The 72,089-nt window shown below is 44.5% G+C and overlaps 1 protein-coding gene across 1 annotated transcript; it reads left to right on the top strand.

Moving 5' to 3' along the window:
- The first annotated feature begins 29,527 nt into the window (after positions 1 to 29,527).
- SMIM36 (small integral membrane protein 36) lies at positions 29,528 to 61,062 on the top strand. The gene is made up of 2 exons (XM_075845618.1): positions 29,528 to 29,883; positions 59,703 to 61,062. The coding sequence occupies exon 1, from the start codon at positions 29,547 to 29,549 to the stop codon at positions 29,808 to 29,810; it is 264 nt and encodes an 87-aa protein (XP_075701733.1). The 5' UTR covers positions 29,528 to 29,546; the 3' UTR covers positions 29,811 to 29,883; positions 59,703 to 61,062.
- Positions 61,063 to 72,089: the final 11,027 nt, after the last annotated feature.

Raw genomic sequence — 72,089 nt, 5'->3', positions numbered from 1 at the left:
ACAGCTCCGTATTTTCAGACGTTTTTTGTTAAGCGTGTGTTCACACTGAGTTTTTCGCAGGAGGAAAATTCCTCCTGCAAAAACTGCTCCAGACGTTTTTTGCACAGTGGTTTGACAAAAACTCGTCAAAACACTCGTCGAGGCGTTTTTTTCCTGTTTCTGACTGATTGAAATGGGGTTTTGGAGGCGGAAACCGCCTCAAGATAGGTCATGTCGCGACTGTTTACCGCTTGCGGTAAAAAAACTCGTCCGCAATAGGAGGCATTTTCGGGCGGTTTTTGACGAGTTTTGCGGAGCGATTTCCGCGACAAAAAACTAGTCATAAAACTCTGTGTGTTAAGGATATGCTCACACGCAAACGCAAAATACGTCTGAAAATACGGAGCTGGCGAAAACAGCTCCTGAATTTCAGACGTTTTTGCAAGTACTCGCGTTTTTCGTGGCTTCCATTACGGACGTAATTGGAGCTGTTTTTCAATGGAGTCAATGAAAAACGGCTCCAAAAACGTCCAAAAAAGTGACATGCACTTCTTTTTCACGGGCGTCTTTTTACACGCCGTCTTTTGACAGCGACGCGTAAAATTACACCTCGTTTGAACAGAACATCGTAAAACCCATTGCAAGCAATGGGCAGATGTTTGCAGACGTAATGGAGCCGTCTTGTAAAACGCCTCCATTACGTCTGAAAATAGGCTGTGTGAACATACCCTCACAGGCTAGCATGCTTGTCTTCCCAGACTGAGAGCCCTGTGTGAACTGCACACACCTCAATTAAAGAGCCGTCTCAGGTGAAGGCTAACTAGGCTCATCAGACAGCCCAAGACACGGACTGTCTGTATGGAGAGAAAGCCCAAGACACGGACTGTCGGTATGGAGTGGAAGCCCAAGACACGGACTGTCGGTATGGAGTGGAAGCCCAAGACACGGACTGTCTGTATGGAGAGAAAGCCCAAGACACGGACTGTCTGTATGGAGAGAAAGCCCAAGACACGGACTGTCGGTATGGAGTGGAAGCCCAAGACACGGACTGTCTGTATGGAGTGAAAGCCCAAGACACGGACTTACTGTATGGAGTGAAAGCCCAAGACGCGGACTGACTGTATGGAGTGAAAGCCCAAGACACGGACTGACTGTATGAAGTGGAAGCCCAAGACACGGACTGACTGTATGGAGTGAAAGCCCAAGACATGGACTGTCTGTATGGAGTGAAAGGCGCCCTTCTCCTGCACACTCCAGCAAACCAGGTCCTATTCCGGGCTTTACACCCAAACAGCAGAGAAACCCCTCTCTGCTGTACATGTTCCCTGGTTGCTTAAAACCTGACAGTTTCTGCTATAAACCTTCACTGTTAAATCACTGTCAGTAATTCTCAATTTCGGTTAGTTTTCCCCAACATGTGTAGTTATTATTTTCACTGAGTCTCTGACCTGTTTAACCCGTTAGTGACCGGCCCATCGTGTTTTTACGTCGGTCACTAACGGGCCTTATTCCGATGCCATAGACTTTTTACGTCACGGCATCGGAATAAGTAAACAGAGCAGGGAACTGTCAGATCTCCCTGCTCTCAGCTGCTAGAGGCAGCTGAGGGCTGGGAGCGTCCCAGCTCTGCCAGGTGAGATCTATATTAGTATCGATCTCACCCGTTTAACCCCTCAGATGCGGTGCACAATAGCGTGCACCGCATCTGAGTGGTTTTGGAGAGAGGGAGGGAGCTCCCCCACCGACACCCGGCGATAAGATCGCCGAGTGTCTGTGTCTCTAATGGCAGCCGGGGGCCTAATAAAGGCCCCCAGGTCTGCCTGGAGTGAATGCCTGCTAGATCATGCCGGAGGCATGACCTAGCAGATGCCGGTCCGTGTTAAACGGACAGGCAGTAATACACTGCAATACAAAAGTATTGCAGTGTATTATAAATGCGATCGCAGAATCGCATATTATAGTCCCCTAGTGGGACTAGTAAAAAAGTGAAAAAAAAGTTTAATAAAGTTAATTTTAAAAAAAATGTGAAAAAAAATGAAAAACCCAGCTTTTCCCCTTACAAAATGCTTTTGTTAGGGATCTGCCAGGTACTACGTCTAGGTATACTCCTGGGATTAATCAATCCACACCTGAGGCCAGACCTGTTCGACTGACACCATCTCCCACCAACCAGGGTGGCAGGCTCAGGAGTGGGAGAGCCTATCGCGGCCTGGTCAGTCGGAGTTAGCTCCGCCCCCTGTCCTTTATTACCTGCCGTGTTCTCTTCCTCAGTGCTTGTAATTCTTCTGGATTCCTGGCCTCACTGCTGCTTGCTCCAGCCTGCTTCTGCCATGCTTCTGCCTTGCTGTAGTTCCGCTTAACCTGCTTTGCTTTGCCCCTGGCTTGCTTCCTTCTCCGTGCTCACGTTGGTATACTCCACTTCATCCTGGTCCTGACTATTCATTCACCGCTCCGTTTCCTCGCGGCGTTCCGTGGCTACTGCCCCTTCCCTTGCGTGTTCCCTGTTTGTTCTCCCGTGCACTTAGACAGCGTAGGGACCGCCGCCCAGTTGTACCCCGTCACCTAGGGCGGGTCGTTGCAAGTAGGCAGGGACAGGGTGGTGGGTAGATTAGGGCTCACTTTCCCTTCACCTCCTTCCTGCCATTACATAATTACAAGCCCCTACCTAGTCTACCATTTCTCCTACGCTGACGCTATCATGGACCCCCTTGAGACCCTGACCCAGCAGATGCAGGGCCTCTCCCTACAGGTCCAGGCCCTGGCCCAGAGGGTCAACCAGGGTGACGCTGCCTTAGTAGTACCCCTCACCTCACCTCTAGAACCCGACCTCAAGTTACCTGACCGGTTCTCAGGGGACCGTAAGACGTTTCTCTCCTTCCGGGAGAGTTGCAGACTGTATTTCCGCCTAAAACCCCACTCCTCAGGTTCCGAGAACCAGCGGGTGGGTATCATCATATCCCGACTCCAGGAAGGGCCCCAAGAGTGGGCCTTCTCCTTGGCTCCTGACGCCCCTGAACTTTCCTCTGTTGATCGTTTTTTCTCTGCCCTCGGACTCATTTACGACGAGACTGACAGGACTGCTTTAGCCGAGAGTCAGCTGGTGACCTTACGTCAGGGTAGGAGACCGGTTGAGGAATACTGTTCTGATTTTAGAAAGTGGTGCGTAGCTTCTCGATGGAACGATCCGGCCCTAAGGTGCCAGTTTAGGTTAGGATTATCTGACGCCCTGAAGGATCTGCTGGTTAGCTACCCCTCTTCTGACTCCCTTGACCAGGTTATGGCCCTAGCAGTACGACTTGACCGACGTCTCAGGGAACGTCAGCTTGAACGCTTCAATGTGCTCCCCTCTGACTTTTCTGCGATCCCCCCCGAGGTCCCGTCTCCTCGCCCCTCCACGGAGGACTCGGAGGTACCTATGCAACTCGGGGCCTCCATGTCCCCTCGACAACGTAGGGAGTTTCGCAGAATGAATGGTCTCTGCTTCTACTGTGGGGACGACAAGCATCTACTGAACACCTGTCCCAGGCGCAAGAATAAGAAGCCGGAAAACTTCCGCGCCTAAGTGATCATCGGGGAGGTCACTTGGGCGCACAGGTATTTCCCGTTAATGTGAAACGCAATAAAATTTTGCTTCCCTTTCAGGTCTCGTTTGCTGGCCGGTCTGCCACGGGCAGTGCTTTCGTGGATTCTGGCTCATCTGCTAATATCATGTCTGTGGAATTTGCTATGTCTCTAAAGATGCCTTTTATTGATTTACCTTATCCTATCCCTGTAGTAGGTATCGACTCAACTCCCCTTGCTAATGGTTATTTTACTCAGCATACTCCTGTTTTTGAACTCCTGGTTGGCTCCATGCATTTGGAGCAGTGCTCTGTACTGGTGATGCAGGGATTATCGTCTGATCTGGTATTAGGTCTTCCCTGGTTGCAGTTGCATAATCCCACGTTTGATTGGAATACTGGGGATCTTACCAAATGGGGTAATGAATGTCTTATGTCATGTCTTTCTGTTAACTCTATTTCTCCCCGGGAGGAGGTAAACACGCTTCCGGAGTTTGTTCAGGACTTCGCCGATGTGTTTTCTAAGGAGGCCTCCGAGGTGTTGCCCCCCCATAGAGATTACGATTGCGCCATCGATTTGGTGCCTGGTGCCAAGCTTCCTAAGGGTAGGATATTTAATCTTTCATGTCCTGAACGTGAAGCTATGAGGGTGTATATCCAAGAATGCCTGGCCAAGGGTTTCATTCGCCCCTCGACTTCTCCTGTAGGTGCTGGCTTCTTCTTCGTGGGGAAGAAGGATGGTGGTCTTAGGCCATGCATTGATTATCGTAACCTTAATAAGGTCACCGTAAGGAACAAGTACCCACTTCCTTTGATTCCGGATCTTTTTAATCAGGTTCAGGGAGCCCAATGGTTTTCTAAGTTCGATCTACGGGGGGCATATAACCTTATCCGCATCAAAGAGGGGGATGAGTGGAAAACTGCGTTCAACACACCCGAGGGTCATTTCGAATACCTGGTCATGCCCTTTGGGTTGTGTAATGCCCCTGCTGTCTTCCAGAATTTTATTAATGAAATCCTGAGAGATTATGTGATGGCAGGAAGGAGGTGAAGGGAAAGTGAGCCCTAATCTACCCACCGCCCTGTCCCTGCCTACTTGCAACGACCCGCCCTAGGCGACGAGGTACAACTGGGCGGCGGTCCCTACGCTGTCTAAGTGCACAGGAAAACAAACAGGGAACACGCAAGGGAAGGGGCAGTAGCCACGGAACGCCACGAGGAAACGGAGCGGCGAACGAACAGTCAGGACCAGGACGAAGTGAGTAACCCGAGCGGGCACGGAGACAGAAGCAAGCCAGGGGCAAAGCAAAGCAAAGCAAGTCAAGTCAAGGAGAACTGCAGCAAGGCAGAAGCACGGCAGAAGCAGGCTGGAGCAAGCAGCAGTGGGGCCAGGAATCCAAAAGAATAACAAGCAATGAGGAAGAGAAAACTGCAGGTATAAATGGACAGGGGGCGGAGCTAACTCTGACTGACCAGGCCGCGATAGGCTCTCCCACTCCTGAGCCTGCCACCCTGATTGGTGGGAGCCGGTGTCAGTCTAAGAGGTCTGGCCTCAGGTGTCGACTGATTAACCCTGGGAGTCTCCACAGACGTAGTGCCTGGCAGATCCTTTACAGTACTCCCCCTTTTATGAGGGGCCACCGGACCCTTACTAAGAGGACCCGGTTTAGTGGGGAAGAGAAGGTGGAACCTCCTGACCAATACCCCAGCGTGAACATCTCGAGCAGGTACCCAAGTCCTCTCCTCCGGCCCGTATCCTCTCCAATGGACCAGGTACTGGAGGGAGCCCTGGATCATCCTACTGTCCACAATCTTGGCCACCTCGAATTCCACCCCCTCAGGGGTGAGAACGGGAACAGGAGGTTTCCTAGAGGGGGACCAGGACGGGGAGCAGCGTTTAAGGAGGGAAGCATGAAAGACGTCGTGTATGCGGAAGGATGGGGGCAGCTCCAGACGGAAGGATACAGGGTTGAGGACTTCAATGACCTTATAAGGCCCAATAAATCGGGGAGCAAACTTCCTGGACGGGACCTTAAGGCGCAAGTTCCTGGACGACAACCAGACCAAATCCCCGACGACAAACCGGGGGTTAGCAGAACGTCTACTATCCGCCTGAATCTTTTGTGCGCTCTGGGACGCCTCTAGGTTCTTCTGAACCTGGGCCCAGACAGTGCACAGTTCCCGATGAACCTCCTCTGCCTCAGGATTATTGGAACAACCAGGGGAGACGGAGGAGAACCTTGGGTTAAACCCGAAATTACAGAAAAACGGGGAGACCCCTGACGAGTTACTGACCCGGTTATTCAGGGAAAATTCAGCAAGGGGAAGGAATGAGACCCAATCGAATTGACAGTCAGAGATGAAACACCTTAAATATTGTTCCAGGGATTGGTTGGTCCTTTCCGTTTGGCCGTTAGTTTCGGGATGGAAGGCGGAGGAGAAGGACAGATCAATCTCCAACTTTTTACAAAAGGCTCTCCAAAATAAGGAAACAAATTGTACCCCTCTGTCCGAAACGATATTGACTGGGGCCCCATGGAGACGCAGGATGTGTTTCACAAACAAAGAAGCTAACGTCTTGGCGTTAGGTAGCTTCTTAAGGGGCACAAAGTGGCACATCTTGCTGAAGCGGTCGACTACCACCCACACCACCGACTTGCCCTGAGATGGAGGCAAATCGGTGATAAAATCCATGGAGATATGGGTCCAAGGTCTCTGGGGAATGGGCAAGGGACGTAGTAGGCCCGCAGGTCGGGACCTAGGGGTTTTGGACCTAGCGCAAACCTCACAAGCGGCGACGTAAGCCCTAACATCTTTAGGCAACCCAGGCCACCAATAGTTTCTGGTAATGAGGTGTTTGGTGCCCAAGATGCCAGGATGACCAGATAGAGCGGAGTCATGGTTTTCCCTGAGTACCCTCAGCCGGTATTGCAGGGGAACAAACAGTTTGTCCCCAGGGACGTTCCCGGGAGCTGCACCCTGATCAGCCGCGATATCAGAAGCTAAATCAGAATCCGTGGCAGAGACGATTATACCAGGGGGTAAAATACAAGCGGGATCCTTCTCGGAAGGAGGATTGGCCATGAAACTACGTGACAGAGCATCAGCCTTAATATTCTTGGACCCAGCCCTATAGGTAACCAAGAAATTAAATCTGGTAAAGAATAGTGCCCACCGAGCTTGTCTAGGATTAAGCCTCCGGGCCGATTCTAGGAAAACCAGATTCTTGTGATCCGTAAGGACCGTTACCTGGTGTCTGGCCCCCTCCAGGAAGTGCCGCCACTCCTCAAAAGCCCATTTAATGGCTAGAAGTTCGCGGTTGCCAATATCATAGTTACTCTCCGTGGGCGAAAACTTCCTAGAGAAGTAAGCACAGGGGCGGAGATGGGTGAGGGAGCTGGTACCCTGGGACAAGACGGCCCCCACTCCCACCTCGGAAGCGTCAACCTCCACAATAAATGGCTCCTCTTGGTTGGGCTGAATCAGCACGGGGGCCGAGATAAAGCACTTCTTGAGAGTCTCAAAGGCCTGGACGGCCTCAGGGGGCCAATGGAGGACATCAGCACCCTTGCGGGTAAGGTCCGTAAGAGGCTTAGCGACGACCGAGAAGTTGGCAATAAATCTCCTGTAATAGTTGGCGAACCCTAAAAAACACTGTAACGCCTTAAGGGAGGCAGGTTGGACCCATTCCGCCACAGCTTGAACCTTGGCAGGGTCCATGCGGAATTCATGAGGAGTGAGGATTTGCCCTAAAAATGGTATCTCCTGTACCCCAAAGACACATTTTTCAGTCTTAGCAAACAGATTATTCTCCCGAAGGACCTGGAGCACCCTCCTGACATGCTCCACGTGAGAGGACCAGTCCTTGGAAAACACCAGTATGTCATCAAGGTACACAACAAGAAAATTACCCAGGTACTCTCTCAGGATTTCATTAATAAAATTCTGGAAGACAGCAGGGGCGTTACACAACCCAAAGGGCATGACCAGGTATTCGAAATGACCCTCGGGTGTGTTGAACGCAGTTTTCCACTCATCCCCCTCTTTGATGCGGATAAGGTTATATGCCCCCCGTAGATCGAACTTAGAAAACCATTGGGCTCCCTGAACCTGATTAAAAAGATCCGGAATCAAAGGAAGTGGGTACTGGTTCCTTACAGTGACCTTATTCAGGTTACGATAATCAATGCACGGCCTAAGACCACCATCCTTCTTCCCCACGAAGAAGAAGCCAGCACCTACAGGAGAAGTCGAGGGGCGAATGAAACCCTTGGCCAGGCATTCCTGGATATACACCCTCATGGCTTCACGTTCAGGACATGAAAGATTAAATATCCTACCTTTAGGAAGCTTGGCACCAGGCACCAAATCGATAGCGCAATCGTAATCTCTATGGGGGGGCAACACCTCGGAGGCCTCCTTAGAAAACACATCGGCGAAGTCCTGAACGAACTCAGGAAGCGTGTTTACCTCCTCCCGGGGAGAAATAGAGTTAACAGAAAGACATGACATAAGACATTCATTACCCCATTTGGTGAGATCCCCAGTATTCCAATCAAACGTGGGATTATGCAACTGCAACCAGGGAAGGCCTAAAACCAGATCAGACGATAATCCCTGCATTACCAGTACAGAGCACTGCTCCAAATGCATGGAGCCAACCAGGAGTTCAAAAACAGGAGTATGCTGAGTAAAATAACCATTAGCAAGGGGAGTAGAGTCGATTCCTACTACAGGGATAGGATAAGGTAAATCAATACAAGGCATCTTTAGAGACATAGCAAATTCCACAGACATGATATTAGCAGATGAGCCAGAATCCACGAAAGCACTGCCCGTGGCAGACCGGCCAGCAAACGAGACCTGAAAGGGAAGCAAAATTTTATTGCGTTTCACATTAACGGGAAATACCTGTGCGCCCAAGTGACCTCCCCGATGATCACTTAGGCGCGGAAGTTTTCCGGCTTCTTATTCTTGCGCCTGGGACAGGTGTTCAGTAGATGCTTGTCGTCCCCACAGTAGAAGCAGAGACCGTTCATTCTGCGAAACTCCCTACGTTGTCGAGGGGACATGGAGGCCCCGAGTTGCATAGGTACCTCCGAGTCCTCCGTGGAGGGGCGAGGAGGCGGGACCTCGGGGGGGATCGCAGAAAAGTCAGAGGGGAGCACACTGAAGCGTTCTAGCTGACGTTCCCTGAGACGTCGGTCAAGTCGTACTGCTAGGGCCATAACCTGGTCAAGAGAGTCAGACGAGGGGTAGCTAACCAGCAGATCCTTCAGGGCGTCAGATAATCCTAACCTAAACTGGCACCTTAGGGCCGGATCGTTCCACTGAGAGGCTACGCACCACTTCCTAAAATCAGAACAGTATTCCTCAACCGGTCTCCTACCCTGACGTAAGGTCACCAACTGACTCTCGGCTAAAGCAGTCCTGTCAGTCTCGTCGTAAATGAGTCCGAGGGCAGAGAAAAAACGATCAACAGAGGAAAGTTCAGGGGCGTCAGGAGCCAAGGAGAAGGCCCACTCTTGGGGCCCTTCCTGGAGTCGGGATATGATGATACCCACCCGCTGGTTCTCGGAACCTGAGGAGTGGGGCTTAAGGCGGAAATATAGTCTGCAACTCTCCCGGAAGGAGAGAAACGTCTTACGGTCCCCTGAAAACCGGTCAGGTAACTTGAGGTCGGGTTCTAGAGGTGAGGTGGTGCGCCCAACCCTTTGGGCCAGGGCCTGGACCTGTAGGGAGAGGCCCTGCATCTGCTGGGTCAGGGTCTCAAGGGGGTCCATGATAGCGACAGCGTAGGAGAAATGGTAGACTAGGTAAGGGCTTGTTATTCTGTGATGGCAGGAAGGAGGTGAAGGGAAAGTGAGCCCTAATCTACCCACCGCCCTGTCCCTGCCTACTTGCAACGACCCGCCCTAGGCGACGAGGTACAACTGGGCGGCGGTCCCTACGCTGTCTAAGTGCACAGGAAAACAAACAGGGAACACGCAAGGGAAGGGGCAGTAGCCACGGAACGCCACGAGGAAACGGAGCGGCGAACGAACAGTCAGGACCAGGACGAAGTGAGTAACCCGAGCGGGCACGGAGACAGAAGCAAGCCAGGGGCAAAGCAAAGCAAAGCAAGTCAAGTCAAGGAGAACTGCAGCAAGGCAGAAGCACGGCAGAAGCAGGCTGGAGCAAGCAGCAGTGGGGCCAGGAATCCAAAAGAATAACAAGCAATGAGGAAGAGAAAACTGCAGGTATAAATGGACAGGGGGCGGAGCTAACTCTGACTGACCAGGCCGCGATAGGCTCTCCCACTCCTGAGCCTGCCACCCTGATTGGTGGGAGCCGGTGTCAGTCTAAGAGGTCTGGCCTCAGGTGTCGACTGATTAACCCTGGGAGTCTCCACAGACGTAGTGCCTGGCAGATCCTTTACAGATTACCTGGGTAATTTTCTTGTTGTGTACCTTGATGACATACTGGTGTTTCCCAAGGACTGGTCCTCCCACGTGGAGCATGTCAGGAAGGTGCTCCAGGTCCTTCGGGAGAATAATCTGTTTGCTAAGACTGAAAAATGTGTCTTTGGGGTACAGGAGATACCATTTTTAGGGCAAATCCTCACTCCTCATGAATTCCGCATGGACCCTGCCAAGGTTCAGGCTGTGGCGGAATGGGTCCAACCTGCCTCCCTTAAGGCGTTACAGTGTTTTTTAGGCTTCGCCAACTATTACAGGAGATTTATTGCCAACTTCTCGGTCGTCGCTAAGCCTCTTACGGACCTTACTCGCAAGGGTGCTGATGTCCTCCATTGGCCCCCTGAGGCCGTCCAGGCCTTTGAGACCCTCAAGAAGTGCTTTATCTCGGCCCCCGTGCTGATTCAGCCCAACCAAGAGGAGCCATTTATTGTGGAGGTTGACGCATCCGAGGTGGGAGTGGGGGCCGTCTTGTCCCAGGGTACCAGCTCCCTCACCCATTTCCGCCCCTGTGCTTACTTCTCTAGGAAGTTTTCGCCCACGGAGAGTAACTATGATATTGGCAACCGCGAACTTCTAGCCATTAAATGGGCTTTTGAAGAGTGGCGGCACTTCCTGGAGGGGGCCAGACACCAGGTAACGGTCCTTACGGATCACAAGAATCTGGTTTTCCTAGAATCGTCCCGGAGGCTTAATCCTAGACAAGCTCGGTGGGCACTATTCTTTACCAGATTTAATTTCTTGGTTACCTATAGGGCTGGGTCCAAGAATATTAAGGCTGATGCTCTGTCACGTAGTTTCATGGCCAATCCTCCTTCCGAGAAGGATCCTGCTTGTATTTTACCCCCTGGTATAATCGTTTCTGCCACGGATTCTGATTTAGCTTCTGATATTGCGGCTGATCAGGGTTCAGCTCCCGGGAACGTCCCTGGGGACAAACTGTTTGTTCCCCTGCAATACCGGCTAAGGGTACTCAGGGAAAACCATGACTCTGCTCTATCTGGTCATCCTGGCATCTTGGGCACCAAACACCTCATTACCAGAAACTATTGGTGGCCCGGGTTGCCTAAAGATGTTAGGGCTTACGTCGCCGCTTGTGAGGTTTGCGCTAGGTCCAAAACCCCTAGGTCCCGACCTGCGGGCCTACTACGTTCCTTGCCCATTCCCCAGAGACCTTGGACCCATATCTCCATGGATTTTATCACCGATTTGCCTCCATCTCAGGGCAAGTCGGTGGTGTGGGTGGTAGTAGACCGCTTCAGCAAGATGTGCCACTTTGTGCCCCTTAAGAAGCTACCTAACGCCAAGACGTTAGCTTCTTTGTTTGTGAAACACATCCTGCGTCTCCATGGGGCCCCAGTCAATATCGTTTCTGACAGAGGGGTACAATTTGTTTCCTTATTTTGGAGAGCTTTTTGTAAAAAGTTGGAGATTGATCTGTCCTTCTCCTCCGCCTTCCATCCCGAAACTAATGGCCAAACGGAAAGGACTAACCAATCCCTGGAACAATATTTAAGGTTTTTCATCTCTGACTGTCAATTCGATTGGGTCTCATTCCTTCCCCTTGCTGAATTTTCCCTGAATAACCGGGTCAGTAACTCGTCAGGGGTCTCCCCGTTTTTCTGTAATTTCGGGTTTAACCCAAGGTTCTCCTCCATTTCCCCTGGTTGTTCCAATAATCCTGAGGTAGAGGATGTTCATCGGGAACTGTGCACAGTCTGGGCCCAGGTTCAGAAGAACCTAGAGGCGTCCCAGAGCGCACAAAAGATTCAGGCTGATTGTAGACGTTCTGCTAACCCTCGGTTTGTCGTCGGGGATTTGGTCTGGTTGTCGTCCAGGAACTTGCGCCTTAAGGTCCCGTCCAGGAAGTTTGCTCCCCGATTTATTGGACCTTATAAGATCATTGAAGTCCTCAACCCTGTATCCTTCCGTCTGGAGCTGCCCCCATCCTTTCGCATACATGACGTCTTCCATGCCTCCCTCCTTAAACGCTGCTCCCCGTCCTGGTCCCCCTCGAGGAAACCTCCTGTTCCCGTTCTCACCCCTGAGGGGGTGGAATTCGAGGTGGCCAAGATTATGGACAGTAGGATGGTCCAGGGCTCCCTCCAGTACCTGGTCCATTGGAGAGGATACGGGCCGGAGGAGAGGACTTGGGTACCTGCCCGTGATGTTCACGCTGGGGTATTGATCAGGAGGTTCCACCTTCTCTTCCCTACTAAACCGGGTCCTCTTAGTAAGGGTCCGGTGGCCCCTCATAAAAGGGGGAGTACTGTTAGGGATCTGCCAGGTACTAAGTCTAGGTATACTCCTGGGATTAATCAATCCACACCTGAGGCCAGACCTGTTAGACTGACACCGTCTCCCACCAACCAGGGTGGCAGGCTCAGGAGTGGGAGAGCCTATTGCGGCCTGGTCAGTCGGAGTTAGCTCCGCCCCCTGTCCTTTATTACCTGCCGTGTTCTCTTCCTCAGTGCTTGTAATTCTTCTGGATTCCTGGCCCCACTGCTGCTTGCTCGAGCCTGCTTCTGCCGTGCTTCTGCCTTGCTGCAGTTCTGCTTAACCTGCTTCGCTTTGCCCCTGGCTTGCTTCCTTCTCCGTGCTCACGTTGGTATACTCCACTTCATCCTGGTCCTGACTATTCATTCACCGCTCCATTTCCTCGCGGCGTTCCGTGGGCTACTGCCCCTTCCCTTGCGTGTTCCCTGTTTGTTCTCCCGTGCACTTAGACAGCGTAGGGACCGCCGCCCAGTTGTACCCCGTCGCCTAGGGCGGGTCGTTGCAAGTAGGCAGGGACAGGGCGGTGGGTAGATTAGGGCTCACTTTCCCTTCACCTCCTTCCTGCCATTACAAGTTCCTATTGGTACTAGCTCTCCGCTTCCAGGAGACCTTGACTGTCCTACCATTGGCAAACCTCCTTTGGGACTTTCGCTCCTAAGGTTCCTCCTGCACTGGCAGCCGTTTGTTCAGATCTACTGTCCACCATCTCCGTGAAAAACCTCTCCGGAATCACCGAATATCCCTTCAATCAACATACATGATGTTGGACTTTACAGATAAAAGGAACTTACTACGGGAAAATCTGATCATGCAGCTCATTGGAACTGACACTACGATGGGGTTACCCCTCACAGTGAGTAATGATGTTGCCCCGGAACTTACCAAACAAATGACTGACCTATATCTGTCACTGGAGGATACCCTCAAAAAAGAAGCCCTGCAGAGCATAGACTGCCGTTTCTTACAGCTCTATATTATTGAAAATATCTCCCCAAGGGGTTTAAGGTTCTCAATCAGTAACCCTTACCCCACCGACATGCCTTTCAGTACTGACTGGAAAGAATTCTTAGAACAATGTCATCTAGGTCTCTTGGAAAGACTCCTGAAAAAACGTACCACACTAATCGAGGTCTTTAGATTGGAAATTTCTCTAATTAAAGAAAAACTTCTGAAATTCACTGATCATCGCGATTTTCAGAAACTCGAGACATCCACCAGTAATAGACTGAACTTATACGAAAAAGAGATCATCCTAAAAAAAGTCAGAAAACTAAAAAGGGACCGTGAGGATTATACCCTAAACAATTTAGGTGATTGGAGATCGTCTCTATCGCACACTTCCAAAAAAGGTACCACTACAACCGAATATAATACCCCATCCCAAACTCATATAGCACCTTTGTATGGTCCCTCGGGGTTGAGGGCCCCCCTCAAACCTCGGGCCCCTCTTGCTGAAAGAAACACCTTCAGCAGGTCCTTCAAAAACAGTCTGAGACTTCGTCATAGACCAACCGACGCTAGTCCACTAATGAAAACACCTAATACTGTTATACCTGAGAGTCACCTCACACGCAGAACTGTTATGCCTGAGAGTCACCTCACACGCATTCCCTCAATTGCAACCAAGCCCATACTTCACCAAACAGACTCAAACGACATTTCTTACAAGGAATGTACCCCTGCACAAATAACCTCTGCACAAACTACAGGGACAATTACTCAAATACCTATGAATGCATTCAGGGCATCGGACCTAGAAGCTCATCTCTCTAAGTTTTTTTCCCTACCTGAACCAATGGAAGTTCTAACCATACAAAATTCCCCTTCCCCCCTACTCAACGACTCCATCGAAGATAGTTTGACATCCCTACTCCAATTATCTGTACACAGCACCCCCCAGTCCCCCTACCTGGGCACACAGGATAGTCCTCCTAGGAGCCCAACCTCATCACAACAGCGTATAGATACCCATTCCATAATAGATCTAGCCACATCCCCATTAGACATCACCTATGCAGCAACCTCTTTTTTAGGTCTCCCCTCACAACTAACCAGACCCCCCTTAACTCCCACAGTCACCAGCAACGATATTCTTCTACCATTCATCATGAGCCCCAAAGCACAGACCATCACAAATTTCTTTCCGAAGATCCAGAAAATCTCAATAAAAAGAAAACTAAACACAGATACAGAGGACGGAGAGGAGGCAAAAAATACACTAAGCCACTGCCCGAGACTGAACCCAAAGAAAAATCGAATAAAACAATAAAAATTTTCAACTTGTCATCATATTTACTAAATATTCACGAGACGAACCTACTTAACAAAGGACTGTCCTTTTGCCCAACATCCTCATCCAATGACTTTGAATTATTCATGGATCTCAATCGATTCATTAGGAAACTGACTTTAATCAGACACTTTGCTCTACAGAAACCCATCACACCATTAGCCATAACCATGGATCCACACATACCGTATCCAAATACAAACGCCATCCCCGTGGATGTCCATTCCAAATCTGAATTTTATCCTATCCATCACCAAGGGCCCCTCATAGAAACCTTTTCAACTCTAGTTAGCAATGAATTCAGGTCATTAGAGAACCCCTACCCGTACCGGGACAACCTGACTACACTTGAAAGAAAAGCCATTAAATCCCTCCAAAACAACGGGGACATCATCATTCGCCCTGCTGATAAGGGAGGGGGCATAGTAATCCAGGATAGAGACAAACATTTCGAGGAAACTGTGAGAATTTTGAATGATCACACCTTCTATTGTAAACTGACATCAAATCCTATTCCCACTCACATATGCCAATTCACATCCCTGATAGAAACAGCCGCTCAGGAAGGCCTACTCACAAAAAAAGAAAAACGCTTCCTACATGTACCTTTTCCTAACATACCCTTCATATACCACCTTCCCAAAATTCACAAAACACTCATAGACCCCCCTGGACGCCTTATTATTTCGGGAATTGGCTCATTAACCAGTAACCTATCTCATTTTGTGGACCTGCACCTTCAACCGCTCGTGCTCACCCTACCATCTTATCTAAAAGACTCTACCCAACTCATCAAAGATCTATTCAACCTCAAAATTGACACAACCATATTTCATATACATTTTTTAACAGCCGATGTAACTGCCATTTATAGTAATATCCCACATAAGAAAGGTATACAGGTAACCAATTCATATCTATCATCCAACACCTTAATCCCTGATAACCAAGTTTCATTTTTAATCAACTGTATTGATTTTATTCTTCAGCATAATACATTCACTTTTAATCACAGCTTTTATAACCAAATCAAAGGCTGTGCGATGGGCACCAGATTTGCACCGGCCTATGCAAACCTTTACATGGGGGCATTCGAAGAGGAACATATCTATGGGGAACATCCATTCAAAAATAACATTTTATTATACAGACGCTACATCGACGACGTGCTCTTCGTATGGACAGGATCTGAAAATGAAGCTGCCAGTTTTATCAAAAAGTTAAATAACAACAACTATGACCTTTCCTTTACGCACAATTTCTCCAAAACCTCCATTGACTTTTTAGATCTGACTATCAGTTATGACACCGAAACAAAACATTTTGTCACAAAAACTCATTTTAAATCCGTCGATGTCAATAGCTACATTGACTTCAAAAGTGCACACTATCGCCCATGGTTAACTAACGTACCCTTCGGACAATTCAGAAGAGTCCGAAAAAACTGTAGTACGAATGGAAATTTTAAACTAGAGTGTAACATTTTGGAGAGAAGGTTTAGGGAAAATAATTTCCCCTTAAACCTAATTAAAGATGCACGACATAAAGCCTCTGTGCTGACTCAGGATCTCTGCCTAAACCCAGTACAAAAAAAGTCAGAATCAAACAAATACAAAACCAATTTTATTACTACCTTTAACCAAGGGAACAAAACAGTCAGGGCAATACTACATAAACACTGGCACATTATAAAAAACGACCCCTACCTTAAAGATGTGATACCAGCTCAGCCAAGCATCACGTTCAAACGATCCTTGACCCTGAAAAACATCTTGGCCCCCAGTAGAGTCCGCAAACCTAAAATAACACAAACAACCTTATTGACCAAACCGAACGGCTCCTACAAGTGTGGTCACCCCCGCTGTCTATGCTGCAACAGCATTACAAATAAAAAATACACATACACATCAGTAGTCACGAAAGAATCCTTCCCAATCAAATCACCCCTTAGCTGTAGCAGTTCTTATGTAATTTACCTAATGGAATGTACGTGCCAGCTCCAGTACATAGGGAGAACTACACAATGTCTGAGATCCAGAGTAAACAAGCACAGATTCGATGTGAACACAGGCTTCCTGAAACACAGTGTGTCCCGCCACTTTATCCATGTACATAAGTGTCAATTTAACCAACTTACAATCACACCTATTGAAGAAATTCACTCAAATGTTCCCAACAGATTCAATAAACTTAAGCAGAGGGAAAACTATTGGATTTTCAAGCTATAAACACTGCACCCAGGGGGTTTGAACGATATTTCCGAATCGACATTGGACTAACACACACCACATCCCCGAGCAATCCCCTCAAGTCTTTTAAACAAACGCTAATCAACATTGGACCAATATACATTATTGTTTAGAGCAATCCCCATAAGCCAACTAATCATTCGACAGTGTGTACACAATATGAACCCCTTTGATACACTGATTACTTTAGACCACTACGGGGGAAAAAAACTCCTTTTTTTCTACAGGGTCCCTTACCATTCGACCTTCCCCCATCAGTCAATACATTCTAATCGAAATAAATGCAATGTAGTCAACCTACTCCATTTGAAATAAATGCATAAAATAGTGTTCAACTTTCCACTTGCCTACCCACGGAGGCGTCGGCCCGTCGCTTTCGTTCTGTGGCCGCGGTCCCCCTTGGCTGTCCCGGCGTCAGAGGCGGGTCCCGCTGCCCCCCACTGTGACCTAGCAACGCAAGTGCAAATTACTATTAGGCTTCTAAAGATTGTGACCAAAAAATGAGCACTGCGCAACTCTCAATATTTCCCAACCACACATCTTCCCCCAATAATACATTCCTTTTATAAAGGAATGTAGTTATCAGTCCTACACTGTATCCAAGTACATTCCCCCATTGGCTAATACACTCTTATTGTAATAGATGCAGTAATAGTGTATAATCTTGTATCTTCTTACCTTCGGCGTGCTTTGCTCGTTCTGTGTGTTCCGTGGCTCAAATCCCCTTTGGTTGCCCCGACAACAGATTAGCGTCCTAGCACCCTCCAGTGTTACTCAGTAACACAAATGTATTCAAGCCCGTGCTAAAACCATCATTCCCATTACCTACTAGCACTAACCCCCCTCCAAATCAGTAATCCGCTATCATTCGATCCCCTCTTAACAGAATTATGTACCAGAGTTTTGGATCGTAAATTTGGATATCTTCATTTTAATTTTTAATATTTCCCTATTGCACTTTCTCTCTCCTTGCTGTCCACAGGAATGTATTTTATGTATTTTACGTGCTTTGCTCGTTCGGTGTGTTCCGTGGCTCCGATCCCCTTTGGTTGCCCCGACAACGGATTAGCGTCCTAGCACCTTTCAGTGTTACTTAGTAACACAAGTGTTCGCCCAGTGTATTCAAGCCCGTGCTAAAACCATCATTTCCATTACCAACTAGCACTAACCCCCCTCTACACCATTAATCCGCTATTATTTCGATCCCTTCCTAACAAAATTATATACCAGAGTTTTGGATCGTAAATTTGGATACCTTTATTTTAATTTTAATATTTTCCTATTGTACTTCCTTTCTCCTTGCTGTCCGCAAGAATGTATTTTATGTATTTTATTAACAAAGGAATGTATGTGTCTTTGTAATTACTGTAATTATGTTTCTACTACTCCGCGCGAGGAGTGAAAGAAGAAAAGCCGGGTGTGACGTCACGATCGCACCTTGACCCCGTCAGATTTGGCGGTTCTTTCCACTCAAGCCGATTTGAACCCACATGTTATATAAATGCTGTTAACATAGTATGCACATGGCCTGAGGAAGACGCTTGTTCGGCGTTGAAACGCGTAGCCACTCATTGAATTAAAACTTCTCGTTTATTATACACTGGACTTTATTCTTATCAATTCCACCACGCAGCAGCGCCCTCAGAAAGATCCAAGTTTTCTCCTCCTTTTCCCTCTAACAAAGCAGTCCCTTCGGGATACCGACTCGGATCTGGCAGCAGCACTGTGGTTTTACATGCCTTCAAACATCCTATCTAGGTGAACATGATACATGCCCTCTCGTCTCATCCTTTACCCACTGATTTGCACAAGGTGGCGCCGTGTGTTTTTTCTCTTTCTTCCCATGACTGTCCAGTGACGTCAGGGGATAGAACAGTAGAGGAATTCCCAGCAAAAGCGTCGGCAACTATCTGGGTGGGGATTCCACTCCTACTTGCGTGTGTGTGGCATTATCTGCAGAGGGCACAGTGGCAGCATCTGCGGAGGGCACAGTGGCAGCATCTGCAGAGGGCACAGTGGCAGCATCTGCGTAGGGTACTGTGGCAGCATCTGCGGAGGGCACTGTGGCAGCATTTGCGGAGTGCACTGTGTCAGCATCTGCAGAGGGCACTGTGGCAGCATCTGCGGAGTGTACTGTGGCAGCATCTGCGGAGGGCACTGTGGCAGCATCTGCGGAGGGCACTGTGGCAGCATTTGCGGAGGGCACTGTGGCAGCATTTGCGGAGTGCACTGTGTCAGCATCTGCAGAGGGCACTGTGGCAGCATCTGCGGAGTGTACTGTGGCAGCATCTGCGGAGGGCACTGTGGCAGCATCTGCGGAGGGCACTGTGGCAGTATGTACAGAGGACACTGTGACCTTATCTAGGGGTTTGTTGCATTATCTACAGAGGGCACTGTGGCATTATCTACCGAGGGAACTGTAGCATTATCTACAGAGGGCACTGTGGCATTAGCTACAGAGGGCACTATGGCATTATCTACAGAGTGCACTGTGGCATTATCTACAGAGGGCACTGTGGCATTATCTACAGAAGGCACTGTGGCATTATCTACAGAAGGCACTGTGGCATTATCTACAGAGGGCACTGTGTCAGTATCTACAGAGTGCACTGTGGCATTATCTACAGAGGGCACTGTGGCAGTATCTACAGAGGGCACTGCGTCATTATCTACAGAGGGCACTGTGGCATTATTTACAGAGGGCACTGCGTCATTATCTACAGAGAGCACTGTGGCATTATCTACAGAGGGCACTGTGGCATTATCTACAGAAGGCACTGTGTCATTATCTACAGAGTGCACTGTGGCATTATCTACAGAGGGCACTGTGGCAGTATCTACAGAGGGCACTGTGGCAGTATCTACAGAGGGCACTGTGGCATTATCTGCAGAAGGCACTGTGGCAGCATCTACAGAGGGCACTGTGCCATTATCTACAGGGGGCTCTGTGGCAGCATCTACAGAGGACTCTGTGGCAGCATCTACAGAGGGCACTGTGGCAGCATCCACAGAGGGTACTGTGGCACTATCTAAAAAGGGGCTGCCCAATCTTGACATGTGTGTCTGCCAAACACTGCTAACTGAGTCGCCGGACTGTATTTAACGACACAAACTGGAAAACTGGATTGTTTAACCCCTAGGCGCACCAGGACGCAACTGTACGTCCCTGCTGCCAGTGTCTTAGCGCACAAGGACGTACAGTTACTGAGTTTTTCCCGGTGCACACTGTCGGCGACAGTGTGCACCGGGAACTGGGAGGTCAGCTGTCGCCGACAGCTGACACTCCACTCTTGCCGACCAGCGGTCCTTTGCCGCTGGCTTCGGCGAATTAATCCCTTAAATTCGGCGATCAGGTGCAATCGCCGAATTTTGGGGGTTTCTAACATATAGGCAGACCCCGGTCCGAAATCGCGGGGTTTGCCGATAGTTACTATGGCAAACGGAAGCCAAACAATGGCTTCCGGGTCTGCCATGGACGGAAGCCCATCAGGACCAACCTTCGGCTGGTCCTCATAGGCTTCCTGTCAGAGTGACAGGAAGTCACTGTGTCGTTCCCGATGGCACACTGTCGGCGACAGTGTGCATCGGGAACTTGGAGATCAGCTGTCCCCGACAGCTGACACTCCAGTGTTGCCGATCAGCGGCTCATCACCGCTGATTTCGGCAATTAACCCGTTACATGCGGGGCTCGATTGCGATCTCCGCATGTAGCGGGTTTGTAGTGCATCAGCAGCCCCCATGCAATTGTGGGGACTTCTGATGCTTGTGATGGCACCCGGGGGCCAGACAACGGCCCCCGAGTCTGCCATGTATGTCAGCCTATGAGGATCAGCCTCTGCTGATCCTCGTAGACCAACTGTCAGAGTGACTGTGACGTCACACTGACAGTTGGAATACGTTACACTACCTAGGTAGTGTAATGTATTCTAGCAGCGATCATAGCTGCAGGTCAAAAAAAGAAAAGTTAACAAACAAAAATATAAAGTGTAAAAATAAGTTGTTTTTTTCCTATAATAAGTCATTTATTATAGGGAAAAAATGAAAACGTTAAAAAAAGTACACATATTTGGTATCACCATGTTCGTAACGACCCCAACTATGAAACTATAATGTTAATTTTTCCGCACGGTGAACGCCGCAAACAAAATAAACGGAAAACTATGTCAGCATCGCTATTTCTTGGTCACCACCCCTCACAAGATATAGAATAAAAAGTGATCAAAAAGTCGCATTTACCCAAAAATCATACCAATAAAAACTACAACCCGTCCTGCAAAAAACAAGACCTCACACAGCTTTTTTGACGAAAAATTAAAAAAGTTACGGCTCAGAATAGCGTGTCCCAGAAAAGAAATAATTTTATAGAAACGTCATTTTATTGTGCAAACGCTGCAAAACTTTAAAAAAAACTATACACATATGGTATCGCCGTAATCGTACCGACCGGCAGAATAAAGTAAAACGTAATTTATTGCGCACGGTGAAAGCTGTAAGAAACAAAGAATTGAAAGTGCCAAAATCTTTGTTTTTTGGTCACCTTAGCTCTAAAAAAGATCCTTTGGGGTCAAAATGCTCACTTTACCCCTAGAAAAATTCCTTGAGGGGTGTAGTTTCCAAAATGGGGTAACTTTTGGGGGGTTTCCACTGTTTTGGTCCCTCCGGGGCGTTGCAAACCCGACATGGCACTAAAAACCAATCCAGCAAAATCTGCGCTCCAAAATCCAAAAGGCGCTCCCTCCCTTCTGAGCCCTGCTGTGGGTCCAAACATCAGTTTACGACCACATATGGGGTATTGCCGTAATCGGGAGAAATTTATTTACAAATTTTGTGGTGCTTTTTCTCCTTTATTCCTTATAAAAATGAAAAAATTCTATGTTTCCACAGAACAATAGGTGATTTTCATCTTCACAGACTAATTCCACTAAATACTGCAAAAAAACTGTGTGGTCGAAATATTAACTATACCCCTAGAAAAATGCCTTGAGGGGTGTAGTTTCCAAAATGGGGTCACTTTTGGGGGGTTTCGACTGTTTAGGTACCACAAGACCTCCTCAAACCAGACATGGTGCCTAAAATATATTCCTAAAAAAAGGAGGCCCCAAAATCCACTAGCTGCTCCTTTGCTTCTGAGGCCTTTGCTTCAGTCCATTAGGACACCAGGGCCACATGTTGGATATTTCTAAAATCTGCAGAATCTGGGCAATAAATATTGAGTTGCGTTTCTCTGGTAAAACCTTCTGTGTTACAGATTTTTTTTTTAATTACAAATGAATTGCGGCAAAAAAAATGACATTTGTAAATTTCACCTCTACTTTGCCTTAATTCCTGTGAAACGCCTAAAGGGTTAAAATACTTTCTGAATGTGGTTTTGAATACTTTGAGGGGTGCAGTTTTCAAAATGGGGTGATTTATTGGCGGATTCTAATATATAAGGCCCTCAAAGCCACTTCAGAACTGAACTGGTCCGTGAAAAATTGGCCTATTGACATTTTCTTGAAAATATGAGAAATTGCTGCTAAAGTTCTAAGCCTTGTAACGTCCTAGAAAAATAAAAGTACGTGAAAAAAAATGATGCAAACATAAAGTAGACATATGGGGGATGTTAACTAGTAACGATTTTGTGTGGTATTACTATCTGTTTTACAAGCAAACACATTTAAATTTAGAAAAATGGTAATTTTTGCTAAAATTTTACGTTTTTCACAAATAAATATTGAATTTATCGACCACATTTTTTCACTAACATAAAGTACAATATGTCACGAGAAAATCTCAGAATCGCTTGGATAGGTAAAAGCGTTCCGGAGTTATTACCACATAAAGGGACACATGTCAGATTTGAAAAAATCGGCTGTGCCACAAGGCCAAAACAGGCTGCGTCCTAAAGGGGTTAAATAAGCACGTGGAGAAATATCTCACATTTTAAACCTAGCTGTATTATTATAGTAATATAGTGTTATAGTAGATCAAATAACTAATTGATTAAGAATAATTTTGTATTGTATCAAATTTGAAAGTAATGCGGCCCGTCAACTTCACATTTTTTCTATATGTGGCCCACTTACCCGGTCGAGTTTGAGACCCCTGCTCTAGATTTATAATGATAGGCGCAAATAACAAAATCGTGTTACACAAATCATAGCAGTAGCTCAGATTAATGGGTGAGTCAGAGATTAAGATAAACAGACTGGGTGAAGGTGCACTGTCCAGTAGCTGCACTGCTACAATATATATATATATATTGTAGCAGTGCAGCTACTGGACAGTGCACCTTCACCCAGTCTGTTTATCTCAATCTCTGACTCATTAATATATATATATATATATATATATATATATATATATATATACATACATGAGACTGCATATCTATAGCACTACGACTTTATAGCTATGGATAGGATTAGATACATTAGCTCAGCAGTCAGTATCCTACATGATAGGATTAGTTATAGGGCCCAGCTCGCTGACATTGCGGCTCCAGCGCTGGACCCAGGAAAGGTAAGTATAAGGCCCCATGCACACATGTCGGCCGCATGTCCCGGACCGAGCACAGGCCCCTAGCCTCATAGTTATCTATGACGCTAGGTGTCACTTCCGCGCTGCGGGACAACTGTCTCATACCGTAATCATGTTTTCAGTAAGGGACAGTAGTTCCGTGGACAGGCAGTGACACCTAGCATCATAGATAAGTATGATGCTAGGGGCCCGGCTCCCTGCACTGTGCTCAGTCCGGGACATGCGGACGATATATCACAGACAGAACGGTTACAGATTAGGTCGTTGGACTACGTCGGATTTCAGGACTACTTAGATTACGGCTTTTTTATTCTCAATAAATTGGTTAACGAGGGTTGTGTGTTTTTTTTTAATTTCAATAAAATCTCTTTTCTGTCCTTGTATTTTTTTAAATTTTTTACTACTGCCTTAGTAATGGCCCCTGGCTGATTGACCGCGTCCATTTCTAAGGCGGGGCCTAATGTTAGCCGGTGAAAAGGCTGGCACTAACCCCCATTATTATCCCGGTACCCACCGCCCCCAGGGGTACCGGGATGAGCCAGGTGCGATCGCAGGCTGGTATTAGGCTGGGAAAGCCCAAAAACAGTGGCCCTTCCCACCCTGGTAATGCTAGACTGCTGCTGCTAGGTTGTATCTGGCTGCTTATGAAAAATAGGGGGGACCCCACGTCATTAAAAAAAATAAATGGGAAAAACGATGTGGGTGTTGGTCCTTTTTATAGAACCAGTCAGATACAACATAGCAGCAGCAGGCTAGCATTACCAGGGTGGGAAGGGCCAATGTTTCTGGCCTTTCCTAGTCTAATAATACCAGCCTGCGGTATCTGAGCATCGCTGCAGATGGTCGGGTACTAGATCGCACCTGACTCTTCCTGGTGCTCCTGGTGGCGGTGGGTATCGGGGTAATAATGGGCGTTAGTGCTTGCCTTTTCACCGGCTAACTTTAAGCCTCGTCTTAGTAAAGGAAAGTGTCAATCAGCCAGCTGTCATTACTAAGGCGGTAGTAATAAAGTTTAAAAAAAATATACAAATACATAGAAAAAATATTTTATTGAAATAAAATACCCCCACACAATCCTCGTTAACCATTTTATTGAAAATAAAAAAAACGCTGTCAACGAAGTAGTCCTCGAATCCGAAGTAGTCCAACAACCAAACCTGTAAAAAAACACAAACACCAAAAAAAATTGTAACACATAAAAAAGCAAAGCAATTATTATCTTACCTTACCTGGGTCCAGTGCTGGAGCCACAATGTCAGCGAGCAGGGCCTTATACCTAAGCCTATCATATGTATTAAAGTCTGCTGAGCCACTGTATCTAATCCTATCCATATCTTGTGTGCTGTAATCCTATCCATAGCTATAGGGTGCTTAGTGCTATAGATATGCTGTCTCCCCTGACTTTTAAGGGTATGTGCACACGTAAACTGCATTTACGTCTGAAATGACGGAGCTGTTTTCAGGAGAAAACAGCTCCGTCATTTCAGACGTAATTGCTCGTACTCGCATTATGCGAGGCGTCTTTGACGGCCGTAATTTTGAGCTGTTCTTTATTGAATTCAATGAAAAACGGCTCAAATTATGTCCAAATTAGTGTCCTGCACTTCTTTGACGAGGCAGTCATTTTACGCGCCTAAGACCTTAGTGATGCCCCTGACTTCTAGTGCTGCATCGTTGGGTCACTTAGTTGAAAGTTGCGGGCCGTCGGCCATGAGAAGAAGTTGGGGGGGCAAGAAGGACGTTTGCACCGGCACCCGTGAGCCTTTAGCTACGTCCCTGATTAGAGCTGTAATGATACGATATCTAGTACACAACTAAGATACTAATGCTTAAGGTGCATTTATTGATCAGGATAAAGTGTGAACGTTCCTCCTGATCATACCATGGGTTAAAGTTCACTTGACAACTATTCAGAGATAATGTGACCTTCAAAGTAAACGGCATTACCTCACATAACCCAGACTGCGGCTTGTGTAAACTACTGTAACATACATACAGTTTATGTTGTACGAATGCATTACAATTTCTCAATTAAATATAGTACAGTTTATTAAAGTAAAATACAGAGCACAGCCTTTTATTATACCAGTTTATATTTGTCTCACATCTGAATGAATTAATTATGAACAATTATATTTTGTAAAAATGTTGTAGTAATTATTTTATATGATGTTTTTAGATATAGTATGGTATTATCAGAGCTGCCACCAGTAATTCCTGGGCCCCAATTTTATGGGGGGTACAGAGCGGTTAAGAGGAAACAAGTTTGCACGGTAGAGTAAGCTTTTGCGGGACGTAGGGTGGCCGGGGCTTTGTGAGTGCGCAGAAAATACAGAAAAAGACAGGGGGGTCTGTTTGAGGGAGAGTGGACAGAAGCATGTGGCAGGGGCTCTGTGAGGGAGAGCAAGGACATCCAAGACAAAAGATTGAAAGGGTTTTCTTAGGGGAGGAATGCCACAGAAGGTGGAAGGGGTACTGCATTGGATAGAGGGGGAAGAGTCCCTGCTACCTTTTTTCATGAAAGCCCATGCCCCCCACAGTGCCCCTGCCACCTTGTCCCCCGCATGTATCTGGCTAGTTATGAAAAATGGGGGTGACCCCACATCGCTTTTTCTAAATATTTTTTTTTTTTTAAAAAGAAACATAACCAGCCAGATACAACACAGCAGCAGCAGCCTAGCATTACCAGGGTGGGAAGGGCGACTGTTTTTGGGCTTTCCCAGCCTAATAATACCGGCCTGCGGCTGCCCCAGTACCCAACCATCACTACAGATGGTCGGGTACTGGATCGTACCAGGCTCATTCCGGGACCTCTGGTGGCAGTGGGTACCTGGGTAATAATGGAGGTTAGTGTTAGCCTTGTCACCGGCTAACACTAAGCCCCTCCTTAGTAAAATTTTTGTGCAACTATGGTGTGTGCCAAAATTATCAACTTTTCTATGCCAGAACTGGTGTAAAACTTTTTATATATTCCTACCAGTGTGTGTATTCAAGCTTAGAACCCAAGATTAATAAAACGCCACCTAAATATATACAGTATATAGTCCAGAATTCTGCCTTTTGCTTCATCTATCTATTCAAAGTTCACTAGAGAACAGCGTAAAAACATATATATATATATATATATATATATATATATATATATATATATATATATCATGCAAATTGCTGTTTATGGTCACCTTAGCTCTCAATAAAAATTGAATAAAAAGTGATCAAAAAGTCATATGTACCCCAAAATGGTATCGGTGAAAACTACAGCTCGCCCAGCAAAATTTAGGCCCACACACCGCTAAATTGATGGAAAAATAAAAGTTATGGCTCTCAGAATGTGGCGACACAAAAAAATTTTTTTTCTTTTTTTGAGCAATTAGTTTTATTTTTTTGGTTGTTTCTGTAACGCCCATGAATCATAAAGATGATAATTGATGTACAGGTATGGCTATAGGTGAGAATACTAGTATGAATATATTAGCAGTGTTTCCTGTGACCTGTAAAATTATAATAATTACAATGATGATAACCTGTTCAGGCTCCTCCAGGATAAAGGAAATAATGGACGCATCAGTTTTGATGCTGGAAAAAAAATCCACAATTTTTAAGAATTGGCCAGGAATTTATGGACGCTTGGCAACCCTGTGGGCACATTGCGTTTAGCTTCTTATCAAACTGCAAAACACATCGCTCGAGCGTGGGGAGACGAGTAAACCACCAGACCACCATTTACCCCCCATTTTATCCTATAGTGCCAGGGAATAAAATATTAACCCCTTCATATAACCTAGACAACCATATACTCTAGACCACAAACGAAAAAAATATTAACCCCCTCATATACCAAAGCCCACTAGGTATTAAACCCCTATTGTAGTCGAAACTACCATGTAATAAAATATATACACCCCTGATATACCCTAGACCACCAGTTATTAGCCCCACTTTTACCCTAGACCACCAGAGAATGAAATACAACCCCTCTTCTACTCTAGAAAAGCAGGGAATAAAATATGAACACCACTCATAAACCCTAAACCACCAGGGAATTAATACATACACTTATCATACACGATAGATCACCATCACCAGGTATTAACCTCCTTTTTACTCTAGAACACGAAGAAAAAAAATATTTGACCCCCTCATGTACCATAGACCACAAAGTATTAAACCCACATTTTAGCCGAAACCACCATGGAATAAAATATATACACCCCTTATATACCCTAGATCACCAGGTACTACCCTCAATTTTAGCCTAGACAACTAGAGAATAAAATATGACCGCTCTTCTACTCTAGAAAACCAGGTATTAACCTTATCATCTACACTAGACAAGCAGGGAATAAAATATATACACCCCTTATATACCCTAGATCACCAGGTACTACCCTCAATTTTAGCCTAGACAACTAGAGAATAAAATATGACCGCTCTTCTACTCTAGAAAACCAGGTATTAACCTTATCGTCTACACTAGACAAGCAGGGAATAAAATATATACACCCCTTATATACCCTAGATCACCAGGTACTACCCTCAATTTTAGCCTAGACAACTAGAGAATAAAATATGACCGCTCTTCTACTCCAGAAAACCAGGTATTAACCTCATCGTCTACACTAGACAAGCAGGGAATAAAATATGAACACCACTCATATCCAATAAACCACCAGTTATTAACCCCAACTTTTACCCTAGACCACCAGGGAATAATGTATTAACCCCTCTTCTACCCTATACAACAAGGTATTTGCCCCCTTTTCTACCTTATAAAACAAGAAAATAAAATAATACCATCTCTTCTACCAAAAACCACCACTACATGGGTTCATCATATAGTCCTGTGCATTTTATAGGTCTTAAAATACGAGTACAGTACATACATTTAATTAATAGACCTAAAATTAAATAGATGATACGTTCCTTTTAAATCCCACCACCATAATGAGATAAAAAATGTAATAAAACAATAAAGGGTAATATGAGATTAAAGAGTAACTTGCACCAGAAGGCTTAACAACAGACCATTCCTGTGAAACTTTTATCTTATTTGGTTTGCAGATCTTTTTTTTCATCTAATTGGGTCGCTGTTTTATAATCAGTTTCTCAGTCCCTTTTATCATTTTAATCTAATAGTAAGAACTGATGATTGTAAACATCAGATCAGATGTCTCAATGTCACTGCCAAATTTAAAATTGTATATTTCTATACTAAATTACCTTTTAAATCCATCAAATTTATAATGAGAAAGAAAAGACTAAAAAGAAAACCCCCATAGGGGCTGTAGTTTGTTGTTTACATAAGAATGACTATTTTTAATTGGAATATATGGGGTACAGTTCAAAGGCTACGTACACCTTCTAAAACGTATTTTATATATATATATATATATATATATATATATATATATATATATATATATATCAGTGTGTTTGGTGCAACTTTCTGATTACTTTTTATGAAAAATAATTTTACATTTTTGAGATACAGGTGCTTTATATCCTGTATACAGAGCAGCTGTATCTAGCGCTAAAACCTGTATCCGTCAGGTCAACGGGACTGACGGGTTCAGTCTAAGCGGGTTCTGCTTGTCTCTGACATGCAGGGTCCACCTGTTTTCTCTCATACTTTAGTTATGAACTTAGATTTGATTGGTAATAGCTCGATTGACACGCAGGACCAAATTACATGAAACCCGTCAGTTCCCCCTGACCTGACGGATACAGGTTTTAGCACTAGATACAGCTGCTCTGTATACAGGATACAAAGCAGCTGTATCAAGAAAGTAACATCATTTTTAATAAAAAGTATTTCGAAAGTTGCACCAAACACACTGATACACATCAATACAGAACACTTCAAAAATGCAAAATGTGACCTGGCAAACCCCTTAAAGGTCAGTTTCTTATCAGCCTGAAATGATCAAAAAACGAAAAGCAGTGGCAGTTTTCATATTTAATCAGCTTTGAGTGGTGATATGACCACGCTTTCACTTCAATCACACAAAATGCATCTTCTACGTGGTCCTCAAAGGGAAAGGATTAAGTTATTAATTTGAGCCGCTTTAATCCTGCAGCCTGGAAATGAGTGTAGGGGATTAAATGTATTTTTACCACACAATCCTGTGCATCTAATAGAATCCATTCACCTCTCCCTGCTCTTACAGAACTGAAGAAATCCATAACCCAGAAGTATAGCGAAAGAATATGAGACGTAATGGAGTTTTATTTGGAAATTGACCCGGTGACGCTAAACTTAATTATTCTTGTGGCAAGTTATGTCATTCTCCTGCTGGTTTTTCTCATCTCCTGTGTGTTGTATGACTGCCGGGGAAAGGATCCGAGTAAGGAGTATGCTCCAGAGACAGTGCCAGAGAACAGGTCGCCTATTCGCTTGGTGGTAATGCAGCAGAGTGCTACTTGGGGAAAGGCCTATGAGCACAGAACTGATTTATTAGGAAAGAAAATAACAGTGGTATGAAGAGATTATCTGAACACAATTGTGTGAAGGAAGCTTGAGGAGTCTCAAGAATGACTGCTCTCCGAAGGAACAAGTAAGTAATTAGGTAATTAGAAATCCATTTGATTATTCATTTGTCATTTATTGATCTAACTATGGAGGATCTACATCTTACTTTGACATAAATACAGTATGGAAGAGTGGTCACACAAAAGATATGTAAAGCAGCTATGGTTCAGTTTACAGTTTGTCTAAAAATTTTGGTTAGTTTTGTATTATATGAAGTTGCTTTAGATAGTTTTAGGTTTTTAACATAAAGATCATATATAGAAACATATTTTAAAAGACTTTACTTAGAGTGACGGCTCACTTCTATGCACCCTAAGATATCAAATCTAAATACTGAAGAGCAATGTTGAGGGGAACATTGAGAAGAAAGAGAGAAATGCTGTCCCCCTGTATTGTAGAAGTTGGTGGGGTTCATAGATGACATCTTTTCACATGGTTAAATGTGGACCTGACATGTCTAAAATTCAACCTCAACATGAGCGACTATAATCCCCACCCCACCGATGTTCTTACAAGGTTTTAATATATATGGATCGCGTAGATTGGCTGTTCAATAGCCAACAATTATAAGTTCATGATGATTCCCTGGTTGTGACGCACACAATGTTTTGGCAGCACCGCATTTCCTCTGTATTTTATTTGTTATTTATACGTAGGCATAACTCTTTAGTATTGTCTACATTTTTGTATTAGGGTATTAACCCGTTAAAATCCTGGCCTGTTCTGCAAGCCGGACGTAGGTTCAGTACCATTCATTTTAAGTATGCAATAACCCTAGTTCTCCACAGACCTGGATTGTCACCCATGTTAAATGTTGGCTGCTGCTACCCAGATAAGCACAGAACAAATAATGGAAATTTTGGATCAATTCTGAAGAAGGGTAATAATTAGTATAGAAGACTTTTTAGGGGGATATGGAATATTAGATCATTTTTGTCAATGTAGTACCTTATGAATTAGTGTAGGCTAACCATATAAGAAGCTGAGGGGGTTAAATCGGAGATTTGGCTTGCATGCCTTGGTGCAGTCTCTTGCTTACACTTCTTTCCTATCAGATATTACTGATTTTTAATTGCTATGTTAATCTTCCAATGGATGGTTTTAGATGGCCATAATGTGCTCGGATATCAGCATATTTATTATGGCTGCAAGTTCTGGACCTTCCGGGCTTCTACTTGGATCAGAGATCTAGATGACAATAGATCACCATAGAACCCTATGTATCTAACAGTAAAACAAATCATGTCAATGGTTAAAGAGCAACTGATATAGGTATATATATATATATACATTTAATATACATTAAACTTGTTATTATAGTATTGCAAGGGACCATGACTCTGTAGTATAATAGTTCCTGCATATTTTCTCAGTCGGCAGTAATAATAGAATGTGGAATCCGTAATTTAGTTATTTATCTAGAACCAGTATACAGATAATGTACTCTCGGATGTCAGTCTAGGTCCCAGTGTAACTTACAGTCTGATATTCCTATGTCCGTCTTCCACACACCGTGAAAATGTTCACTAGCCAAACTAATTTTATCATTCCTGATCTAAAAAGCCATCACATGTACACATAGTAATATTTAAAGTTTTTTTTTTGATTGATAAGAAAACCGTATTAACTCACTCATATAAAAAAAATTATAGCATTTTTAATAGACTTATGGTACAATTGAAATTCTACTGTCTGTGGGTCTAGGACAAAATTAAAAGGAATGTATATGAGCTTGCACTATAAGAAGACATATATATTGTGTTGCGCATTAAGTTATCTACTGTGATAATTAATCAGACTGCGCTATTCTTGCTGACAAAAATACCACAAGATGACGAACCCCATTAAAGGGGTTATGCAGGGACCGAAAAGTATTAGCAGTATACTCACTTCAGTATGTGAGTACACTCACTAATATACATTCCGGTCCCCCATCACGCTGATTATGAGATTTTAATTGATTTTTACAGCACTGGCGGAAGTCTAGTGGCACAGTTTTCCTTTATGACGTTGCGACTCACCATCATGAAGACTGTCCACGCTGTACTCTATGTAATCGCTGTATTACTGCTACTGCTTGTACATAGAGTTGTGTCGTCATGAAGGAAGACAGGAAAACAAAGGGCACTCAACTCAAGGGTTATGAAAATATCAAAACTTATTCACAAAAATATAATATATATTAATATATAAAATGGCAAAAATACAACATCATAGGTGATCCATGATAACGTCAAATACCCGGCTGGGTAGAATTGTGGCAGTGTCATAACCAAAAGATAGATGGTGCATAATGACCTAATTTAGAGAAGTAATTATCGTGAAATTTCAGTAATGTACGAAAAACAAGTATGATAATATACATATAAACACCGATGAAATTAATCTGTGTATATCTAAAAGTATAAGTGATAGAAATTAGTGAGTCATATAAGCACATGAAGTTCTAATGGTTATCTAAGAAATTAAATCTAGCAGGTCAATGACGTCAGGATGGTGAATCACCACTTAGATAATATGAACAGCTGCATGGCATAACAACCAAACATTCAGCCCTATAGAAGCACATGCAGGGCTGAAAAATGACAGAAAAGCACAAGGCCATAAGCCCAATATACGTAGCAATACGGTCAACAGCATTGATGTGAATCGCCGTGTCAGGCACCAACATGTATTACCAAAAAGACCATATAGATGAGGACAGACCGTAAATTTCCAGGAGTCGGACCACGCACTGGATATAGTTACGTGGGTAGAGTCCTGGGACACAGGCAACACCTAAAGAAACATTTAATTTCAGTTCACTATTTAAACCAAAGGGATGAAGAGATTTCATAGTATATATCCATATACTTTCTTTTTGGAGCAACAGACGATCACGACTACCACCCCTATTATCCCTTGGGAGTTGATAGATAAATGAAAAACCCTCAGGCGACTGTCCATGTTATTCCTTAAGGTGACAATTTAATAAACTTTGTACAGATAATTTTTTCTTATTATTAGAGTCAAAGAATGCATTGGATTTCTTGACATACTTGAATTGGGAGCACATAACACATTTAAACATTCCCTTAAATGAATGAGTGGGCCATGTCATCACAACAGATCTCCTAACTTCAGATCTTACAAGTAGATCACGTAAATTTGGAGCATGTCTTGAGGTCATACTTAGATAGTCAACTATCATGCCATGTATGGCCCCACATAAAGTCAAATGCGGCCAATTTTTTACTAGAACCTCTTTTACTGTAGCAATGCTGACCAAAGCGAGAAATAAATCTAACTTTAGTTTGCTTACCCAAAGTTGTAGGGGGAATTTTAGTATTGTTTGTATTTGCTTTTTTATTTTTATTCTTATTCTTAGTTTGAAGTAAAGATTCTCGATCAGTATGTAGGGCTTTATTATATCCTCGTTTAATACATTTACCAGAGTAACCTCTTTGCTTAAAGTGTACCTCTAAATAATAAGCTTCTTTTTTGAAGTCAGAAAAAATATGAATTCTCCGAAGCCGCAGTAACTAACTCACAGGAAAGCCACATATTAAAGATTTTGGATGATGACTATGTGCCAACAATAGAGTATTACCAGCAGTTGGTTTTCTAAACATGCGGGTTTCAACCCCATTACCACTTTTCCTTATCATAAGGTCATGAAAACTAATCTCTACATAAGATTAATATAACATTTATTACTATTAAGAAGACACACAGAGGCATCAAGTTGTTCACGTGTGCCATTCCACACCACGAACACATCGTCAATATAACAAAACCAACAGGGGACGTATCTCTGAAATAGTTCTCAAGAATAGACAGCCACCGACTCTCAGTATCCTAGGTGGAGGCAATCATACGATGAGGCGCAGAATGATCCCATTGCAGTGCCTTCCACATGTAAATAAAACTTGCCATCAAAAAAATATATATATATGGGTTAATGCAAATTCAAGCATGTCAACAATGAACTACTTTTAATTAGCAAAATCAGGCCAATACATATCTAAATAAAATGTTACTGCACTCAGGCCAGCCCAATGAGGTATGGAGGTGTACAGAGACTCCACATCCAATCCTACCAATAAACAATTAGGGGGTATGGTTAGATCATATAATTTGGATAGCATGTCACCTGTATAAAGCACAAATGATGGTAATGAGTAGACAAAGGTCTTACGTTTTTGTCCACAAATCGTCCAAGTCTATTAGTCGGGCCATAATCACCCGAAATGACCGAAATGATAGGGCGTCCATGTGGTAGCTGTCTATTCTTGTTAACCTTAGGTAAAACATAAATAGTTGGCATTCTAGGTTTTTTAAGTTTGAGATAATGGAACTCGTTTTTGCTAATTAAACTTTCGCAAATTGCAATTTGCATTATGTGTAATGTCAAGTAAATGGTTATCAAATACCCGTCCGTAACTAGAAGTACCTAGTTGTCTCACTATTTCCCCAGGATATTAATCCTCTTTGAGTAGTACTACGTTGCCACCTGTGTCACTTGGTTTTATGACAATCCCTTTGGCATCACATAGTTCATTAAGAGCCTTGCGTTCAGCATAAGTGAGATTGTCATTCGACAAATGAGTCCAATCAACAAGACTTAAATCACGATCAATTCCTTCCATAAATGCTCTTACATATCTATTAGAGGATATTGGGGGCATAGTGAGACAGGTAGGTTATAACTCAGTAAACAAAGGAATACTAGGTGTAGATGGAATTAATGACTTAATATTAGGATCATACAGTTCCGGCAGAGCAAATAATGCTGCATCCTCTTGAGAAGTAAGATTATCCAGGAACTCTTCATGACATTCCTAAGATATCTCCGGTGGATCGTGGCCACTCCCCCGCATGTGATATAGACATAAAATAATTTTACGTACAAACAGTTGGATATACTTATAGACTTCAAAGTCATTGCCACCAGTACTTGGAACAAAGGAAAGGCCACAATTCAGCAGAGAGATATGAGCTTATGTAAGAGAGAAATTGGTTAGATTGATAATGTTATTATCACAACCTATAAGATCAGTTATTTGTGCCTTAAGCGGTTACTCCCCATTTGATTCTTACCTTGTCTGGTCTTTCGTCTTCCAAAAAACCAACCCAGTTTGAACCACTAATCTGTGAGGGTGTATTGCGTTGTGTCACCGATCAGCTATCCTGGCTATTTTCTCTATCACTAGAGGTATAATCACTAGTCTCATGGTCATTAGAAGATGACCTGGATTGTGCCGAATGACGGCCGTTGACACGTTTACGTCTATTCCCATTCTTGGTTTTATTTTTACTATAATTATTAGAGGAGGCCATATTGAGCTAGGTCTGAGTTCAAATATTTATCAAGACTTTTTTATTTCCCACTTTCTACGTAAGTGGCTAAATATCAACTTCCGATGGTTTTTAAAGAGACCAAACAAATCATGAGTGGACTCCTCCTGAAATTAGTTAAACTGACTTTTCAGAACAGCTAAAATTTCAGCATTGACAGTATCGTCAAGATCATATGCCATCATTAAAAAAAAAAGGTGAGAGGACGACAACCTAATCGGAAAAGCGATCATATGGATGCAGGATAACCATGATGCACGATTAGGTTAATCAACCAAAAAAAGGGAGATCAAGACTAGAGGTGCTACATTCCTTAGCATAACATCAAAGAAAAAAACTACAAATCACAAAACCCACCAGAGTACAGTACAATTGGTACAGTGCTGCCCGGGCATAGATAATTATATATACAGAGACGGACAGAGAAAACCCGGAAAAACAAAGGGCACTCGACTCAAGGGTTATAAAAATATCAAAATTTATTCACAAAAATATAAAATATGTATACAGAAAATGACAAAAATACAGCATCGTAAGTGATCCTGTATCACCATAAAAATATCACATACCCGGCTGGGTAGAATTATTGCAGTGTCCTAACCAAAAGATAGATGGTGCATATAGACCCAATTTAGAAAAGTACATACGGTATCATGACATTTCAGTCATGTACATAGAAGAAGTATGACAATATACATATAAACACCGATATAATTAATGTGTGTACATCTAAGAGTATAAGTCATAGAAATTAGCGAGACATATAAGCACATAAAGCTCTAATGCAGGCGTGGGGAACCTTTTTTCTGTCAAGGGCCATTTGGATATTTATAACATCATTCGCGGGCCATACAAAATTATCAACTTAAAAATTTGCCTGCTATATTTGGTCAAACATTTAATTAACTCACCACTAATGTAATGGCTGGAACTGCTCCTCTTTGGTGCGGCGTATGATGTTAGCCGGTAGTGATGATGTTGCTACTGCGTCGGTCAGTCTGGAGCGGTCGACTGTGTGCATTGGTAAGTTTTGAAAAGAACTCTCAGCAGTAAATTATTACGACTTACTTACGTAAATGGGTTTTCCCATCAGGGACATTTATGACATATCCACTGGCTATTCCAACAAAGCAATAGGACAATAGCACACATCTCCAAATCTTCAAAAAGGTTTTATTGTCAAAATATCTTGCAACAAACAGGCAACGTTTCGACCCGCAGTGAGTGAAGGGTCTTTCTCAAGCCTAACAACAAATCTAAAAACATAATCTTAAATAGATAGGTGCATTTGATCACATGGTGCATTCCAACCTATCAAAATTGTAATCAAAGTCTCCCAGGTGAATTATACATTAGTTTAATTAGCAGCAATCAGCTGGTTATATAACAGTACAAATGTGTATAAAATCGACATACAATGTACATTTAATGCAACAGTTGAGATATATATATATGACAATCGTTATCTTGCCAAATGAAAATGAGGAAGAGAAGTTCACCACACTATAGCTCACAGCACCGATCTCAGGTTCTCATTGTGCATGCTCCATAGTCCGTAGATCAGAGGCACAGTCAGGGGCGTAACTAGGAAAGACTGGGCCCCATAGCAAACTCTTAATGGGGCCCCCTACTTGGGTGCCACAAACAGCCCCCTTATAAATAGTGCCCCCTGTAGAATGTGCCATACAACCCCCCTGTAGACAGTGCTGTATAGCCCCGCCTATAGACAATCTCACACTTCATTTGTAGATAGCGCCCCCACCTCCCCCTTGTAGATTGTGCCATACAGCCCCCTGTAGATATCGCCATAAAGCCCCACTGTATATAGCGCTATACATCTCCCACTGTATATAGTGCCACACAGCACCCCTCCCTTGTATATAGTGCCACAATACCCCCGTTAGTAGAAAGTGCAGCACATCCCCCCTTAGTAGATAGTGCCACACTCCCCCTTGTAAATAGTGCCAGACAGTTCCCCCATGTGTATAGTGCCACACAGCTCCCCCATGTGTATAGTGCCACACAGCTCCCCCTTGTGTATAGTGCCACACAGCTGCCCCTTGTGTATAGTGCCCCACAGCCCCCTTTGTGTATATTGCCACACAGCCCCCTCCCTTGTGTATAGTGCTACAAGGCAATGGCGCATCCGAGAATGTTGTATCAACCAGGGAGATGTCACTCAAGCATGGATGGAAAGGTGGGTTTGGAGGCAGGACTATGTGACTCTTCAGGATAGCCGACCCATGACCCTCTAATGAGTAATTAGCATATAGTGTGTGCCGTTTTAAAAGTGGATTTTAAGGATTTTGCTGCATCTGAAAAAAACATACAAGGGAATGTTTGGAAATATTGTCAGGTCATGTATTACCGCATGGTGGCGGTTCAAGTTCTTAAAACTTCCAGACAGATTGCCATTAAATATACAATGAATTGAGAACAATACTATCTGCCCTGTAATTTTGTTATTAGAAATACACTACCGTTCAAAAATTTGGGGTCACCCAGACAATTTTGTTTTTTCCATGGAAACTCACACTTATATTTACCAAATGAGTTGCAAAATGACTAGAAAATATAGTCAAGACATTGACAACGTTAGAAGTAATGATTTTATTTGAAATAATAATTTTCTCCTTCAAACTTTGCTTTCATCAAAGAATGCTCCATTTGCAGCAATTCCAGCATTGCAGACCTTTGGCATTCTAGCTGTTAATTTGCTGAGGTAATCGGGAGAAATTTCACCCCATGCTTCCAGATGGCCCTCCCACAAGTTGGATTGGCTTGATGGGCACTTCTTGCGTACCATACGGTCAAGCTGCTCCCACAACAGCTCTATGGGGTTGAGATCTGGTGACTGCGCTGGCCACTCCATTACAGATAGAATACCAGCTGCCTGCTTCTTCCCTAAATAGTTCTTGCATAATTTGGAGGTGTGCTTTGGGTCATTGTCCTGTTGTAGGATGAAATTGGCTCCAATCAAGCGCTGTCCACAGGGTATGGCATGGCGTTGCAAAATGGAGTGATAGCCTTCCTTATTCAAAATCCCTTTTACTTTGTACAAATCTCCCACTTTACCAGCACCAAAGCAACCCCAGACCATCACATTACCTCCACCATACTTGACAGATGGCGTCAGGCACTCTTCCAGCATCTTTTCAGTTGTTCTGCGTCTCACAAATGTTCTTCTGTGTGATCCAAACACCTCAAACTTCGATTCGTCTGTCCAGAACACTTTTTTCCAATCTTCCTCTGTCCAATGTCTGTGTGCTTTTGCCCATATTAATCTTTTACTTTTATTAGCCAGTCTCAGATATGGCTTTTTCTTTGCCACTCTGCTATGAAGGCCAGCATCCCGAGGTCGCTTCTTCACTGTAGACGTTGACACTGGCTTTTTGCGGGTACTATTTAATGAAGCTGCCAGTTGAGGACCTGTGAGGCATCTATTTCTCAAACTAGAGACTCTAATGTATTTGTCTTGTTGCTCAGTTGTGCAGCGGGGCCTCCCACTTCTCTTTCTACTCTGGTTAGAGCCTGTTTATGCTGTCCTCTGAAGGGAGTAGTACACACCGTTGTAGTAAATCTTCAGTTTCTTGGCAATTTCTCACATGGATTAGCCTTCATTTCTAAGAACAAGAATAGAATGTCGAGTTTCATATGAAAGCTCTCTTTTTCTAGCCATTTTGAGAGTTTAATCGAACTCACAAATGTAATGCTCCAGATTCTCAACTAGCTCAAAGGAAGGTCAGTTTTATTGTTCCTCTAAACAACAAAACTGTTTACAGCGGTACTAACATAATTGCACAAGGGTTTTCAAGTGTTTTCTAATCATCCATTAGCCTTCTAACACAGTTAGCAAACACAATGTACCATTAGAACACTGGAGTGATGGTTGCTGGAAATGGGCCTCTATACACCTATGTAGATATTGCATTAAAAACCAGACGTTTGCAGCTAGAATAGTCATTTAGCACATTAACAATGTATAGAGTGTATTTCTGATTAATTTAATGTTATCTTCATTGACAAAAACTGTGCTTTTCTTTCTAAACTTTTGAACGGTAGTGTATATCCTATATAATTACAGATCCAGAACCAAGCTCTGACATATATACAGCACTAGAACCAAGCTCAGTACATATATACAGTAACACAACCAAGATCAGTACATAAATACAGAACTAGAACAAAGCTCTGACATATATACAGCACCAGAACCAAGCTCAGTACATATATACATCCCCAGAACCAAACTCATAACATATATACAGCACCAGAACCAAGCTCAGTACATATATACAGCACCAAAACAAATCTCATATGTATATACAGCACCAGAACCAAGATCAGTACATATATACAACACCAGAACAAATACAGCTCAATTTAGTGCAACCCCTGCTGTATAGGTTTGTACGGCGTAAAACTACAGCTCTCAGCATGGCCTAAACAAAGGTGAGAATATGCTGGAAGATGCTGTTTCACAAAAAAAAAATCATACCACCATCATCTCACTGCAGATCATACAGTGACTACATTACTGATTAAAGGCAGAATAAACATTTACATTAAGTTACTCACTGGTGAGGTCTCTAGTTCTTTTATTCTCCCTCCGGTCCATACATCTATGATGGATTTCTACCGGCCATGACCCATTTCTGCAGTTTTCGGCTCCGATGTCTTCAGCTTCTCACTTTTAAAACATTTCTGCACCTATAAACGAAGTTAAAATTCTCAACACCTCTAAATATAATAAAGCACCATACACTGCACCTCTAACTATAATAGCACCATACACTGTGTCCCTGATTATAATCGTACCATACACTGTCACACACACACCGTGCCCCCTGTAGATAGTGCCCCCATAGCCCCTTGTAAATAGTGACCCCATAGAGCCTCTGTAGATAGTGACCTACATAGAAGCCCCTGTAGATAGTGTCCCACATACAGCCCTCAGTAGATAGTGCACACATATGGACTCTGGAGCTGCAAGGCAGTAGTGCTAACCACTGAGCCACCGTGCTGCCCTACATATAGCTTCCCCTATAGATAGTGCTCCACATATAGCCCACCTCTGTAGATAGTCTCACATATAGCTCCCCCTGTATATAGAGTCCCTCATATTTCCCACCCCTGTAGACATTGCCTTACATTTAGCCACCCTGTAGCTAGTGCCCCACAGGTAACCCATCCCTGTATATAGTGTCCCACATATAGCCCACCCCTATAGAAAGTGCCCTAAAAAATATCTCCCCTATAGATAGTGATCTACATATTGCCCACCCTTGTATAGTCTCACATATAGCTCCCCCTGTATATAGTACCCCCATACAGACCCCCCTTGTAATGGCAGGAAGGAGGTGAAGGGAACAAGTGAGCCCTAATCTACCCACCGCCCTGTCCCTGCCTACTTGCAACGACCCGCCCTAGGCGACGGGGTACAACTTGGTGGCGGTCCCTACGCTGTCTAAGTGCAAGGGAGACAAACAGGGAACACGCAAGGGAATACAGTAGCCCACGGAACGCCGCGAGGAAACGGAGCGGTGAATGAGCCAGTCAGGATCAGGAAGTAGTGGAGTATACAAACGGGAGCACGGAGCAGAAGCAAGCCAGGGGCAGAGCAACGCAGGATAAACGGAACTGAAGCAAGGCAGAAGCACGGCAGAAGCAGGCTGGAGCAAGGCAGCAGTGGGGCCAGGAATCCAAAAAGAATAACAAGCAAGGAGGAAGAGAAAACGGCAGGTATAAATGGACAGGGGGCGGAGCTAACTCTGACTGACCAGGCCGCGATAGGCTCTCCCACTCCTGAGCCTGCCACCCTGATTGGTGGGAGCAGGTGTCAGTCTCAGAGGTCTGGCCTCAGGTGTCGACTGATTAATCCTGGGAGTATACCCAGATGTAGTGCCTGGCAGATCCTTTACACCCCTGTAGACAGTGGCCCACATATACACTCCTGTATATAGTGGCCCACATCCCCACATATAGACCCTCCTGTATATTGTGGCCCACATATAGACCACACCCGTATATAGTAGCCCAAATATAGACCCCCTGTATATAGTGGCCCACATCCCCTCATATAGACCCCCCTGTATATAGTGGCCCACATCCCCACATATAGACCGCCCTGTAGATTGTGCCCCACATCCCCACATACAGACCACCCCTGTAACTAGTGCCCCACATCCCCAAATATAGACCCCCCTGTATATAGTGGCCCACATATAGACGACGCCCCCCTGTAGATAGAGCCCCCACTATAGATAATACCACTCACAATTTTACTTATAAAAAAAACAAAAAACTTGACATACTCACATGACCCTGTTCCCACGCTGTCCGCTGGCAATGCAGACTAGCTCTCTTCTGAGCAGGTCTGCAGGAGCTGAATGACGCGTCGTTCAATGACGCTGATTGGCGGGGCAGAATGATTTGCCCCATCAATCAGCGCCTTTCAAGCATGGAAGCGGCGCGATGATGTCATCTGTGATGATGTGATTGGCTAATCAGCATCATTGTAAGGCGCTGAATGATCATTCAGCGCTAATGCATGTATTTGGCTGTCGCTAGCACTGGGGCCCCCTCCGTTGCTAGCGACGCCTACGGTCATGAGAGGGCCTGTGTCGCCAGGCCCATACTTGTTGGAGGCTCGGCGGCGCGGGCCCCATAGTAGCAGCACTACCGATGTAGCAGCCATAACGGCTGCTACCACGATAGTTATGCCACTGGGTACAGTATGCAGCACATCAAGCCTCATCCATTTCAAACTAGACAGATCGGCGTGATCATCTAATCAGGTCAGTATCAAAATCATATTTCATTCAATTCCACATCTTATCACTCAAGTGTGTTATGCACCAATGTTATGAGCCCGGACGCCGTAACCATTCAACCACAAGGTCAGATATTCATAAGTGTCCAATGAATAAGCGGAAGAAGCATCACCCTATATCTCCATGTATGACCTCATATGAAATCCTGTATGTATATGTCCTAACCATAATCAAGTCATAATCTATGTTATATGTCCCATTTAGGCTAAATCGCAACAGTAATCAAAAAATAACAGGGAATGCTCGTAACATATGTCCGGTAAACAGACAGGTGATAACACAAATGACTAGAGAAGACCTGTTTGTCGGTTCATATAATAACTCCCTTTCAGCCCATAATATTGAATTACTGTAGTTATATATCATAGATAAGGGTACTCTTACACAGCACGCCAAAGAAGAGAATGAAAGAGGAAAACGACTGTACGTAGTCTCCATCCTGGTTGTGTGTTTGCTGATGTGTCGTGAACGAACCTCCATGATAAACACATTTCAACTGCAAAAATAGAAATAACAATGAATAAAAGTATATCGATAATCACCAAATAAAGTGCAAAATGTTAAAAATTTGTTAAAAACAGCAATGAAAACTCAGAGTCCAGGTATTATTTTATACTCTAAATTCAGGCCCCTAGGATATAGAGTGTCGAGTTCATAAATCCAGCGTAATTCTTTTCTTTTTAACAACTTCGGTCTTTCCCACCCCTTCTGAGTATAGGAACACAGTCTAATATCCTAAACCTCAATTGATTCAACTGATGGTTCTTCTCAATGAAGTGTTTTGGTAATGATAGCGCTATCATTTTCTTCCTAATTGTACTTTTGTGTTTATTGATCCTCAATTTAATAGGCATGGTCGTCTCTCCTACATAAATGAATGAACATGGGCACGTTATCATGTACACGACAAAATCAGAATTGCACGTGAAAATATGTCTGATGTTGAAAACTTTTCCAGTATAGGGGTGCTGAAACGTATTGCCTTTTAGAATATTATTACAATTACAGCAATTCAAAGAAGGAAAGTTTCCATTTTTAAGGGGACAAAGTAGCACTTGTGTATCTTTCTTTTTGCTACCCACATCTGACTTAACCAATGAATCTCTAATATTCCTAGACCTTCGATAGGACATAATGGGTGGTGTATTAAATGTAGCAATCTCACTATGTCCCTTGGACACTATTGGCCAATATTTACGTAGAACATTATTTATGCGACCACTCAAGTTGCCAAACGTTGATATGAACGGTATTCGATCAACCTGTTTCTGCTTCTTTGTGAGTTCCAATAGATCAGTTTCCAATCTATTTCTATGTTTCTGAACAAGGTTCCTAGGGTAACCCCTCTTCTTGAATTTGTTGCACATCTGTGTCAACCTAACCTGTTTCTGTGTTGAATCTGATACTATTCTATCAACCCGTTCCTTTTGGAATTGAACAGTCATATCCCGGCACTGCAGTTCACGATGCTTTGTTCTGACCATGAACTGTAGTTCTTGGATACGATGGTACAACGGAAGGATGGAACATTCCTAATGGATTTATTCGTTAAGGCAACGGATAGAAACAATCTTCTCTTGTACAGTAGTAATCAACACAGACACATGATAGAATCTCTACTATAGAGGGAACTACTACGGGTTGATAGAATAGTATCAGATTCAACACAGAAACAGGTTAGGTTGACACATATGTGCCTCTCTGATCCAAGGACTATGGAGCGTGCGCAATGAGAACCTGAGATCGGTGCTGGGAGCTGTAGTGTGGTGAACTTCTCTTCCTCGTTTTCGTTTGGCAAGATAATGATTGTCATATATGTATCAACTGTTGCATTGAATGTACATTGTATGTCGATTTAATACACATTTGTACTGTTATATAACCACTGATTGCTGCTAATTAAACTAATGTATAATTCACCTGGAAGACTTTGATCAGAATTTTGATAGGTTGGAATGCACCATGTGATCAAATGCACCTATTTATTTAAGATGATGTTTTTAGATTTGTTAGGCTTGAGAAAGACCCTTCATTTACTGCGGGTCAAAACGTTGCCTGTTTGTTGCAAGATGTTTTGACAATAAAACCTTTTTGAAGATTTGGAGACATGTGCTGTAGTCCTACTGCTTTGTTGGAATTTACATTATGCCAGAGAAGGTTTGCCTGGCTTGACAGCGTGCAGGAACTCGGGACTTGTGCTGCTTCAAAAATTTCCTATTTTTGGCTCAATATCCACTGGATATGTCATAAACGTCAGAAAGATGTGGGTCCCATCTCTGGGATCTTCAACTATCTCTAGAACAGGGCCCCTAAACCCCATTCTACTGCTCTGTGTTCCGACCATGAAGAAGAAAACATCGTAGCTCGCAAGGCTAGGCTCTTTTCGTAACTCTCATAGTAGTGAATGGCAGTTCGGAAGCAGCGTAGCATGCGAGTTACTCTGTTTCTGTAACTACCTTTCAGTTCCATGGGGCTTACGGAAAAAGTGTAGCTCAGCGAGCTACGCTGTTTCCTTTTTCATGTTCGGAATTCAACTGCATCAGCCGCAACGGGCGGCAGAACGGGGTTCAAGGGGCCCCGTTCTAGAGATAGGTGCGGGTGCCAGAAGTGGGACCCTCATATATCTGACATTTATGACTTATCCTGTCATGTGTTCTGATGTGCAGAGATTGTGAATAGACATCCCGTGGAGTGTCTATTCACTGTCTAAACACTTCAGTATTGTTAATGTGTTAGTATAAGACAGCACATAAGGATCTAGCAGGATCCCTATGCACTGAGTAAATGAATGGAGAGGAGTGCATGACGCTGATTGGTCAGCGTCGTACACTCCTCTGTACAACGCCCACTTGGTCTAAAGTAAAAATAAGCCCACTTGGGCATTAAGCAACTCATTAGCATAAATCTAAAATCACTAATATAGTGGTAAAAATAGATCGTTTTTTTTAAATAAAAAGCATTACTGTCACCTACATTATAACGCCCATCTCCTTATGTAGGAGTTAGGGCACTTATAATGTGGTGACAGAGCCTCTTTAAGGGATGTCGTTTCCAAAATATGGGTCAATACTTAGGGGTTTGTTTTACCATTTGACCACAGAGCCCTGCACTTGTGGGCCAATGCTGTGAAAATCACCAAAATTGACCACAAATGTGCATGGTGCTCTTCAGTTCTGAGCCCTGTCATATGTCCAGGCAAATAATAAATGCCATAAGGGGTGTAGTTTCCAAAATGGGGTCGCTTCTTGTGAGCTTCCACTGTACTCTGGTACCTCAGGGGTTTTACAAATGAGACAAAGCGCCCAAAAAACAATCCAGCCAAATCTGCATGCCAAATAACGCTTCTGCCTTTTTGAGCCCTGCCGCGTGTCCAAACAGCAGTTACATATGGGGTATTGCTGAACTCGGGAGAAATTGCTTTACAAATGTTGGTGTGCTTTTTCTCCTTTATTCCTTGTAAAAATTGAAAATGTCCACGTTTTATCTGAAAAAAATTAGATTTTCAATCTCACGACCTTATTCCACTAAAATCAGCAAAAAACCTGTGTGGTCAAAGTGTTCACTATACCTGTAATGACAGGGATAGGGAAACAGACAAGTGAGCCCTAATCTACCCGCCACTCAGTCCCTGCCTACTTGCAACGACCCGCCCTAGGCGACGGGGTACAACTGGGCAACGGTCCCTACACTCAGTAAGTGCACGACAGACAACCAGACAAGGAAACACAGAACAAAGGGAAACGGGGCAGTTGCCCACGGCAACCCCGTGAGCAACAAGAGTAGTAAACGAGCCGAGTCAAACCAGGAGAGTACGAGGTGCCAAACGCAGAGCAGGAGAGTAGTGAACAAGCCGAGTCAAACCAGGAGTGTACGAGGTACCAAACGCAAAGAAGAAGAGTAGTCAGTAAGCCAGGGTCAATACGAAGCAGGGACAAGTAGTTCAAGAAGCTGCAGCAGGGCCAGGAAACCAACAGAGAAGAATCGCAAGCAAGGAGGAACAGGAAAGGCAGGTATAAATAGGCAGAGGGCGGGAGCTAGCTCCGTCTGGCCAGGCTGTGATAGGCTCTCCCACTCCTAAGCCTGCCATCCTGAGTGGTGGAAGATGGAGTCAGTCTCACAGACATAGAAGCAGGTGCAGACTGATTACCTATGGGCGTGGATACAGAAGCTGTGCCTGGCAGATCCTTAACAGTACCCCCCCTTTTATGAGGGGCCACCGGACCCTTTCTAGATGGACCTGGTTTATTGGGGAAACGAAGGTGGAACCTCCTGACCAATACCCCAGTGTGAACATCCCGGGCGGGTACCCAAGTCCTCTCCTCAGGCCCGTATCCTCTCCAATGGACCAGGTACTGGAGGGAGCCTTGGACCATCTTGCTGTCCACAATCTTGGCCACCTCGAATTCTACCCCCTCAGGGGTGAGAACGGGGACAGGAGGTTTCCTCGAGGGAGCCAAGGACGGGGAGCAGCGTTTAAGGAGGGAGGCATGAAACACGTCGTGTACTCGAAAAGATGGGGGCAACTCCAGTCGGAAGGAGACAGGATTGAGGACTTCAATGACCTTGTACGGCCCTATAAACTGGGGAGCAAACTTCTTGGACGGGACTTTAAGGCGCAAGTTCTTTGACGATAGCCACACCAGTTCCCCGACCATAAACAAGGGGTAAGCAGAACGTCTTCTATCTGCCTGAGTTTTTTGTATGCTCTGGGACGCCTCTAGGTTTTTCTGAACCTGGGCCCAGACTGTGCACAGTTCCCGATGAACGACCTCTACCTCGGGATTGTTGGAACTACCAGGTGAAACGGAGGAGAACCGTGGATTAAACCCAAAATTACAGAAAAAGGGGGAGACCCCTGACGAGTTACTGACCCGGTTATTAAGGGAAAATTCGGCGAGGGGAATGAATGAGACCCAATCATATTGACAGTCAGAGATAAAACACCTTAAATATTGTTCTAGAGACTGATTAGTCCTCTCGGTTTGGCCATTAGTTTCAGGATGGAAGGCAGAGGAGAAGGACAGATCAATCTCCAACCTTTTACAGAAGGCTCTCCAAAACAAAGAAACAAATTGTACCCCTCTGTCAGAAACAATATTGACAGGGACCCCATGGAGACGCAGGATGTGTTTGACAAACAAGGTAGCTAACGCCTTGGCGTTGGGTAGTTTCTTGAGGGGCACAAAGTGGCACATCTTACTGAAGCGGTCTACTACAACCCACACAACCGACTTGCCTTGAGATGGAGGCAAATCGGTGATAAAATCCATGGAGATATGGGTCCAAGGTCTCTGGGGAATGGGCAAAGAGCGTAGTAAGCCCGCTGGTCGGGACCTGGGAGTCTTGGACCTAGCACAAACCTCACAAGCGGCGACGTAGGCCTTAACGTCTTTAGGCAACCCAGGCCACCAATAGTTTCTGCCAATGAGGTGCTTGGTACCAAGGATGCCTGGATGACCACATAGTGCGGAGTCATGATTTTCCCTAAGTACCCTTAGCCGGAATTGCAGGGGAACAAACAGCTTGTTCTCAGGAAGGTTCCCGGGAGCTGAACCTTGATCAGCAGCAATTTCAGAGACTAAATCAGAATCAATAGAGGAAATTATTATACCTGGAGGCAAAATACAAGCAGGATCTTCCTCCGAAGGAGGGCTGGCCATGAAGCTACGCGACAGTGCATCAGCCTTAATATTTTTAGACCCAGCCCTATAGGTAACCAAAAAATTTAATCTGGTAAAAAATAACGCCCATCGAGCTTGTCTCGGGTTTAGCCTCCGGGCCGATTCTAGGAAAACCAGATTCTTGTGGTCGGTAAGGACCGTTACCTGGTGCCTAGCCCCCTCCAGGAAGTGGTGCCACTCTTCAAATGCCCATTTAATGGCTAAGAGTTTGCGGTTGCCAATATCATAGTTACTCTCAGTGGGCGAAAACTTCCTGGAGAAGTAGGCACAGGGACGGAGATGGTTGAGGGACCTGGTACCCTGGGACAAGACAGCCCCCACTCCCACCTCGGACACGTCAACCTCCACGATAAATGGCTCCATTTGGTTGGGCTGAACCAACACCGGGGCCGAGATAAAGCACTTCTTAAGGGCCTCAAAAGCCTGGACAGCCTCAGGAGGCCAGTGGAGGAGATCAGCACCCTTGCGAGTGAGGTCGTAAGAGGCTTAGCGATGACCGAGAAGTTAGCAATAAATCTCCTGTAATAATTAGCGAACCCCAAGAAGCACTGTAACGCCTTCAGGGAAGCAGGTTGGACCCATTCCGCCACAGCCTGGACCTTGGCGGGGTCCATGCGGAATTCATGGGGAGTGAGGATTTGACCCAAAAATGGTATCTCCTGCACCCCAAACACACATTTTTCGGTCTTCGCAAACAGTTTGTTTTCCCGAAGGACCTGGAGCACCTTCCTGACATGCTCAATGTGGGAGGACCAGTCCTTGGAAAACACAAGTATGTCATCAAGGTACACTACAAGAAATACCCCCAGGTAATCTCTTAAAATCTCATTTATGAAATTCTGGAAGACCGCGGGAACATTACACAACCCAAAGGGCATGACGAGGTATTCGAAATGACCTTCGGGCGTGTTAAACGCAGTCTTCCACTCATCCCCCTCTTTGATGCGGATAAGGTGATACGCCCCCCGTAGATCAAACTTAGAGAACCATTGGGCCCCCTGAACTTGATTAAAGAGATCAGGAATCAAAGGAAGGGGATACTGGTTCCTTACAGTGACCTTATTCAAGTTACGGTAGTCAATGCATGGCCTAAGACCACCATCCTTCTTCCCTACGAAGAAGAAGCCAGCACCTACCGGAGAAGTAGAGGGGCGAATGTCACCCTTGGCCAGGCATTCCTGGATATACTCTCTCATGGCTTCACGTTCGGGACAAGAGAGATTAAATATCCTACCCTTAGGGAGCTTAGCTCCTGGTACCAAATCGATAGCGCAATCGTATTCTCTATGAGGAGGTAACACTTCGGAGGCCTCCTTAGAGAAAACATCAGCGAAGTCCTGAACAAACTCAGGTAGCGTGTTCACCTCCTCAGGGGGAGAAATAGAATTAACAGAAAAACATGACGTCAAGCATTCATTACCCCATTTGGTAAGATCCCCAGTATTCCAGTCAAACGTGGGATTATGCAACTGCAACCAGGGAAGGCCTAAAACCAAATCGGACGATAATCCCTGCATTAACAGTACAGAGCACTGCTCCAAATGCATGGAGCCAACAAGGAGTTCAAAAACAGGGGTATGCTGTGTAAAATAACCATTAGCAAGAGAAGTGGAGTCGATACCCACTACCGGGACAGGTTTAGGCAAATCAATCAAAGGCATAGCTAGACACATAGCAAATTCCACAGACATGATATTAGCAGACGACCCTGAATCCACGAAGGCACTGCCGGTAGCAGACTTACCACCAAAAGAGACCTGAAAGGGAAGCAAGATTTTATTACGTTTCATATTTACGGGAAATACCTGTGCGCCCAAGTGACCTCCCCGATGATCACTTAGGCGCGGAAGTTTTCCAGCTGCTTATTCTTACGCCTAGGACAGGTGTTCACTTGATGCTTGTCATCCCCACAATAGAAGCAGAGACGATTCTTCCTGCGGAACTCTCTACATTGTTGGGGGGACACGGAGGCCCCGAGTTGCATAGGTACCTCCGAGTCTTCCGTGGAAGAACGAAGCAACGGAACCTCGGGAGGCATCATGGGGGAGTCTGAGGAGAAAACACATAAACGTTCACGTTGTCGTTCCCTGAGACGTCGGTCAAGTCGTACCGCTAAAGCCATAACCTGGTCTAGGGAGTCAGAAGAGGGATAGCTAACTAGCAGGTCTTTCAGGGCGTTCGACAGACCCAACCTAAACTGGCACCTTAAGGCAGGGTCATTCCACCGAGAAGCTACGCACCACTTCCTAAAGTCAGAGCAATACTCCTCAACAGGTCTCTTACCCTGACGTAAGGTCACCAGCTGACTCTCGGCAAAGGCAGTCCTGTCAGTCTCATCATAAATGAGTCCGAGAGCAGAAAAGAAAAGATCAACGGAGGAAAGTTCAGGGGCGTCAGGAGCCAAGGAGAAGGCCCATTCTTGGGGCCCTTCCTGGAGCCGGGACATAATTATACCCACCCGCTGGCTCTCAGAACCTGAGGAGTGGGGCTTTAAACAAAAATAGAGCCTAAAACTCTCCCCAAAGGAGAGAAAAGTCTTCCGGTCCCCTGAGAACCGGTCCGGCAACTTGAGGTGGGGTTCAAGAGGTGAGGTGAGGGGCACTACCATGGTGGCATCAGGCTGGTTGACCCTCTGAGCCAGGGCCTGGACCTGTAGGGAGAAACCCTGCATTTTCTGAACCAGGGTCTCAAGGGGGTCCATAGTGGTGTGAGGGACCAGGGTAGAGTAGGTATATGGGCTTGTGATTATGTAATGACAGGGATAGGGAAACAGACAAGTGAGCCCTAATCTACCCGCCACTCAGTCCCTGCCTACTTGCAACGACCCGCCCTAGGCGACGGGGTACAACTGGGCGACGGTCCCTACACTCAGTAAGTGCACGACAGACAACCAGACAAGGAAACACAGAACAAAGGGAAACGGGGCAGTTGCCCACGGCAACCCCGTGAGCAACAAGAGTAGTAAACGAGCCGAGTCAAACCAGGAGAGTACGAGGTGCCAAACGCAGAGCAGGAGAGTAGTGAACAAGCCGAGTCAAACCAGGAGTGTACGAGGTACCAAACGCAGAGCAGAAGATTAGTCAGTAAGCCAGGGTCAATACGAAGCAGGGACAAGTAGTTCAAGAAGCTGCAGCAGGGCCAGGAAACCAACAGAGAAGAATCGCAAGCAAGGAGGAACAGGAAAGGCAGGTATAAATAAACAGAGGGTGGGAGCTAGCTCCGTCTGGCCAGGCTGTGATAGGCTCTCCCACTCCTAAGCCTGCCATCCTGAGTGGTGGAAGATGGAGTCAGTCTCACAGACATAGAAGCAGGTGCAGACTGATTACCTATGGGCGTGGATACAGAAGCTGTGCCTGGCAGATCCTTAACAATACCGCTATATAAATTCCTTAAGGGGTGTAGTTTCCCCAATCGGGTCACTTTTGGGGGTTTTCCACTGATTAAGTGCTTCTTTGCTTCTGAGGCCGGTGTTTCAGTCCATTAGCACACTAGGGCCAAATGTGGAATATTTCTAAAAACTGCAGAATCTGGACAATAACTACTGAGTTGCGTCTCTCTGGTAAAACATTTTGTGTTATAGAAAATTTTTAATGAAAACTTATTTTCTGCAAAAAAAATTAATTTGTAAATTTCACTTCCACTTTGCTTTAATTCCTGTGAAACACCTAAAGGGTTAAGACACTTTCTAAATGCTGTTTTGAATACTTTGAGGGGTGTCGTTTTTAAATGGGGTGATTTAAAGGGAGTTTCTAACATATAGACCCTCAAAGCCACTTCAGAACTGAACTGGTCCCTAAAAAAAGGGTTTTGAAATTTTCTAAGTTCCTTGCGACGTCCTAGAAAAATAAAAAGACGTTCAAAAATGAAGCCAACATAAAGTAGACATATGGTAAATGTTGTCTAGTATTTATTTTGTATGGTATTACTACCTGTCCTACAAGCAGATACATTTAAATGTATAAAAATTCACATTTTTGCTAATTTTGTCAAAATTGTAGTGTTTTTCAGAAATAAACACTGAATGTATCAACCAAATTTTACCACTAACAAAGTACAATGTGTCACAAGAAAACAATCTCAGAATCGCTTGAAAAAATAAAAGCATTACAAAGTTATTACCACATAAAGTAACACGTCAGATTTGAAAAAATTGGCCTGGTCCATAGGGCTATACCTAAGGGATTAAAACTTACACATTAAACCAAAAATATGCCACATAAATGAAGATTAGGAATTTAAACTCGCAGTCTAATGACTTGTCCACACATAACGGATTTGCTGCAGAAAATTTAGACAGCATTTACGCATCAACTAGCAGAAAATCTGCACCATTTCATGCATTTTTTACTATGGAAAATAGTGTGGATTTTTGGTGCGTTTTTTTTCAAGGGCTGTGTGATGGTGATATTTCTTCATCCTGTGATATCATTTCCACCCACTTTAAGAAATTCTGCAGGGTTTCCACAACAAATTACACAGTATATCAGAAAACGCAGCAAATCAGTCCACTTTCCGCAGCAATAATTGACATGCCGCAGAACTAAAATTACGCACCCCAGGTGAATTTCTAGACTAAATTTTTCCGCAGTTTGTGGATGATATTTGTTAAATCACACCCACGTTGCTGCTACTGTATTACCCTGCATATTTTCCGTACACAATTCCGGATCGAAAATACGCAGCAAATCCGTTACATGTGGACAAGCCCTAATATATCACTTGTATAGAATATTTCAGAATATTTTCCCATATAAAAACGTCACTTTATTACTCAATTATTAAAAAATATACAAATATCAATAGATGAAATAACCTGGAATAGACCGGCATCAGCTGGCCACACATATCACCACTACTTCGATGCCAGCTTTTTTATTTTCAATAAAATGGTTAATGAGGATTGTGTGGGGGTTTTTTATTTTTATAAAATATTTTTTCTATGTCTTTGTATGTTCTTTTAAACTTTATTACTACTGAGTGACAGCATCCATTACTAAGGCAGGGCTTAGTGTTAGCCGGTGAAGAGGCTAACACTAACGCGCATTATTACCCCGGTACCCACCGCCACCAGGGGTGCCTGAAAGAGCCGGGTAGGATCCAGTACCCGACCATCTGTAGTGATGGTCGGGTACTGGGGCGGCCGCAGGCTGGTATTATCAGGATGGGAAAGCCCAAAAACAGTGACCCTTCCCACCATGGTACTGCTAGCCTGCTGCTGCTTTATTGTATCTGGCTGGTTACGAAAAATGGGGGGGACCCCACGTAGTTTTTTTTCTTTTAAATATATAATTTGAAAAAACTATGTGGCGTCCCCCCCATTTTTCATAACCAGCCAGATACAACACAGCAGCAGCAGCCGAGCATTACTAGGGTGGGAAGGGCCACTGTTTTTTGGCTTTCCCAGCCTAATAATACCGGCATGCGGATTGTTGGGTACTGGATCGTACCCGGTTACTCCCGGTACCCCTGGTGGCAGTGGATAACGGGGTAATAATGGGTGTTAGTGTTAGCCTCTTCATGTCTAACATTAAGCCCCGTCTTAGTAATGGACGTTGTCAATTAGCCATTACTAAGGCAGTAGTGATAAAGTTTAAAAAAGTACAAGGACATAGAAAAATTATTTTTGGGAAATACAAAACCCCCCCACAATCCTTGTTAACCATTTTATTGAGAATAAAAAAAGCTGTCATCAAAGTAGTCCTCGAATCCGAAGTAGTCCAACAACCGAACCTGTAAAAAAAACACAAACACACAAAAAAAATTAGTAACACATAAAAAAGCAATTATTATTCTTTACTTTTCTGTGTCCGTCGCTGGAGTCGCAATGTCAGCGAGCTGGGCCCTATATCTAATCCTATCATGTGTGATACTGTCTGCTGAGATTCTGTATCCATAGCTAGAGGGTCAGAATATATATATATATATATATATATATATATATATATAGCACACAAGAAAATGGCGACAGCACACTGCGAACTCCAATGTCACCTAAGCTACTAAATATAAATAAATATGCATTACTGCTAAATCTACTTACAATAGGGAGGTTATGAACGCACATTTTGATCAAATTGTGTGAGCCCACCTGCCACGACAAGGAACCTACTCTGCACATACACCCAGAACTGGGACTAAGCCTACATATATATTTCTGGGCATGGTAGGAACCAGCATTAAACTAATATTTTTTATGGGGGCTGGACATATGTTAGTAGAAGGATACTTACTGCTGGGACCATGTATCTAAGCCTATCATGTGTGATACTGTCTGCTGGGGCCATGTATCTAAGCCTATCATGTGTGATACTGTCTGCTGGGGCCATGTATCTAAGCCCATCATGTGTGATACTGTCTGCTGGGGCCATGTATCTAAGCCTATCATGTGTGATACTGTCTGCTGGGGCCATGTATCTAAGCATATCACGATAGTCTGCCGAGACAACGTATCCAATTCTATCCAGCGTTGTAGCTATAGGAGCCTTAGTCTTATAGATATTTTTTTTTGGGGGGGGGGGTAAATATATGTCTTGGGGGCTTGTGCCCCGGATCTTATAAGACCCTAGCAATGCCCCTGTTAATTATAGTGCCAGTGTCATATATAAAGGATTATTAAAGAGTTATTCCAATCACAGAACGTGATGGCATGTTGCTAAGATATGTCATACCTTTCTGAATCAACAAGGATCTGATCGTTGGGTACTTGCACAGTGGGATGATGGGAGTACTACTGTGCAGCAAAAAGCTGTGAAGGTGACGCAGCAATAAACCAGAGTTCATTCATCATTCATTCTCAGGATTGGTGGGGTTTCCAGCAGTCAGACCTCCACAAATCAAAAAGTGATGACATATCTTAGCTACAGATGTAGCCGTCTTTATCTTGACTTTTAACGCATTAAATACACAGTGGCAAGATCCATTATCTTGACTTTTTCAATGACTTTTGTTGTGTAATATCACGCTGCAGCAAGGGGTGCCTGAAAGAGCCGGGTAGGATCCAGTACCCGACCATCTGTAGTGATGGTCGGGTACTGGGGCGGCCGCAGGCTGGTATTATCAGGATGGGAAAGCCCAAAAACAGTGACCCTTCCCACCATGGTACTGCTAGCCTGCTGCTGCTTTATTGTATCTGGCTGGTTACGAAAAATGGGGGGGACCCCACGTAGTTTTTTTTCTTTTAAATATATAATTTGAAAAAACTATGTGGCGTCCCCCCCATTTTTCATAACCAGCCAGATACAACACAGCAGCAGCAGCCGAGCATTACTAGGGTGGGAAGGGCCACTGTTTTTTGGCTTTCCCAGCCTAATAATATCGGCATGCGGATTGTTGGGTACTGGATCGTACCCGGTTACTCCCGGTACCCCTGGTGGCAGTGGATAACGGGGTAATAATGGGTGTTAGTGTTAGCCTCTTCATGTCTAACATTAAGCCCCGTCTTAGTAATGGACGTTGTCAATTAGCCATTACTAAGGCAGTAGTGATAAAGTTTAAAAAAGTACAAGGACATAGAAAAATTATTTTTGGGAAATACAAAACCCCCCCACAATCCTTGTTAACCATTTTATTGAGAATAAAAAAAGCTGTCATCAAAGTAGTCCTCGAATCCGAAGTAGTCCAACAACCGAACCTGTAAAAAAAACACAAACACACAAAAAAAATTAGTAACACATAAAAAAGCAATTATTATTCTTTACTTTTCTGTGTCCGTCGCTGGAGTCGCAATGTCAGCGAGCTGGGCCCTATATCTAATCCTATCATGTGTGATACTGTCTGCTGAGATTCTGTATCCATAGCTAGAGGGTCAGAATATATATATATATATATATATATATATATATATATAGCACACAAGAAAATGGTGACAGCACACTGCGAACTCCAATGTCACCTAAGCTACTAAATATAAATAAATATGCATTACTGCTAAATCTACTTACAATAGGGAGGTTATGAACGCACATTTTGATCAAATTGTGTGAGCCCACCTGCCACGACAAGGAACCTACTCTGCACATACACCCAGAACTGGGACTAAGCCTACATATATATTTCTGGGCATGGTAGGAACCAGCATTAAACTAATATTTTTTATGGGGGCTGGACATATGTTAGTAGAAGGATACTTACTGCTGGGACCATGTATCTAAGCCTATCATGTGTGATACTGTCTGCTGGGGCCATGTATCTAAGCCTATCATGTGTGATACTGTCTGCTGGGGCCATGTATCTAAGCCCATCATGTGTGATACTGTCTGCTGGGGCCATGTATCTAAGCCTATCATGTGTGATACTGTCTGCTGGGGCCATGTATCTAAGCATATCACGATAGTCTGCTGAGACAACGTATCCAATTCTATCCAGCGTTGTAGCTATAGGAGCCTTAGTCTTATAGATATTTTTTTTGGGGGGGGGGGTAAATATATGTCTTGGGGGCTTGTGCCCCGGATCTTATAAGACCCTAGCAATGCCCCTGTTAATTATAGTGCCAGTGTCATATATAAAGGATTATTAAAGAGTTATTCCAATCACAGAACGTGATGGCATGTTGCTAAGATATGTCATACCTTTCTGAATCAACAAGGATCTGATCGTTGGGTACTTGCACAGTGGGATGATGGGAGTACTACTGTGCAGCAAAAAGCTGTGAAGGTGATGCAGCAATAAACCAGAGTTCATTCATCATTCATTCTCAGGATTGGTGGGGTTTCCAGCAGTCAGACCTCCACAAATCAAAAAGTGATGACATATCTTAGCTACAGATGTAGCCGTCTTTATCTTGACTTTTAACGCATTAAATACACAGTGGCAAGATCCATTATCTTGACTTTTTCAATGACTTTTGTTGTGTAATATCACGCTGCAGCAAGGGGTGCCTGAAAGAGCCGGGTAGGATCCAGTACCCGACCATCTGTAGTGATGGTCGGGTACTGGGGCGGCCGCAGGCTGGTATTATCAGGATGGGAAAGCCCAAAAACAGTGACCCTTCCCACCATGGTACTGCTAGCCTGCTGCTGCTTTATTGTATCTGGCTGGTTACGAAAAATGGGGGGGACCCCACGTAGTTTTTTTTCTTTTAAATATATAATTTGAAAAAACTATGTGGCGTCCCCCCCATTTTTCATAACCAGCCAGATACAACACAGCAGCAGCAGCCGAGCATTACTAGGGTGGGAAGGGCCACTGTTTTTTGGCTTTCCCAGCCTAATAATATCGGCATGCGGATTGTTGGGTACTGGATCGTACCCGGTTACTCCCGGTACCCCTGGTGGCAGTGGATAACGGGGTAATAATGGGTGTTAGTGTTAGCCTCTTCATGTCTAACATTAAGCCCCGTCTTAGTAATGGACGTTGTCAATTAGCCATTACTAAGGCAGTAGTGATAAAGTTTAAAAAAGTACAAGGACATAGAAAAATTATTTTTGGGAAATACAAAACCCCCCCACAATCCTTGTTAACCATTTTATTGAGAATAAAAAAAGCTGTCATCAAAGTAGTCCTCGAATCCGAAGTAGTCCAACAACCGAACCTGTAAAAAAAACACAAACACACAAAAAAAATTAGTAACACATAAAAAAGCAATTATTATTCTTTACTTTTCTGTGTCCGTCGCTGGAGTCGCAATGTCAGCGAGCTGGGCCCTATATCTAATCCTATCATGTGTGATACTGTCTGCTGAGATTCTGTATCCATAGCTAGAGGGTCAGAATATATATATATATATATATATATATATATATATATAGCACACAAGAAAATGGTGACAGCACACTGCGAACTCCAATGTCACCTAAGCTACTAAATATAAATAAATATGCATTACTGCTAAATCTACTTACAATAGGGAGGTTATGAACGCACATTTTGATCAAATTGTGTGAGCCCACCTGCCACGACAAGGAACCTACTCTGCACATACACCCAGAACTGGGACTAAGCCTACATATATATTTCTGGGCATGGTAGGAACCAGCATTAAACTAATATTTTTTATGGGGGCTGGACATATGTTAGTAGAAGGATACTTACTGCTGGGACCATGTATCTAAGCCTATCATGTGTGATACTGTCTGCTGGGGCCATGTATCTAAGCCTATCATGTGTGATACTGTCTGCTGGGGCCATGTATCTAAGCCCATCATGTGTGATACTGTCTGCTGGGGCCATGTATCTAAGCCTATCATGTGTGATACTGTCTGCTGGGGCCATGTATCTAAGCATATCACGATAGTCTGCTGAGACAACGTATCCAATTCTATCCAGCGTTGTAGCTATAGGAGCCTTAGTCTTATAGATATTTTTTTTGGGGGGGGGGGGTAAATATATGTCTTGGGGGCTTGTGCCCCGGATCTTATAAGACCCTAGCAATGCCCCTGTTAATTATAGTGCCAGTGTCATATATAAAGGATTATTAAAGAGTTATTCCAATCACAGAACGTGATGGCATGTTGCTAAGATATGTCATACCTTTCTGAATCAACAAGGATCTGATCGTTGGGTACTTGCACAGTGGGATGATGGGAGTACTACTGTGCAGCAAAAAGCTGTGAAGGTGATGCAGCAATAAACCAGAGTTCATTCATCATTCATTCTCAGGATTGGTGGGGTTTCCAGCAGTCAGACCTCCACAAATCAAAAAGTGATGACATATCTTAGCTACAGATGTAGCCGTCTTTATCTTGACTTTTAACGCATTAAATACACAGTGGCAAGATCCATTATCTTGACTTTTTCAATGACTTTTGTTGTGTAATATCACGCTGCAGCAAGTTATCAGAGTCAAGATAAAGATGGCTACATCCGTATATGCAATCACTTCCTGTGATATGACAACCCCTTTAAATATATCTATAAACTACAGTATGTGACTCATAATCTTATTTATCCAGCATAGAGTAAATCAATTTTAGACCAAGTCTTTCTCCTCATTGGGTTACATGATATTTTATGTGGTAAATAGATGCTATTTTCTAAGATTATATATCTATAATATATACACCATATATGGACAGTGCCATCAGGGGCTCCTCCAGCAGAGGAATCCCTGGCCTGAGTGCCGTGAACGCTCTAGCTGGGGATTCCCAATGGAGCTATCTACAGTGAGGGGGGGTGTAGCGCTGTCAACAGGATGGGTTGTATGGGGCGCTATCTACAGGGGGAGTTGCACTATCTACAGGGTGCTGTGTGGCCATTGCTCACCTCCCACCAACGATCCAGCAGGGCAGGAAAGGGGCAGCGCGCCTTCATGACGTCATAAAGGAGCGCCGACACGCTCCTAATTCAGCCTGCCCTCTTCTCTCACGAGGGAGCTTCGGTGACCCGTGGGCAGCAGCTGACAACCTCAGTGGCTGCATGCAGCCCACCGGGCCACGTGTTTGAGGCCTCTGGCCTAGAGCATTAAACTGCCCCACCGGCTTGCTTCTTCCCATGGTGCAATCTCTTCCCACTAAGCGATGCTATACACACGACAATCTGACCGGTCTGAGGCTAGGCAACCCCAAACGCAGTGAGCAATTTCTGCTGTAGTAGCTCTTCTGTGGGATCAGACCAGATGGGCTAGCCTTTGATCCCCATGCTGCCTTGGCAGCCCATGACCCGGTTGGTAGTTCGCCGGTCGTCGTTCCTTGGACCACTTTTGGTAAGTATTAACCATGGCTCATAGGGAACACTCCACATGACCTGCCATTTTGGGTATGTTCTGACCGAGTTATCTAGCCATCACAATTTGGCCCTTGTCAATGTCCCTCGGGTCCATTTTTCCTGCTTCCCATTTTTTCTGCTTTATACACATCAACTTCAAGTACTGACAGTTCACTTTCTGCCTGATATATCCAACCCCTTGACAAGCACCATTGTAAAAAGATAATTGATGTTATAGGTTTACTGTTATGGCTGGATGATGTAATTATAGGTCTATATATTCTGTATACTATTTATTGGACTGTATACTTTTATTCGATTCTCATATAGTTCATTTTCTTCCCCTTTTTTAGATCCAAAGATGAGATTCTGGGATATGAGATTCGCGCACATGGATATGGCAGATTCCATACATTGATATCGATGAGGGTGGATGATTCTTGTATTGACATTAACAATGAGCTGCAAAATTTTGTTGTTCTGATTGTTGCCATTGAAAAGTATCTGGGATATTGGGGCAGACAATATGGCGCTGATTGGTTGGCGTCTTCCTAAAGGGATGGGGGGCCGAACACTCCTTCTGATTGGTTTTCGATGGGACATGGACGGCAATACTTGATTATTAAGGATGTAGCATCTTTACATATGTATCTGCAGGATATATAGTATGATTTGGAGTATAAAGCATGCCTGATGACCGGATTTGGAGTATAAAGCATGCCTGATCACCGGATTTGCAGTATAAAGCATGCCTGATCACCAGATTTCGAGTAAAAAACATGCCTGATCACCGGATTTTTATTCAACCATCGGACGGTATCGGCCTGTGACTCTGTAACATGTGCAGTTGGATTCTGTGAATGCCGACTGACAATTGTATTTGGAATCATGCTTACAGCTATCTTTCTCTTTCTCGATTCAGATTAATGTGAGCGTGAAAGTTACTATGAACTTTATATGTCGTATGATCTCACAGATCTGTATTATATGGTGCCCATAGTCAGCTATGGGCCTATACTGTACACCCGTGTGCATCTGATTTTTTAAAGAGGCACACCTTGGTTTTTTCTCAAAAAATAATCATGGTACAGCATGTAGTACGCAGAGGCACTATAAGGCGATACATGTACTACGGATCCAATGGAGGCCGGACATGGAGCCTTGTTGTTATTATTGCTCACATAATTGATGTAATTATAAATGATGGTGCTGGCTTATTGGTCACAATGTTAAAGGGGGTGTCCAGTTTAGAAAACCCATTTCCATATACCTTATTAGGGTATTCTGAGTTAATAGAGGGGGGGTTCTCTGTTCATAATCCTCATCACTTGGTCAGAGTGAAGAACGGTTATAAAGAGTGTCTCTCACTCTGGAGGACCTATCCAGTCTTGCATTACAAAGACAACCTATTAGCGTAAATGGGCACTGTGTAATGCTTCATTTCCCCTGTGGTGGCACTGCAGGAAAATTGAACACTTACTACCAGGTTTCCCTACAGATTACAGCTGATCGCTAAGGGTCACATCAGGGGGACACTTTGTGATCAGCTTATTGTCAAAGGGCCCTTCTAATAACTAGGGATTGTGCAAAGTGGACAACCCCTTTAACACCCACCCTTTGGGTATAAAATGAGATAAATGTACACTGTTTGATTGAGGAAAGCTCTTTATATTACAAAGCCAAAATGTTGTATTTTTGAAAGTTTTTTAACCATTAAACCCGATGTTCTGATTGGGATGCTTTTGCGTTTTGATTTATTTGAAACAATAATTGTATAACCAGGTCAGTTCCGAGTTGGAAAAGCCATGCAACCATCGTAAGTGAGCCCAGTGCTGTTCTGCTACCAACTATGACATATCTGTGACAGTGCGGGTGTCTTCTTATGAGCTGAGCGCCATTTGGGGCCGTTGGGCAACCCTTCTAGTTATGCCCCCTGCATGGCAATCACCTGATCGCTGGATCGGCTTCAGTATATAAAGAGGCTGTCATGATGCGACAACCCCTTTTATAGCTGAGTGGACATTTTTTTATGCTACACTTTTTCCATTTCCATTGTATGTTTCACCTATGTAATATTGGAATGTTAATCCTGAATACCGGAATGTTTGTATATAGACAGGTTATTCGTTACTATGGATACCTCGAAAACACAAAAACTTTTTTTTTTTAAGGCAGCTGCTGAATAGAGTGCTATGCAGCCTCATTATACATAGCTCTTTGTACAGCCAGACTGATCCTTTTAACAAAAGTACATTACGTAGCACTTCAATGCAATTCTAATGCCGCTGTCGCCACAACTCTGGTTTTGTCTCGGTTTCTAAGTTGGCAGCTTAAACAGGGAGCATTGTACTTTAGATTAATTCAAATAATGCCACTGGTTTATCCCTGAGAATTTTCTACTGAGCTACGAAAAAAAAGTAGTTGGCATTTTTACGCAGCTTTTTTCCTGGTTGTCACGGTAACCTTACAGAAAGACGCTAAATTACCTTATTAATACCCAACTTGCGTACATCGGTCATGCACAAAATCAAAGATTTAAAGTAGAAAGTTTTTTTTAGTATTTTAGAGAAGGGAATGTTCTACAAAGTTTGCACCTACACATAGATATGTTCACAAAGAACAAAAAAGATCAAAAAAATTACAGCAAAACAGATTTAGATCTCAGAAATGTTAGGTAGCTTTTTCTATATTTTTTCTAAACTTTATATACAGACAGGTATATAATACTTATCATACTTAAAGCTAGCATCGGTGACGTACATAGAGGAAAAGGGGACAAACCAACCTGGAATGAGCCCACACTTCTCAGGGGCCTCATAGCAGCCGCATGGGCTGCCTCTATTGTATGAATGTCCTTGGCTAACATAAAGATTAACTGTGGCTAGTGGTAGTATACCTGCTAGGGAGGGAGAATAAGACACTCTTAGCCCTTATTCAGACACGTGTGTCAAATCGGCCTTGAAAAATTACTGTTTCTCACAGCCGATGTGCACCAGTGTGGACCCGTATTCACGGATCCTTCATAGGCTTGAGTCTATTGAGGGATCTGTGAAGACAGACAAAAATAGGACAGGTCCTATTTTTTCCACAGGTCGTTCACACGGTCCGTGACAACAATGGCCGTGTGAATAGCCCCATAGAAATACAAGCAGCCGTGTGACGGCCGTTAAAAAAACAGACTATTTCAAAGCTCGTCTGAATAAGCCCTTATGGTGATGGTAGGGAAGAGCTCCACAGTTTTTATTTCCATAGACATGGTAGAATAAAATATGTACCTTTCAGGGGCGTAGCTAAAGGCTCATGGGCCCTGGTGTAAGAATTCAGCTTTTGGCCCCCATACCCCTCCCCAACACCACCAGACCCCTAGAACAGGCCAGCCGTCTTGCCCGACAGCCCCCATGGATGCCCCCACAGAGGGGCGTAACTATTAAAGACTGGTCCCCATAGCAAACTTTTGACTGGTGCCCCCCCTCCCCTGGGTGTCACACAACCGCCCCCCTTGTAGAAAGTGCCTTTTTTACAGCCCCCCCTGTAGATAGCGCCATACAGCCCCCTCTGCAGATAGCGCCATACAGCCCCCTCTGTAATAGCGCCATACAGCCCCCTCTGTAGATAGCGCCATACAGCCCCCTCTGTAGATAGCCCCATACAGCCCCCTCTGTAGATAGCGCCATACAGCCCCCTCTGTAGATAGCACCATACAGTCCCCTCTGTAGATAACGCCATACAGACCCCCTGTAGATAACGCCATACAGCCCCCCTGTAGATAGCACCATACGGCCCCCCTGTGGATAGCGCCATACAGCCCCCCTGTGGATAACGCCATACAGCCCCCCTGTAGATAACGCCATACAGCCCCCTCTGTAGATGGCGCCATACAGCCCCCCTGTAGATAACGCCATACAGCTCCCCCTGTAGATAACGCCATACAGTCCCCCTGTGTATAGCGTTATCTACAGGGGGTCTCTATGGCGTTATCTACAGGGGGGGTATGCAGGGAACGCCATACAGCCCCCCCCTGTAGGGAACACCATACAGCCCCCCCTGTAGGGAACGCCATACAGCCCCCCCTGTAGGGAACGCCATACAGCCCCCCCTGTAGGTAACGCCATACAGACCCCCTGTAGGGAACGCCATACAGCCCCCCCTGTAGGGAACGCCATACAGCCCCCCCTGTAGGGAACGCCATACAGCCCCTCCCTGTAGGGAACGCCATACAGCCCCCCCTGTAGGTAACGCTATACAGCCCCCCCCCTGTAGGGAACGCTATACAGCCCCCCCCCCTGTAGGGAACACCATACAGCCCCAACCCCCAAAAAAATGCGACCTACAGTGTGAAAAGACAAAAGAAATGTATCCCCTCTCCACAGGATAGGGGATACATGTGTGATCACTGGCAGCGATAGGGAGAACGGGGGACCGAAAGTCCCCCCAAGTTCTCCATGACTAACCTCTGACTTCCGGCGTCTGCGCAGCTCAATAAAAATGAAAGGAGCGCTGGTCACGCATGCGCACAAGCGCGACCGGCGCTGCATTCATTTCTACGGAGCTGCCGACACAGACCCCGGAAGTCCGAGGTTTGTGATGGAGAACTTCAGGGGACTTTCAGTCCCCCGTTCTCCCTATCAATGGCAGCAATCACACATGTATCCCCTATCCTGTGTATATCCTGTGGATAGGGGATACATGTCTTTTGTTTAATGGCAGAGCGGGGAGATAATTCCCTGCTCTGCCGTAGTGTTCAGTGGCGTCCCGCTGTAGCAGCCATAGCGGCTGCTAGCAGAGCCTCCGGCCATAGTGGGGGCCCGTGCCGGCGGGCGACACGGGTCCCCTCATGCCGCGGGGCCCGTAGCAGCCGCTACGGCTGCTATAGCGGTAGTTACGCCACTGCCCCCACAGTATAATACCCCCATAGCTGCCTACACAGTATAATGCCACCACACAGTATAATGCCCCCATAGCTGCCTCCACAATATAATGCCACCACACAGTATAATGTTCCCCATAGGTGCCCCACACAGGATAATGCTCCCAGGGCCACCATCAGGAATTTCAGGGCCCCCTACAGCAAAATTTTCTGGGCCCCCCTACCGTGGCACCGCCTGTTAACGGTACTCCGTCCAGCACTATATCATGGTACCCAGGGCCGCCATCAGGGGGGGTATTAGGGGTACTGATGTGAGAGGCCCGGCCAAACCTAATTGAAAGGGGGGCCCGGCAAACTGCCGCGACTTGCCTTTGGTAGAAAAAAAACAGGCCCCTGCAATGGGGCCCGTCTTTTTCACCAAAAGAATGTCATGAGCTGCGGGAGTTTCCTTGTGCGCGCGATCGGGTGCGCGCGCGCGGGCGGACGGTTTGACGGCCCCCCTTGACAAGGGGAGGGGGCCCGCAGCAGCAGCAGCAGCTCACGACATTCTTATGGTGAAAAAAACGGGCCCCATTGCAGGGGCCCGTTTTTTCCTACCAAAAGAATGTCGCGGCAGTTGCCGGGCCCCCCTTTCAATTAGGTTTGGCCGGGCCTCCCACATCAGTACCCCTAATACCCCCCCTGATAGCGGCCCTGGGTAGCATGGGGGCCGTCAAACACCGCCGCCCGTGTGACCGATCGTGCGCACCCGCAAACTCCCGCGCATGCGCACCGGCGACCGCCTGGAACCGCGCACCGAATTTTGAGGCAGATTTTGACCTGCCCATACTATCTTGCCGCGTTTTTTGCCCGCGGGGATTGAGGACAGCAGAGAGAAAACGCAGCGAATAATGCATTTTCTGCCTCCCATTGATTTCGATGGGAGGTCAGAGGCAGAACCGCGGCAAGAAAGGACGTGCTGCTTTTTCTTTTTTCCACGACTGGCTCCCATTGATTTCAGATGAAATCAATGGGAGGCGGTTTTGGAAGTTTTTTGGTGCTGATTCTGACGCAGTGTCCGAGTCAATATCAAGGCCCAAAAACTCTGTGAACTGGGCCTTATTGTTAGGGCTTATTCAGACGAACGTGTAATACATCCGTGCAGCGTGCGTGATTTTCACGCGCCTCGCACGGACCTATGTTACTCTATGGGGCCGTGCAGACTGTCAGTGATTTTCACGCAGCGTGTGTCCGTTGCGTAAAACTCACGACATGTCCGATATTTGTGCATTGTTCGCGCATCACGCACCCATTGAAGTCAATGGGTGCGTGAAAATCACGCCCAGCACTTCCGCAGCAGTATAAACTATGAATGAAAACAGAAAAGCACCACGTACTACAAACATACAAACAGAGTGTCATAATGATGGCGGCTGCGCGAAAATCACGCAGCCACGCATCATACGCTGCTGACACACGGAGCTGTTATGGACCTTTTGCATGCGCAAAACGCCACGTTTTTGCGCGCGCAAAAAGCACACGCTCGTGTAAATCCGGCCTTAGGGTAGGAACACACTAGGCATGAACACTGCGGATTTTATGCAGCACATTTTATTGTGGAAAATCCGCAGCGTATTACAGTCGCAGCAGAGTGGATGAGATTTAAACAAATCTCATTCACACGCTGCAAAAAAAATGGACCTGCAGTGTGGCTTTTTAAGCCGCAGCGATTCAATGTATTCTGTGGGATCGCTGCTCCTCTGTTGCGGAAATGCTGCGGTTCTGCCGCAAAAATCACAAATGAGAAAAAAAAAAAGGAGTTTCCTTGTGCACGCAATCGGGTGCGCGCGCGCGGGCGGACGGTTTGACGGCCCCCCTTGACGAGGGGAGGGGGCCCGCAGCAGCAGCTCACGACATTCTTTTGGTGAAAAAAACGGGCCCCATTGCAGGGGCCCGTTTTTTCCTACCAAAAGAATGTCGCGGCAGTTGCCGGGCCCCCCTTTCAATTAGGTTTGGCCGGGCCCCTCACACCAGTACCCCTAATACCCCCCTGATGGCGGCCCTGAATGCTCCCATAGCTGCCCTCATATTATATTTCCAACCATAGCTGCCCCACACAGTATAATGCTCCCCATAGCTCCCCATAGTATATTGCCACCCATAGCTGCACCCACAGTATAATGCCAACACACAATATAATGCCCCCCATAGCTGTCCCACACAGTGTAATGCTCTCCATAGCTGCCCCCACGCAGTATAATGCTCCCCATCGCTGCCCCACACAGTATAATACCCCCTCATAGCTGCCCCCACGGAATAATGCCCCCCATAGCTGCCCCCATAGTATATTGCCATCCATAGCTGCCCCCACAGTATAATGCACCCCCATAGCTGCCCCCACAGTATAATGCCACCACACAGTATACTAAATTGGGGCCTAGGATCTAGGACAGAAAATGCTGTGGGCCCCCAAAACATTTCTAATTCAATGACCCTCTGTCACATGTCACCACATTGCTACTTCCTTCTAGTAGAGGGGAGCAACAGAGAAGCATGGAGAAGGTAAGTGGCTAGGTCTTTTATGGGGGCACCTCGATATACGCCTTATAATACGGCAGCTAAACGCCTACAAACATCTGCCCATTGAATTCAATGGGAAAAACTAAGCTTAGTTCAGACAGGGCATTGTTTTACGCCGCTGTTTTAAAAAACGGCGTGTAAAAAGACGCCCCTTAAAAAGAAGAAATGTCACTTTTTGAGATGTTTTTAGAGCTGTTTTTCATTGTGTCAATAAAAAAAAGAGCTCCAAAAACGGCTGAAATTAGAGGCTGTTTTCCCTTGAAAAAAGCTGTGTAATTTTCAGCCGTTTTTTATTGAATGTGTGAACATAGCCTTGTAGAAGCAATATGGCATCTAAAAATGTTGTCATGGCACGCACATATTACCTGCATATGTAACTGCACCTTGATCACATCATTACAATTTTGTAGATATTGTTTCAAAAATAGTGCTAAAACCATGCTTCATATTTCTCAACATAACGTGCCAATAGATCTAACAGATTTCTAATATTTCCAAAACATATTGCATGTATAAATTAGTTCATGGCTTCCAGATTCACTGATCAGCGAATTTCACTTATTTTCTACCAGCGAACCATATTTCCACCATTTAAGACAACGTATACCAGAGCATTATTGCCTGTCAGTGTAAATCTGACAGGCAATCTGTTAGGACATGCCTCCGACGTGTCCTAACAGGCATATGTCCAGGGCAGACCTGGGGCTTTTATCAAGCCCCCGGCTGCCATGACAACCCATCGGAGACCCACGATTGTATTAGCGGGCCGCCGATCGGTGACATAGGGAGCTCACTCCCTCTGTAAACAAGTTAAATGCCGCGGTCGCTATTGACGGCGACATTTAACGGGTTAAACGGCCGCGATCTAAGTAAACTTCAATCGCGGGCGTTGGAGCAGGAGCCCAGCTGTCATCAGACAGCAGAGCCCCGGCTCCAGCCTGAACGGCAGACCCGTGCAGGACTTAGACTAGGCTCACGTGAAAAGGCGTCAGCCTAGCCTAAGGCCCCTTAGTGACCAACGTGAAAAGGCGTATTGTTGGTCACTAAGGGGTTAAGTCTTTATTGTCTTCAATGAGGGAAATACGATCGTTGAACCAGCATGTTGTACAAATGACACTCCTTCAGAATATTTTTCCATTAACCCCTTAAAGACCAGGCCAATTTACGTTTTTCATTTTAGTTTTTTCCTCCCCGCCTTTCAAAAGCCATAATTTTTTTCTATTTCTTCGTCGACATAGCCGTATGAGGGCTTGTATTGTGCGGGACAAGTTGTTATTTTTTCATGGCACCATTTATTGTACCGCATAATGTACTGGGAAGCTGCAAAAAAATTATTTGTGGGGTGAAAAAGGCAAAAAACAACGATTACGCCATTTTTTGGGGGTTTTCTTTTTACTGCGTCCATCAGGCGCTAGAAACAACATATTCCCCTTATTCTACAGGTTGATACGATTACGGCGATACCAAATTTATATGTTGTGTTTTATGTTTTACCACTTTTAAAAAAATAAAACTATTTGCTAAAAAAAAAAATGTTTTGTGTTGCCATATTCTGAGAGCCATAACGTTTTTTTCGTTTTCCATCAATTTAGCGGTATGAGGGCTTAAATTTTGCAGGACGAGCTGTAGTTTTCACCGATACCATTTTCGGGTACATGCAACTTTTTAATCACTTTTTATTCCTTTTTTTGGACAGCTAAGGTGACCAAAAAACAGCAATTTGCATGTTTTATATATAAATTTTTTTGTGTTGTTCTCCAAGTGGTTAAACAGTGCTATATTGTGATAGTTCTGACTTTTACGGACGCGGCGATACCAGTTATGTTCCCGAGCTGTTTCACTGATCGGCGATCGTTTACAAGGCCCATGTCGGGCTGTCTATGAGGACCCTTACAGGAGTGGGATGGATGGCCCGAGGTGGGTTCTTGATAACCGAAATTGATAGTACACAAATGACATCATTCATGCCCTCAATTTGATCATTCAGAATTCTAGAAATTATTATTTTCGTTAATAGCCATTCCATATAAATAACTATTGATTTTGTAGGGGGTTTTGTACTTTTTTGTAGGAGGTTGTGTACTTTTTTTTGCAGGTTTTGTTGTAGGCTGAAAGTCTGATCAAGATAAACATATTTCTTCAATTGTGTTAACAGAGATACATTTTATTCTTTATAGCACTGTAAATTGTTACATAAGTATATACTGTATCCCTGTGTACAGAAGCTATAAACCCAATTGTATTTCATCTGAAGACTCTACTAACTGTATTAGCTGTAATTAGCTTGTAGTCACTGGGCGGCCATCCCTAATGATTCACTATTCCCTTTTGTTATTGTGTCATAGACATCAGAACTGACTATGGAGATAACATTAAAATCTCATTATAAAATCAGACAACTGGAAAATAATCAGTACAAACTACAAGATTTAGAAAAAAAATTATATAATAAATACATAAAAAAACTTCAGCAAACGGAAATTCTGTAAATAAAACTCCATTTACATGACCATCATTTTAAAACAATTGTTAAGTATGCATCTGTTTTTCAAAGATCTGGTAGGCCCTTTAAAGGGTGTCCCTCAACACAGGCTGCACTGATTGGACAGTGTCAGGGTGTGTTGGGACACGCCCCATTGATGACGGGAATGGTAAAGCCCAGTTATCAATTTATTTATGCATTTCCAGGAGGAATAACAGAGGAACAGCAAAATGCTGAAAGATTCCCAAGAATTGTTATTTTATCGGGAATACAATTATTTTCTAAAGCTGACGTGTCAGGAGAGCTGACGGATCCTCTTTAAAGTGAAGGTTTATAAATAAGGGTTACCTAATAACCAGGTGATTGTATAAACAGTGATGACCTAATACTCTCTTTGTTGCTTATGAAACCCAATTTAATAGTCTATGAATAGGAGCAACATTTTCAAATAACACTATGTTTCTATAGTGATTAAATATTTTATTGATTCCAATTTATTGAACATGCAAGTTTTTGAAAGACAATTACGTTAATTATTTCATTCTACATCCCTGTTTCTATACAGTAAAAATTGTCGACGGTGGCGCTGAGTGCTAATGGGTTACCATAGCAGCTGGGGGCCAAACAAAGAAATAAATTATATGTACTCCAAATTGGTTCCATTAAAAATACAATTTATCCCACAAAAGATAAGCCCTCATGCCAATAGAAAAATCGCAATGCAGCTAAACAAAAAAAAGATTATTTTTGTTCTTCATAAAACATGTTTTTTGGGTGGATTCGCAGGCTGCGGACTTTCTGCCCATGAAAATCAGTCTCATTCATCTGAATAGAAGATGCAGAAATTCCTGTGCTTGCTACAAAAACAACCCCTTCACATGAATGGAACTGATTTTCGTATCATCATCATCAAAGAAGACTGTGCAACTAGACTTCCGGTCTGTTCCGGAATGTATATTAACGAGTGTACTCACATACTGCAGTGACTACACTGATCATTTTTGGTCCCCGCATAACCCCTATAAGGGATTATTGTCCAGATCACATAGATAACTTTTGTGAAAATAAGGCTTCATTCACATCTGCGCCAGGGTCCCGTTCCGACGTTCCATCTGAGCTTTCCGTTGGAACGGGACCCTGACTGACACAAACGGAAACTAAAGGTTTCCATTTCCATCACCATTGATTTCAATGGTGACGGATCCGGTGACTGTGGTTTCCGTTTGTCTCAGTTGTGCAAGGGTTCCGTCGTTTTGACGGAATCAATAGCGTAGTCGACTGCACTATTCAGTCCGTCAAAACGACGGAACCCTTACACAACGGTGACAAATGGAATCAATTTGCACCGGATCTGTCACCATTGAAAACAATAGTGATGCAAACGGAAACCTTTGGTTTTCGTTTGTGTCAGTCAGGGTCCCGTTCCAACGGGAAGCTCCGACGGGACGTCGGAACGGGACCCTGGCGCAGATGTGAATGAAGCCTAACAGATGCAGACTTTGCCGTTTATGTAAACTTCCCAATATTGTATCTGCTTTTCCTTTCCCAAGGATCTCTGGTGATCTCTTATCTTGTGTAAATGTATCCGCAAGTGAACAAACAGAGCTTTTGGACGAGTGCCATAAAAATATATTGACATACATGTCACCACACAAATGTCTTTAGATTTATCGGCCTCCTATGTAAACGAGGTAGTACTGGCATGTAAAGCTGGTAGAGGCGGGTATACCTAAGTGAGACCCAGTGACTAAAATTATCTCAATAAAGACGAAGCTGCTCTAAGATGAAACATTCGATACACACTTGGCATGTGTTTCGTAAGCTCTCCACAGAGTTTAGTGTTCGGAGGAACAACTGAGGCTTCTTAAATGGTGGCAAAATGTTCAGTTCTAAAAGCAGGTAAATCATTTTATCAGCTGGAATATCGGCCCTGCTAAAAATAATTTGAACTATTAAAATTTAATTTAAAAAACATTACATTACATTACATTATTTTTATTATGACTAATATTTCCTAGGGATATCTTCTTCGTTAAACGGGTCGTCCGATGAAAATAAATACTATTTATTATTTTTCTTTTCTTAAATAAATAAACTTTGTAATATACTTTCTTTTCGAAACCTACACGGATCACAGGTTTTCAGTCCCAGTTGCGTTGACCCGGAAGTTCGGAGCGGCCGTTCTTGTGGTGACGCGCCCACACAGGCTTTGGGTGGAAGGAACTCCCCCCTTCTCTCTGTGTGTCGATGGCACGGATGAAGGGGCTGGCTGCCTGACTCAATTAATCAGCTAAGCCAGTCCCCTCCTCCGTCACGGGTGATTTAGAGACCGAGGAAGGGGCTGGCTTAGCTGATAAAACTCCCACAATTCCTCAATATTGTAGATTTTATACATATGTCAGTTTATGTATATTTATTGGTGTACTGTGTCTTTAATCAATACTGTTTGCGTGATGTGCTGCTTTTATTTCCCTAGATGGTATACTACTGGATAATTGACCAGTCCAGCCCATATACTTATGTTGTTTTGCCGTTAAAGTAGTCCTCTGTTACTTTTATATTTGTGGCCTGTTCTTAGAAATGCCGCGGCCGCTTCATAGTTTACTAGGCACAGTGTCGTACACTTCCGTAGCGGCCTGGGATTGCAGGTTTCGGCAGCCTGGTCCCGTTCACGGCGCTGTGCATGGTAAACTATGAAGAGGCTACGACGTTCACCACGGCCGCCCCGTCAGACAGCTGATCGGTAGGAGTACTGGGGGTAGGACCCCCACCAATCTGATATTGATTACCTATTTTAAGAATAGGCCATCTTTATGAAAGTCAAGGAAAACT

This window comes from Rhinoderma darwinii, chromosome 13 (genome assembly GCF_050947455.1).
Source record: "Rhinoderma darwinii isolate aRhiDar2 chromosome 13, aRhiDar2.hap1, whole genome shotgun sequence".
Taxonomy (NCBI): Eukaryota; Metazoa; Chordata; class Amphibia; order Anura; family Rhinodermatidae; genus Rhinoderma; species Rhinoderma darwinii.
Note: the sequence above shows the minus strand (reverse complement) of the source record. Positions and strands in the feature narration are given on the sequence as shown.

Coding starts and splice junctions, on each gene's coding strand:
- SMIM36 (XM_075845618.1), top strand. CDS start 29,547: ATGGAGTTTTATTTGGAAATTGACCCGGTGACGCTAAACTTAATTATT.